Here is a 72089-nt window from a genome sequence, read left to right on the forward strand (position 1 = left end):
AGCATAAATTTCTAGGCTCTGGAGTTTATTTGTTGCAGCTAAGAGCTAACAAAAAGTTTCTTCCCCACCCCCAAACTTAAATCTAACATTGTCCTTAATGTTCTAAAGATGAAATTAAAAGCATGAACAATAAGAAACTGTTACCACTTGATGGATGGAAAAAGAAATAAGGAAGGATATTACCGTAAGCATGAGTACTTCCCAGGAAATGCTAAATTTAAAATCTTTAGCTAGACATCAAATACCTCAAAAAGGATTTTCACCTTCCAAAGTCATATATCAACAGTCGAAACAATTGTGGGTCCATAATACCAAATAAAGCTGACACCAGTATGAGACAACTGCACTGATTCAGAAAAATGGAAAGAAGGAGCACGTCCTCATCTAAGGTTTCTGTCAAGACAACTGGGTTTATCTGCGGCGCGTAATAGAACTTCATATGTGTGTCTCGATAAATAGATTCATCCGAAAAACGGGTCTCTAATACCTGAGTTACCTCCTGGACAGTATCAGGAGGATCAGGTTGCGGAGTCTGAAAAGACTCAAGTAATATCTCAGATGTACAAGGATCGAGTCCCAAGCTAGGGACTCTAATTAGGGATACGATACAATCACAAGAACCATCACTACCCCCGAACTTAGGGTTCACAGACAAACCTCTGACTATTTCTTGAATTTCCGGATCTTCAGAGTCCTTAAAATACTCAAGAGATTCTTCTAGTTCTTTACCCCCAAACTTAAGGTCATCATTATTCTCAGAAAAAACTAAAACTATTGCCTGAATTTCTGGGTCCATAGAATCTTTAAAATACTCAAGAGCTTCTTCTAAAGATTGATCACATATCTGATCTAAGATAATGGTTTCCTCAAAATCATCTAAAGAATCTACTAGTAAAGTGTCAAGCCAATTATCCTGAACCAAATCCTGAACTAAAGTGCTAATCATATTCACTTCTTCTAAATCATCATTCTCAGAAGGTTTTCTAGTAACATTAAAGACATTTAGTTCAGTGGTCATATTACCAAAGGATATGTTCATAAGACCAGTCCTACAGTTGATGACAACGTTAGCTGTGGCTAAAAATGGGCGACCTAAAATCACTGGGATTTGACGACTTGGGTCCTGAACAAGCTGGGTGTCTAGAACAACGAAATCCACAGGAGAAATAAACTTATCAACCTCAATAAGAACATCCTCTATGACACCACGAGGGACTTTGACAGACCTATCAGCTAATTTTAGTGTCATTTTAGTCGGTTTCAACTTACCAAGACCTAGCTGGGTGTATACATGATACGGGAGTAAGTTAACACTAGCTCCTAAGTCAAGTAAAGCTTTATCGACCATGTGATTACCAATCGCACAATATATGGTGGGGCATCCAGGATCCTTATACTTAGGGGGTGTTTGGTTCAGAAGAATGGAACTTACCTGACCAGCTAAAAAAGCTTTCTTATGGACATTAAGCTTACGCTTTCTTGTACAAAGATCTTTAAGGAACTTGGCATAAGCAGGCATCTGCCTAATTGCTTCTAATAGCGGAATGTTGATGTTCACCTGCTTAAATGTTTCCATTATCTCGTTGAAAGTCGACTCCTTCTTTGTTGGGGCTAACAAATGTGGATATGGGGCTCTAGGCACAAAGGTAGACCTATCAGGAATTTCTTGGGAATCCTTAGAGATTGTTTCAGTTTCCTCGTCTACGGGATCCTCTTGGGAAGTAGAAGGTGGAACTACAGTATGTCCACTAGGCATGGCTACCTTATTGTCTACCGTTTTACCACTCCTAAGGGTTGTTATCGAGTTCACATGGTTTGATGATTTCTCACCAGCTAAAGATATTTGATGGACTCCCCTAGGGTTGGGTTGTGGTTGACTAGGAAACTTTCCTTTTTCTCTCAATATCTCATTTATCTGACTAACCTGGGTTTTCAACTCGGAAATAACCTGAGAGTTAGCTTGACCTATTTTCTTATTTTCTTCTAAACCTTGAGCAACAGATTGCTGAAACTGCACAGTGTTACGAGTTAACAAAGCAAGAGACTCTTCTAAACTCATAATCTTCTTATCTGAAGGGTTCTGAAACTGTGTCGGAGCTGAAGGATTCTTAGTATAGCCAAAACCTGGGGGAACCTGAGCATTACTAGACTGACCTTGATTCTGGCCCTTGGACCAAGAAAGGTTTGGATGGTTTCTCCAGCCAGGGTTATAGGTTTCTGAATATGGGTCAAACTTCTGTTGGTTATCAAACCTAGTGTTGTTATAAAGAACATTGTCTTGCTCTTCAACAGCATGGCCTTCCCAAAAAGGCTCATTTCTTTCACTACTACCACTAGAATGACCTAATTCTAAGGCTTCTAACCTTTTGTCTATAGCTGCTATTTTGGCATCTGACTCATAAGATCCTTCTACCCTATTAACATTTCCTCTACTTAGAAGAATTTTTTTCTGGGGTTCCCTACTATTTTCCCATTGTTGGATGTTATCGGCGATTTCATTCAAAAATGTCATCGCTTCATCAACATTTTTATTCTCAAACCCACCTGTGCATAAGGACTCAACCATGGTTGTTGTTGAATAATATAAACCCTCGTAGAGGATCTGAACTAACCTAACCTTCTCCAAACCATGATGAGGACATTGAGATATCAAGTCATTGAACCTTTCTAAGTACCTATATAAAGATTCTCCCTCTTGTTGGGCAAAAATACATATTTATGTCCTAATAGACGATGTTTTATGCCTTGGGAAAAATTTATGTATAAAGGCAGAAGTAAGTTGGTCATAGGTTTCAATTGACTTAGAGTCCAAACTATACAACCAAGATTTGGCTTTATCTTTTAAGGAAAAGGGGAATAACCTAAGTTTCAACGCATCATCACTTAGGTTTTTAATTTTCAGAGTACTACAAACTTCCTCAAATTCCCTAACATGAAAATAGGGGTTCTCATTCTCCTTCCCTAAAAACATTGGGAGCATCTGTAAAGTCCCAGGTTTCATTTTATAATTTGCCTCGGTTTCAGCTAACTTGATACAAGACGGATGAGAGGTCCTAGTTGGGTTTAGCAAAGCTTTCAAAGTTTCCATTTCTGGCACTACCAAAGGACTAGGAGTACTAGGGGTACTTTCCTCACAAAGAGACAGATTCTCAAAACTGAAGTTTCCAAAAACGGGGCTCTTAAAAGAAGAGTCTTCGAGCTCCCCGTCTTCACAAGAATAACTACTAGGTTTTTCACTAATCAAACGACCTAGAGTGTTTCTTTTCCAAGCCCGTTTAAAAACTTCGGGCATACACTAGAAAAACAAAATCAAAAAGAAAATCCCTAAAAAGGAAGGGATGTTCTATGCAAACACAAACAAGGCTGACTCCACCACATCAAACCTACTGATTTCTAGCAAACAAAAAGCATGATGGATCCACTTAGATTGTTTCTAGACCAGCTTCTTATCCTTCGAACGGGAATTCGTTACAATTTAAGAAAACCCCTCGGGAATCAATCCGAGTTAAAGTAAGTTGAATAGAGGCGAGAGAAGCTCGGTGGAGCTTTGATACCCAAGGCCTCACCAGTATTACAAGGCGGCGCAGTCACGCATTCAACTTACAGAAACCGTCAAGAACTTCGAAGTATGCTTAAAAGAGTAACCAATATTTTTCGAATGACTTTCCTGTTAAGATCGTTACCCTATCGGTCTCGTTCTAGTCAAAATTTTAGGCTTAGGTTCGCGTTTGGTGTCTTTTTCCTAAGGCGGGCAAGAAGAGAACGATGATGAAATCCGAACCCTTATCTTGTATGGCCAGTCCTTGCCCTTTACTAGGAAATTAAAGCATCCGTTTTCAAGTCCTCAACATATATGCATACGAAGGAAGACAGTAACTCGCTGACAGGGGATTCACGAGTGTTTCGACAAACTTACCTCCCGTACCAGACGGGGGATGAACCTTTGTAGTCGACTCGGGCCACGACTCCTATGTCAAGTACGAACCCGAGGGGCCGAGGTGATATCGTAATCACCGTCCTTCTCTGCCAACAGTTTATATTTAAACTACCCTTCCGTAGGGTTTAAAAATAATGTCCCAAAATTTAAAGTCCAAAGTACAAAAATATAAACGGAAAATGGGTCATTTGTCCAAATATTTTTAAATCACGGTTCAAATGGACGAGTAAAAAATAATTTGGGTGAAATGGCCAAAAAAAAATAGTAAGGATGAAACTGGTTTCATCCTAACTTAAATTTAAAAAATAGCAAGGATGAAACTGGATACATCCTGTGTAAATTAAAAATAAGAAAAAATATTTGAAAATGGGCACGATGAAACTAGTTACATCCTGCCTATTTTTACATTTTTGTCCATTTAAACAGTATCAAAATCTAACTGTCCATTTCACCCAGGAATTATTGATTTTGGTCTTTTTAACCAATTTTGTGAAATATAAAGTGCAAAATAAAAAGAAAGTCTAAAAAAAATAAAAATCTACAAAAATAAAAACGTCTCTTCTTTTTTTTGTCTCTTTTTTTATAAAAAAATCTTCTTCTTTCGTTTGCCTTTTACTCCAGTCTTTAAGTATTCACCAAAAGCTTTGGAAAAATTTTCTTTCTTTCCAAATTCAAAAATCTGAAAGAAAAAGACAAAAACCCAACGTAAAGAAGAACAAATAAAAAAAAACCAAAAAAAAAAAAAATCTAAAAACTCTAGCCTAAAGACAAGTCCGCGTCGGCGGCGCCAAAAATTTGATGGGTTTTTCAAAGTTGTTGTAGTAATATTATTCGTTCCAGACTTGTGAAAGCGGATTTTTAGATTTTTTTTAATAAATAAAAATAACGAACTAAATTAAAAAGATGTTGTGAAAATTATGGAGAGAATAGGGCTAGGATTCCACCATTGGTTGATATTAGTGATTTAATAAAACAATAATTATGCAACTCAACATTCAAATTGATTCTAATAGTATTGCCTAGACATGTAGATTTCCAAAAGAATAGATGTTAATCCAAGCATAGAATATCAAAACCCTAAAGCAAGCATATTCTATCAAGAGAAAATACACCTAACTAATCAAAATCATATAAACAATTTTTAGTTCAATGCAAAAATCATAATATAGTTGTTATAATTAATTAATAAAAATATATCACTTTTACCGAAACAATGGCTTCCTCCATAGCCCCAAGGATTAGGTTTAGCTCCGCATATTGGAAACACACTCAGAATAATTTTTCATTGCTCAAAAGTGTTTACAAGTGATGAAATGGGAGAAAATAATTATTAAACCGGGTTTGCTCTAAACGATCCCCAAACTCTCCATCCCCTCACTGATACCCAAGGCACTCTTATTTATATTGTGAAGCCAATCTTAGGTCGACAATCATCTCAATTACTCCAAAAGATCTTTGCAGTTAATGAAAGTATTTCACGAGAATATTTCCTCTCCATTTTCACACGTCTTCTGAGTTGTATGGTATATCCAAATCTTCTCATTTAGTTGAGCCAAATAATGAAGAGAATATCTTCAATTAATTCCATGAATAATTCCTTCCCTGTTTTCGAAAATATACAAAAGCATACGATTTCCTTCCATTCAAGACACGTACAAAATCTTACTGTCATGGTAAGAAGATAATCATGTCTTAAAGACACAAATATCCCCATAATACCATGACCAGAATCTCACACAGTTGAGATTTCTTTTCCCACCAAATATTTTTCCTGTGAAGAAGAAGATGGGTGCCCCCTATCCGGTCCTGGGGTGCGAATAGCAGATGCCATGAGGGGTGTCTCTGATCAGCTGCTTGGCTGCAAATATCCTTTGGGTACCCCTTATCATTTGGGCGCCCCTTATCCACAAGTGAGAGTCTGAATAACACGTTCCTTCCGGTGCTTTAGACGACTTTTCGAGCCGATTTTTCCAAGAATGTTTATTTCCAAAAATACCTAAAAACACATAAAATACCATAATAAGTACAAAAATCAAGTACCAACAATACATGAAATTAAGGACAACGTAGACACAAAAATGTGTTTATCATTGGGTGTGGTTGTTAGACCCCCGCATTTTCGTTTGGGTCTAATGCTTTTAAACTCACTAGGTACCTTTTTGATGCTAAACATGTGCTTAGAGACTGGAATTACAACCAATTTGGTAATATTAACACACAAATTATAAAACTCCAGTCTGAACTAACTATGTTAACTAGAAATAGAGGAATGCAAAACTCTAGTCAGGTGCAAGATTTGACTGCTAGACTTAAGTTCTGGTACACTGGTGAAGAAGATTATTGGAAACAAAGGAATACAGATGCTCATTTGAAACTTGATGATAGGAACACAACCTACTTCCATCAAAAAGCAAATTTTAGAAGTAGAAGAACCAAAATTGATTCTATACAAAATAGGAATGGTATGTGGTGTAGATCGTGGATTTTTCGCAAGGGTTAAAATCGTAAAACCATAATTGTAATGCTCCTGATCTAGCAATCAGATGAGTATTGAGGCTTATGTCTCTCATCGAAGCATGAAAGATCATGCCGCATGAATCTCTGACTGAGAATACTATCTCTCAGAGTATATACAGATGTGCAGTCTCTCAGCTGAGGCAACGACGTATCTCATGAATACAGAGCAATTTCAGTAATTACTTCCATATAGAATCGAAAGATTAGACGGATCCTAGACGACTTACCTGCTAGTATAGAGCAATAACGTCTTCAGGATGTAACAATGTTTTCCCGGACTATGTAAAGAAAATATGACGCTTAAACAAGCTCATATCTCTCAATTCTCAGATAATTAATGCTCCTAGACAGCATGCCTGCTAGTATAGAGCCATCAATTAATTATTTATAATCCTTAAATTCATTAACTGAATATTTGGAAACATTATATATTTTTCATAATATATCATTACTTCAATTCATGGTTTTCCCAACAGAATTCCATGGGTTAGTAATAAATATTCGACGAACGGGCGTCTGAATCGCTATCGAGTAAGCCCCGACCAAAATTGTGCAAGTGTACTCAGCAATAATGCACAAACGAGCACCTGAATGCATGAACTAGCATTCCAAAACACGAAAAAACGATGAACCTATGCAAAATAAGAAGAAAAATAATAATAATAAAATATTAGCAAAGGCGCTAGGGGACTGGGTCCACCGGCCGGCCAGTCACACCGTGGCCAGTCCCATGCCCACTTATATATTTTTATCATATTTTATTATTTTTCCTGATCTCATGAAAATCCCTTCATTTGAGCAAATCTCCTTCGTCTCAAGGAAACTCCCCAGTCTCACGGTGTTTCCTCGTATCAAGGAAATAATAAAAATTAGGAAAGGTGTCGTGGCGGTCCCACACCTCATGATTCCTTATTATTTTATTATTATTTTCCTCATCTCATGAAAATTCCCTGATTTCATGATATTTCCCTCAACTCATGAAAATTACATAAAATTAGGGAAAAGCTCACGGGACCGGGCTCATTGGCCGGCCGACCATGCCCTAGACGTGGTCGGTCCCACACGCCCTTGTCTCATTATTTTAATATTATTTGTTTCCCTCATCTCATGAAAACTCCTTCACTTGAAGGAAACTCCCTAGTTTCAACAACTCCTTGATTTCATGATATTTCCCTAAAATCATAAAAAATAATATAAAATTAGGGAAAGTGCCATGGGACCGTGTTCATTAGTCGGTCGGCCATGCCTTGGCCATAGCAGGTCCCACATTTCATGAATCCCTATTTTATTATTATTACTTCCATAATCTCATGGAAATTCCTTGACCTCATGAAATTCTTCAGTTTCATGGTATTTCCTTCACATTAGGGAAAATACATAAAATTACATAAAATTGGGAAAGGTGTTGCGGGCCCAACATGCTAGCTGTACGACCATACTCTAGCCACGTCCGGTCCCACACCTTGCAATCCCCTATTTTATTAATTAGTTTTATCATCTCATGAAGATTCCTCAGTTTCATCAAAACCCTGAATCCTTCATATTTTCTCAAAATGTTGCTCAAACGCGCATCAAAAAATATCAAAACTCTCAGGACTAAGACGCGGACATTATGGTGACACGGGCATGTCTCCTTGACTGACCAAGGCCATCCCTAGGGCTTGTATATATCCGGTCCCACATGTTTTAACAATTTCGACCTAATTTGCTCAATTGCTCATATTGGGTCCAAACTCTTCTCAAACAACTTGGGCCGGTATCATGCCCTCTTTTCCGGTCCCTCATCTCTTCATAATTAGGTTTTATCGCCTAAAGCTGAGACGAGCACTATTTTAATAAATGATTAAACCAGCATTAAATCATCCTTTCACCAACTGGTCTTCAAGGGACTTTGGTATTTTGCTCATTTGAGCATCTGGGCGTTACATGGTCGAATCGTCATCCCATGTAGCCGGTCCTTCCTTCACTGTGTGATTGATTTTCAATAAATCATCAATTGATCAAAAATTAGGGTTTTGAATCCAGAGCTCTGCAAAAATATAATTCTGAGCATATTCAAACACTAATAATTTTACGTTGATCCTGTGATCAACACTTTTATTATTATGCTCGGCCTAGTTGTCGGTATCTTAAATTAATATTTTCTTTGGTCTTGCCACCAATAATTCATCAAATGAGCAATATTTGCTCAGATGAGCAACATTTGCTTAGACTAAGGAATATTGGTTCAACTATCAATATTCAACAATTCAGCAACAGTTTGCTCGTTTTAAGTTATCAACATTTATTCTACAATGATACCTTAGTCTCAACATACATGTTCAATTCATGAGTCTCAGAACATTTGCAAATCATGTTCGACTCAGCGATACAAGGACTCATCGTCCCATGACATCAACAACTGACTCCACGAGACATCAATCGTGTCACATGGGGGATATTAACTAGGGTTTTGGTCTGGCAGTCTACGGCACGTGTGTTCATACACATGACGAAAATGTGAGCAAGTCGTGCAATCAGTTGGAGGAGTTAGCAAAGTGGTGGGTAGAAAATCAACCAAGTATCTGCACGATGAGCAATTGGTTTTAATACTATTTCCACTTCCCCACTCCTTGAATCCAACAACTGTCACATTTCATGGGATCAAGGTGTTTACAATTCTAGCAATATAAATAAGTCTCTGAATCATGATTGAAACGACAGAAATCTCTCGTCAAGCAGACAAACAAGAGATTAAGAACTCAGCATTCAATCAATCAGAACTTATCTTATTTCCGCAGAATACACAACACACCTGCAATCTTCGATCACCATTGAGCTCCCATATTTCTCAGCTTCCCTCCTACAGACCGACCCATCCTCTCTTGTGACCCAATTGACTCTGGAACGACCATTGTCTTGGTTTAGGCCGGAGTCCTACAGATTGATCTCTCGAACTTAAAAGAACTCCCTTCTTGGAGTGCATCTGTGTGAGGTTGAGCATTTGCTCGGTTCAAGGAGTCTCCTCCGCATGGTCATCTCCTTAATTCCGTAAAAACCAGTAAATTGTTTTTCCCCATCTACAGATTGGTGACCACAGTGGGAGATCATTCTGTCGGTTGCAATCTGGTAGGCTCGGAAACCTACAATAATATACTGCAAGTGCACAACGTCTAACTAGTAGACAATGACAAGCACAGGTCGTTCCCACGAGGAGTGTGAAATACTCTACCAACTAATAGCAAAAAAACTAAGTAATCAAATATGTGCTTTTGAGAGTTTTCAGAAATTCGGACAAAATGATATTATGCAATAGATTTTTTTTTAAAGAAAAATTCAAACAAAAGCAGCACTCCCCCACACTTAAACATTACATTGTCCTCAATGTAATTGAGTCATCCAACGTAGAAATTAAGGTGGGAAATTGTAAAATACATATGAAAAAACTAAAGAACTGAAAATAAAAGATAGAGTTCAGGGAACAAATCTGATAGGTTGACTCCCATGAAGCGAAATGTATTTTTTTACCGACTTGCCAATAGCAGGTTCTCAAACAATGTGGGGTTGGTACCCCAAGGTAAGCTGCGAATTATATATATAAATCCTGAAGAGTTGGGGATCAACCCAACTAATCTGATTAGTTGAAAACATGAACCTACAGTAAGAAAGATTAATACCCAGAGAGATAAAACTGAATTCAATCTTATTTAAAGCATAATTCGAACCTTTAATATGAAGTAAATCAGGTTCGCAGATGATTACTAAAGATTGTCTAAAGAATTGAACAGTTATTGTACTCCCTAAATCTGGTTCTAAGTCAGCGGAAATAACTTCCACGACTGATATTTTTTTCAAATTCACTCGTTGAACAAGGCCTCCATGGAGAAATAATATCACAACTCTTAGACCCATTATCATCTAAAATGGTTTCATTATGAATATCATCAAGACGAAAAATCATAACTTAATGGCTTATGGGTCGAGGTAGGAGCATTCTCGACTGATTGAACTAGTCGATATTCGGACAAAACTAGAGGTTTTAGTTTGGGCTTCTATTTATTAGTGTCTAGCAGTGGTATGGAGTCTAATAAGGCATTGACTTCACAAATAACACTATCATCATCAAAATCATACCCAAAATAAGCTAAGCAAACCTCTAATGGATCTTCCAAGTGGCTCTTGTAAATGTTTTGCGAGTGCATACTTTCTTTTCGCCCGCACTTCAAACTAAAGTACCTAAAAAAAAATCAAACAAACTGCGTAAAAAGAACTAAAAGAAATCTAAAAGAAAAACAAAAATAAATTATGTAAAAAAATTAAAAATAAGTTATATACGCTGACATCAACTAGTGAGTATTTTACTACCACTCCCCGGAACCGGAGCCAAAAACTTGGTAGGCTTGGAAACCTACAATAATATACTGCAAGTGCACAGCGTCTAACTAGTAGACAATGGCAAGTACAAGTCGTTCCCACGAGGAGTGTGAAATACTCTACCAACTAATACCAAAAAAACTAAGTAATCAAATATGATGCTTTTGAGAGTTTTCAGAAATTCGGACAAAATGATAGAAAAATAATAAAAATGTAACCAAAGATGTGAAAGTGTTAAGGTTTCGGGAATCCGTTGTAGGAAAGTTATTTGTATTCAATCACAAAAATCTCTAATTTACTCATGTAAAATAGCAAACCTAGCTACTAGTACATGGAAGATATTTTATTAAGAATCGTTGACAAGAATTATCATTTTCAAAATGGTAGTTTGTTGTCACCTTAATGTAGAATTCTTAAGCACTAGATATACATGGCATAAATAGTCAAATGAAATTCATAATTCAATTATTCCAAAGGTTCAATGAGTTCTTCTACTAATCTAACTATGGACTATACATGGCATAGAACATGAAAAATATAGCTAGAAGGTGAAACATTGAAAGAGAATCACAAACATTATCATTAAGTTCAATTGGTAGAAACTTTATTCAAGAACATAAAATAAATCACCTACAACTTCATCCGTTCACCCTAACATGGATTAGCTAGACATGGTTTTCTCAAAAAACCATAAATCAATATAAATAAATCAAACTCTAGCTAATAAAAACGAAGAATAGAAAACAAAATTTCAAAACCCTTCTCTAGTTGCGGCACTATGGCCGACCCCCTCCCCCCCATTTTCATTTTGAAACAACACATAAATATAGCCCACAGATGAATTCACGTCGTCGCCACATCACCTCCCAATGGAAGTCTGCCACATGTCATGAAATACAATCTGCCCAATAATATTGTGTCGCGTGTCATAATATGACGAAACATTGTAAAGTATCAGCGCATCTCCACTTTCCATAGTATATGAAACCACCAAGGAAATGAATTAATTTCATTAAAAAAGCATGATATTTTCTTGCATGTGCTGGGCCCACCTTAACTGTATTTGCAAAAATGACGTCATTTGGTCTTAAACATTCCTTCAGATTCTTTATATATATATAGCAAGAGAACTTATGTAAGGACAAGATATGTTAATCTTTCCTTTTTCTTCATTTGCACTTCATTTGCACGTGGTCATGGAGGTGATATTCTTTCATTCTTATGCTAACAATAATAAAGTCACTCTTGACCAATCTTAGGTGGAATTAGTGTGCTGACGTCGACTCGCTTCACCATGCATTAATTGAAGATCAAATTAAAACTTGTTTTCCCATTGTGACCTCGGCTGTGAAATTATTCTACGCTGCTGATATATATGGAGATACCAGGCCAACATAACAAGTGCTGTTGATATATAGAAATACCAGGCCAGCATAATAAGTGCCGCTGATATATAGAAATACCAGGCCAACATAATAAGTGTTGCTGATATATAGAAATACCAGGCCAACATATTTGATCATTGTGGTTGCTGATACATGGAAATACCAGGCCAACCCCATTTCATCATTGTAGTTGCTGATACATGGAAATACCAGGCCAACCATGTTTCATCATTGTGATTGCTGATATATGGAAATACCATGCCAACCACATTTCATCATTGTGGTTGCTGATATATGGAAATACCAGGCCAACCACATTTTGCAATTTTCGTCGCAAACACCATTAAGTCTCACATTTTGCTGCTTATTCGATGGATGATCGAATTCACTTGTACTTTCTACAAAAGCACTAAAATAGTATTAGCAACTAAAATATTGTATCCTAGCTAATATAAATATGGGTATAAAATATAGCATTTATATGCTTATCAACACCCCCACACTTATATTTTGCTAGTCCTCGAGCAAAACAGAGATATTATGCAATAGATTATTTTTTTAAAGAAAAATCATAACAAAAGCACTCCCCGACACTTAAACATTACATTGTCCTCAATGTAATTGAGTCATCCAACGTAGAAATTAAGGTGGGAAATTCTAAAATACATATGCAAAAACTAAAGAACTAAAAATAAAAGATAGAGTGCAGGGAACAAATCTGATGGGTTGACTCCCATGAAGCGAAATGTATTTGTTTCCCGACTTTCCAGTAGCATGTTCTCAAACAATTTGGGGTTGGTACCCCAAGGTAGAATTATATATATCAAGCCTGAAGAGTTGGGGATCAACCCAACTAATATGATTACTTGAAAACATGAACCTACAGTAAGAAAGATTAATACCCAGAGAGATAAAACTGAATTCAATCTTATTTAAAGCATAATTCTAACCTTTAATATGAAGTAAATCCGGTTCGCAGATGATTACTAAAGACTGTCTAAAGAATTGAACAGTTATTGTACTCCCTAAATCTGGTTCTAAGTCAGCGAAAATAACTTCCATGACTGATATTTTTTTTCAAATTCACTCGTTGAACAAGGCCTCAATGGAGCAATAATATCACGACTCTTAGACCCATTATCATCTAAAATGGTTTCATTATGAATATCATCAAGACAAAAAAAATCAGAACTTAATGGCTTATGGTCAAGGTAGGATCATTCTCGACTGATTGAACTAGTCGAGATTCGGACAGAACTAGAGGTTCTAGTTTGGGCTTCCATTTATTAGTGTCTAGCAGTGGTGTGGAGTCTAATAAGGCATTGACTTCACAAATAACACTATCATCATAAAAATCATACCAAAAATGATCTAAGCAAACCTCTAATGGATCTTCCAAGTGGCTCTTGTAAATTTTTTGCGAGTGTATACTTTCTTTTCGCCCGCACTTCAAACTAAAGTACCTAAAAAAAATCAAACAAACTGCGTAAAAATAACTAAAAGAAATCTAAAATAAAAATAAAAATAATTTATGTACAAAAATTAAAAATAAGCTATATGCGCTGATATCAAATAGTGAGTATTTTGCTACCACTCCTCGGCAACGGCGCCAAAAACTTGGTAGGATCGGAAACCTACAATAATATACTGCAAGTGTACAACGTCTAACTAGTAGACAATGACAAGTACAGGTCGTTCCCACGAGGAGTGTGAAATACTCTACCAACTAATACCAAAAAAACTAAGTAATCAAATATGATGCTTTTGAGAGTTTTCAGAAATTCGGACAAAATGATAGCAAAATAATAAAAATGTAACCAAAGATGTGAAAGTGTTAAGGTTTCGGGAATCCGTTGTAGGAAAGTTATTTGTATTCAATCACAAAAATCTCTAATTTACTCATGTAAAATAGCAAACCTAGCTACTAGTACACGGAAGATATTTCATTAAGAATCGTTGACAAGAATTATCATTTTCAAAATGGTAGTTTGTTGTCACCTTAATGTAGAATTCTTAAGCACTAGATATACATGGCATAAATAGTCAAATGAAATTCATAATTCAATTATTCCAAAGGTTCAATGAGTTCTTCTACTAATCTAACTATGGACTATACATGGCATATAACATGAAAAATATAGCTAGAAGGTGAAACATTGAAAGAGAATCACAAACATTATCATTAAGTTCAATTGGTAGAAATTTTATTCAAGAACATAAAATAAATCACCTACAACTTCATCCGTTCACCCTAACATGGATTAGCTAGACATGGTTTTCTCAAAAAAACATAAATCAATATAAATAAATCAAACTCTAGCTAATAAAAACGAAGAATAGAAAATAAAACTTCAAAACCCTTCTCTAGTTGCGGCACATATCCCCCCCCCCCCCCATTTTCATTTTGAAACAACACATAAATTTAGTCCATAGATGAATTCACGTCGTCGCCACATCACCTCCCAATAGAAGTCTGCCACATGTCATGAAATACAATCCGCCCAATAATATTGTGCCGCGTGTCATAATATGACGAAATATTGTAAAGTATCAGCAAATCTCCACTTTCCATAATATATGAAACCACCAAGGAAATGAATTAATTTCATTTAAAAAGCATGATATTTTCTTGCATGTGCTGGGCCCACAAATGACGTCATTTGGTCTCAAACATTCCTTCAGATTCTTTATATATATATAGCAAGAGAACTTATGTAAGGACAAGATATGTTAATCTTTCCTTTTTCTTCATTTTCACTTCATTTGCACGTGGTCATGGAGGTGAAATTCTTCCATTCTTATGCTAACAATAATAAAGTCACTCTTGACCAATCTTAGGTGGCATTAGTGTGCTGACGTCGACTCGCTTCACCATGCATTAATTGAAGAGCAAATTAAAACTTGTCTGCCGATTGTGACCTCGGCTGTGAAATAATTCTATGTTGCTGATATATATGGAGATACCAGGCCAACATAATAAGTGCTGCTGATATATAGAAATACCAGGCCAGCATAATAAGTGTTGCTGATATATAGAAATACCAGGACAACATATTTGATCATTGTGGTTGCTGATACATGGAAATACCAGGCCAACCCCATTTCATCATTGTAGTTGATGATACATGGAAATACCAGGCCAACCACGTTTCATCATTGTGATTGCTGATATATGGAAATACCATACCAACAACATTTCATCATTTTGGTTGCTGATATATGGAAATACCAGGCCAACCACATTTTGCAATTTTCGTCGCAAACACCGTTAAGTCTCACATTTTGCTGTTTATTCGCTGGATGATCGAATTCACTTGTACTTTCTACAAAAGCACTAAAATAGTATTAGCAACTAAAATATTGTATCCTAGCTAATATAAATATGGGCATAAAATGTAGCATTTACATGCTTATCACAATCTCACATTTTCACAAGATGGCTGGTCTTAGGTTTGGGTTAGTTACGAATGCAAACGACGCTAGCACTAGCAACAATAACAATGACGGTATTCCAGAAACTATTCCTTCTTTTGACAATGGTGGAGATGTTACTCCTCCTCATCCCAATGCTGGAAATCATCCTCTCTTTAGCCGACACCCTGAGGAAGTCAGAGAAAATCCGCTTACCATAGGCGATCTCATGAAAGTGCAGGAAACCCTTGCCAAGAATCAGACTGATATGGCTACCACTCAGAAGGAGTTATTCAATTATCTCAAGACTCTTACAGACAAGGTGTCATAGAAAACTCAAGAGAAAGAAAAAGCTAAAGAAATAATTTCGGACACTGATCCTGAAGTCACTCTGATCCATGAAGTAGATGATGAAGTGGTTCCCAAATCTAAAGATGCAGAGTCAAAGGAACCGTCCAGTTTCATCACCCGTGAAGACTTAGAGCGCCTCTTGGAGGATCGTGTAAAGGATAAGGTGTCCCATTCTGTTCACCGTCACCATCCCCATACCCTGCTGCTACACAAAGGATTCCTCTGCCAAAAGGTTATGTTTCTCCAATGTTCACACTTTATGATGGAAAAAGCAATGCTCAAGAACATGTTTCTCGATTTCTCGAAGCTTTGGGTGAACATGAACATAACCATGTTGTCCGCCTCAAGGAATTTTCAAAATCTCTGAAAGGCAGAGCGTACACCTGGTACAAAAACATCGCACCAGGAACTATCAAAAGTTGGGGAGAAACGATTAATGCTTTCTACAGAAAATATTTCTTCGTTTCAGAGCAGATCACTCTCTGTGACCTCGGAAGGATGTTTCAAAGAAGCAACGAACATCCTAATGATTATGTGAAAAGGTTTAGGGTCCAAGCCCTGGACTGTCATGATCCAAATGTCACGGAGCAGCAACTTGTGGACTTGTGCATCAATGGAATGATCCCGGTCTACAGATCTTTACTGGAAAATCTACGCTTCCAGACCTTTTCAGAACTTCATGAAGCGGCTAAGAGATCGGCAACTACCGCACCCGCTTTACTAGAAAGGACTAAGGCTACGAAAGCTTGATAGACACATTTTTGTGTCTGAATTTTCCTCAGTGTCTGTATTGTTAGTGCTTGATTTTGTACTTATTATGGTGTTTTTATGGTTGCATAGGTGTTTTTAGATAAATACACTTGTATGGAAAAAGTTGCTCGAAAAGTGCTATTTGAACCCCCGGAGGACACCTACTATTCAGGCTCTCATTTTGGATAAGGGGTACTTCAATTACTAAGGGGCAACCTCACTGCTATTTGCACCCCAGATGTGCTATTTACACCCTCATGGATATTCCCACCCCTGGTCTGGATAAGGGGCACCTCTCATCTTCACCGTTTGAATACAGTTTTGGCGGGAGAATTCTTCACCACCTGCGTAATTCTCTGGATCGATATTTGGACGAGATTCTTGAGGAGTTTGTCTTGGATATTAACTGGAATCAATCTTGTATGACAAAACAGGGTTGGTAATACTTTTTGAATCAAGAAAACAGGAGATAAGCACTGGTTTTGGATAATACTGGAGGATTAGTTTCGGATATCTTGTTGATGATTTTGAAGATACTGGGACCTGAGATGAGAGAATTGTATGTTGTTTGATTATATATAAATTTGGAAAGAGGATTGGATACAGTATAGCAGCCGCATGAGATAAAAAGGGAAGATATCCTCTCCTTTTACAAAACAGGGCATTCACGAACGTGAGAGATACTCTGGATTCTGTGGAGATATTTTAGAAAGTTTGTGTATCCCTACAGCGTGTTGACTCAATCATATGCGTGTACCAGCATGCTTAGAGTGTATCTGCAGCATTTTAACGCATGGGAAGGCAAGAAGGGAAAGAAAATATTTTCTTTACTGCCTGAAGTATGAAGAGATTATCCAGAGTAATGAGGATATATTCGAAGGCATGTGTAGTATATATAGAGTGTTGGAGTATCAGAGAAGGGGGATGGAGAGTGAGGGGTGAAAACAGAGGTGATTTCTGAGCTGCAGAGAAGAAATCAGAGGTTTCAGAGTCGTTTCTGCTGATGCTGCACTTCAAGAACACGAAGAACATAAGACACGCAAGAACAATCGTTTTGCTACAGTGACAACGACGGATAGTTATTATCGTTCTCTGTAACAGTTCGGTTGTAACAAAAATAAGTGTTACAAACCCGGTTTAATAATTTTCCCTCCATTTTCATCTTTGTAAACACCAATTGAGCAATAAAAATAGATTTTGAGCGTGTTTCCAGTATGCGGAGCTAGACCCCATCACTGGGACGACGTAGGAGGATGTTATATGTTCATGTGGTAATTAAAATAATTCTTTTATAACTATTTGCATAGTATTTAATTGTTTTATGATTTCTATTAATTATTTGTTATTTTGTTTGATGTCGCATGCTTAGTTTTAATTACTTTTGATGCCTTATGCTCACAACTTACAACTAATGTTTTATGAAATCTACTTTGGCAAAGAATAGAGTTAATATTTCTTTTATTTTGAGCTATAATTGCCTAGGATTAATTTATGAACCACTTGAATATGAAAAACAATGAAATCCTGAGTCCCAGTAAATTCTTCATCCTGTGACATATTTTGTATATATTTTCTTATTTTTAGTATTTTCATATTTAAGCCTAGAATCAATCTCAACAAAGGCCGAGTGGACGAAAACTCTATTTACCACTATCTAAAATCCGATCAAAGCTGAGGAACCGCGAGAGACTCGAAGTAACATGCATCTGATCAACGAGGAGTACAACCTCCATCCTTCCACAAATGTTGTTGCGGAAGGGAACAAACGGAAATCCGAACCGCATCACAAGCCTGCATCTTCAGCTCCTCCAAAAGCACCAAGAAAGGGTAATCAAACCCGGGATGCACAATCTCCAACTCAAAACGCAGATCAAGAGGCACCTGACTTCCCCTTTTCCATAGAAGATGTGATCGAACTCCTGGATGTCTGGATCCAATATGGTGCAATCAAGTTTCCATATGTCAAGAAAGAACCAACTGAAGAGGACATGGAAAGTCCTCGTTACTTCCGCTTCCACAGGTTCTCCAATCATCCCACAAGTGACTGCAGAGTTTTGAAATGCATATTCAGGGAAAATGTTGTATCAGGAGAGCTTAACCTGGGGACTGAGGGAGTACACAGAGACCCCCTCCCAGTCAGAACTTTCACTCTCTCTGAACCACATGTCAAGAAAGCAGTTCAATCCTTAATTGAACATGCCTGTGAATTGTTGTACCTATAAAGGCTCAAAGGAAAGACATGTTTGCTGCATTAAACCACATCGTGTCAGGAAAGCGTTTGGTGATCTAGGAGATACTCTTTGAGCCTTCAGTAATGGACGAAGAAATGTATGACTGGGGACTGCTCACCACAATACATCTCAAAGGAAATGAATTCAGAAGAGTGTTCGTTGATGTTGGCACAACCATCAACATCATTCATTTGAAAACTCTCAGAGCCACTGGCATTACTTGATAAGAAGCTACACATGCTCCCATGTCAATCAGAGATCACGAAGAGACGCACAGAGATGCATACGGCCACATCACCCTCAAGGTCAGAGAAAACTCGGTCTGCACTGAGACCAAGTTTCATATAGTCCGGGAAGATCCGGGATATGACATAATTCTTGGACGACCTTGGATTCATGCTGGAAAAGTGACTCTAATGCCTTCGATTGAAGAAATCTCTGACTCAGAAGAAATAGAAGATACTCCATCATTCGAGTATCTGTAAGAAGTTAAAGCCTTAGTGGAATTAGCACAGAAACCTGGAGAAAGTGCACACTCTTTCATCAAAAGGTTCCGTACTCAGGAAAGTATGATTCCCCTTCATGCACCTATACTACCAATGTTTAATCATTTTTACTTGGTTCCGGGACTTCTTCCCACTGACAACTTAGCCGTCGCAAAGTGCTATGAGTGGATAGCCTCACCACGGCAATATTACACCAAATGGTTGAATATAGAGCCTCTTCAAACAGAGCATTCTGTCAAGAGGTTTATTGTTGAAGACATGGATAAACATGACAAACAGTACTCTGGATAATCCCCTTTGCATGAGTGTCCATATGTGCCACAGCCTTGGAATCCCACCGCACGAAGAATTCCGAATCAACAGAAGATATTCAAGGCGCGGACAACCAAGCCTAACAAATTTCATGAAGGAGACCTAGTTCTCAAAGCATCTAAGCGCAACCTTCATTCTGCAAGAAATTCCAATTGGGAAGGACCTTTCATGGTTGCTAAATCCATAGTCGGAGGATACTACAGGCTGATCAACACGTATGGCAGGACCATGCCAGTGATACATGAGAATTGGCTCAAATCATTTGACACCTGAGATCATTGGATATCTGAGGTATTGGACATTTGAACATTCCGCAACGTCTGGATTTGGCATTTAGGATTTTCTTTCATTGTATTTCAATTCCTCCAAAACGTTCGCAATACTTACATTCATTATTTGAATTCAGCAATTTATCAAAGTTCAGTTTGCTTTACTTAAAAGAAAATCTCTATCAAATCCCAAAGAAAATCCTCCAATCATCTACTTATCCAAAACCAAGAAATAAAATCTCACATCTCTCAGAAGTTCAAGAGATTATGCAAAATCATTCAAAGAAAATCAGCAAAGAAAGATTTTCGCTCCTCTGCATCCTTCAAGACTTGTAAGGCCGCCTTCTCCATATTCAGCTCTTCAGTCAGCCTAGCAATCTTGTCTTTCTTCTCCTTCACAGCATCATTGGGAAAGGGTATGTTTTTCTCGCATGAGTCCTTCATAGCATCTATCTTCTTACGAAGCCATTTCACGTTGAAGCCAAGTCATTCAGAATTCTCCAAGTTACACTCCCAATCAAAGAGTACATCTGGAGTAACAGTATTTCTGGACCTGGTACGTATATCATTTACAACATGCAAGATAACACTTACTTGCATGGTTAAATAATAAGCACGCTTAGGGTCTCTGGTAACGATGATGTGACCAAATTTCCTCCATATCTTCTCGTACAAGCCGACATATCCAATAGGAACGCTGAATCCACCAACTAGTTCGTGGTATGGGAGTGATGCATCAAATGGAGGATCAAAAGTAATCCCTGCACTCGGGTATTCATGCACTACCATACAATTCTCAATTACTGGAGCAACTTCCACGGTCATGGCAACAGTTTCTTCAGTTTCTTCTACTTGTGGCTCTATTTCCTCCACCACTGGAGCAACAACAATTGAAGTATCGGTCTCCTTAACAACATCAGTAATAATCCTCTCATGTCCTTGAAGTGCAGAGATGGTTGTCTCTTCATCAATAACCCCAGGGTCGCTCGAGTTATCATTATTGGTTTCATCATTCTCAACTTCGGTTTTTGGCACCTAAATACGAAGATTACTTGAGATTAGAGCAATCTAAACATGGAAACCAAAGAAAATCATAAAATACAGCATATAGCGTGAAAGTCATAAAAACACGTTTTACAACAAGCTCGTCTGAGAGGATTTTACACTGCCATGTATGAAACGACGAACTGGGATCAATTGGTGAAGAATCTAAGGTCTAGTTGTATATCATTATCTTCGTATGGATGTTATCTACAACATATCAAATTTTCATAGCAATTAGATGAACGAGCAAAACGATATGGTCAAAACATTGGACTACACGCCAGCTGAATTTTTTTTTGAAAGCCTCCTGGAAGTTTACTATTCCGCTGATTTCGACCCCTATATGTGCTCAAAACCTCAAAAGCTTCTTACATAAATATGGGAAATTTTATGGGCATGAAGATGCATGGATAGATCGCGAAATCTGACATCGGACGAAGATTTTATGGTGTTTTTGCTAAAGACTGAGTTCTGAATTCTCTGGTGACGTATTTCGGCAAAGTTTTTCATGTATTCGCATGGATTTTCATTTATTCATTCATAAATCAACAATTTTATGCTTCTATGGATAAAATTCAAGGGAAATACTTACTTGGGTGGTCTCTTAAACGTTCAAGGAATCAAAATTGCCCGTGTCAACATCAAGAGTATCATTACTTCCATTCGGTTTTGAACCCCGAGAATTTTCTTTATCTCCATCCTCCGAAGATGAACGAGCATCAGTATTCTCCACTTCCATGGTGACATCCTCCTGTATATATCCTCAAACAATTAGCATTTTATCTACGAAGCATCATATTTGATTATATGAAGAGGTACTCACGTCATTCTCTTCTTCAGCACTCAAGTCAGGAACCGTTTGCCCATCAGCAGAGAATTGATGGCCGTCAATGCTTGATGGAATAAAATTCTGTAACCAAATAACGAATATTGGTTTTATGATCCTAACAACACGGATAGGAAAGAGTCGCGGTGGAAAAAGTATTGACGACTCACCAAATAAACAACTGGGGACTTTATGGTGTTAGGCAACATCTTGCAATTCTTGTTCCTGCCCTCTCCACCGTGAATAATTGTTTCTGCTTCTGAGAGGTTTACTTCGATTCGAGGTCTCACAGTACGACCGTCCTTCAAAAGAAGTTGATAGATAATCAAAAAATAATTATTTTAATTTTATGGAGATTACACAAAAGATACATACTGGTGAACATCCTGGAGACGCCTTTCACTTATCGCCGCCAGAGATATGTTTCAAGATTGGTCGAGAAGCAATCATCTCAGTAGAAGGAGGCTCTTTCACTAAAGGTTGGCCAACCATTACGAAATCGTGCAAACGTTCAAGCTGTTGATCCCAGAAATCTATGTAACCTGGAGTTACATATGTAATTTGTTCAGAACAAGGGAACCAGTAAGAGCTTTCTTCCACATGTGTGCGATCTAAACAGGTCTTAAGTTGTTCTACTGATGGTTTCCTCCTTCGAAAAGTTGGAACACATTGATCCATACCCATTTGACGAGATGCTCTATCGATGTTGTATTCTTCTACCGAAAAGTCTCCATACATTGCTGATATCAAATGACCCGGAGTACAACTCAACACGAAGGATCTCTCGCCATCACTCAGGTCAGCACCAGATTTCAAAGTCATACTTTCTTCATTAGTATTGAAGGTTGACAACTGAGAAACATAAGAAGGAATCGACGCCCAGAGGCGAAAATTAAACTCAGATTCATTGCCTAACACATCAATGAGACGTGTCTTGTGTTTAGGTTGCTTTTGTAGACCAGCGCATAATCCTGGCATTATCCTTCTCAGGAAAAATGACGAGCATCAGCAACATTCAGTCCTTGCAAGGCATTACGACGAATAGGTGCATAATTCTTGAAGCGTTCCCACATCAAGGCTTGGAGAAACATCGTATTGGCGTAGCATTCGATCTTCATAAAGCCATTCGAAACGCTGGTATCTATAACCAAGGAGTCCAGGTTAGAGTACAAAGAACCCAAGAATAGACTACCTATGGGAAGTTGTTAACCTTGATCCATATTAATGGAAAAAAGAATACAAACGGCTTTAGAAAAGTTCCAGTATCTTCAAATACGTCCCTGGACATCCATAAACACAAGAAAGCAGCAATAGATAACATCGAAATGTCTATCAGGAGGGGTATCTCTCGGCCACCAGAGTGTTAACCAGTAGGCATAACAACCTTTGCCAGACACTTTATTAATTCTCTCCATCTCGGTTGTCAAGATGTTGGAAACTGCTGTCTTCTCTGCTGAAAGATTTCCAGAAAAGTTACACGTGATTGGGAGATGCAACAAAGCAACTACATCCTCCAAAGTGATGGTAAACTCTCCCCATCTGCATATGAAAGTATGAGTTGGAATGCACCAGCGAGCAAGTAGAGATATAATACCTCGTGCATCATGAAAATGAACAAGTATCCATATGTTTGGATATCTCTGGTCACCTGTGCACTATCCAACATGGCTCTAACACGAGGAAAACCTAGCATATGTCTCGCCCATCCAAAGAATTTTTTCTAAAGGTCGTCGAGAAAGCTTGAGTTCTATAATTGACGCAAGAAAAAGTCCTCTTTCAACACAAAATCGAATGACTGATCAAGGAGTCACCAATTTCTTCTGAACAATCTCTCTGGGATTTATCAGAAGACGAAATGCTGGAGTTTTGAGGCGTTTTTCAGTTCCCTGCTGAACCGCGAAGAGTGCATCATCTATATTTGGAACGTTTTTGATTCCAGGTGTTTCTTATTCTTCATCACCAATGGAAGTTTCATCCATACATGTGTCGTCTCTGGAGGCATCATTTTCTTGAGAGTCAGACATCCTTGAGAAGTAGCTGTAATGTGTACAAAACACTCTACTTCAGTACATCATCATACAAGATGCAAACTTCGACAATATGATGGAGCTATACAATCTGATGAAAAAATGCTCATGCAAGCATCCACAAAATGGTAACTCTTAACTCTTACCTTTTTACGATTCCACTAACAGTAGTGATTGTAATGCAAGAGTTAGCACTTCAAAACTTGCCCGTTTCTTCGAATCTACAAAAGACGAGCAAAACTTAGGTTCTCATAAAGTCATGAACACTTCCATCATACGAACATTAATCACCGGATTATGAAAACTAAACAAATATTTCACAATAAATAATTGTTTGCTTTTAAATATTGCTCAGAGTTAGGCTTTGATTTTTTGAAATATATATATACATATAAAAACGTGATTAACTCACGTAAAAAAAATTGACGTGAGCCGAGGCTCACGTGATTTTATCAAAAAAAAAATATATCTTTGTGGAGTTCCACGGTTTAATAAAAAAAAATCTTTTTTCCTTCGTATGATCATTTTTCTTTGAAACGAAGGTTTATTTCGGTCTTGTGAAAAGTTCACACGTTTTAAGATAAAGTTTTGGTTTCCATGAAAGCTCATAAAAAAAATATTATCGCTGGACACAGGTCTATTTCAAAAGAAAGAATCTCTCAAGCTAGGGATTATTGCTAGTCTCTTGAACTGACGATCGAACGAACATACGTTTGATAAAACAATGGTTTTTCTACAAAACTCACACTTAATATATGCACATGTATACAATTTTAGCATGAACAACTCATGAATGAATCATCAAACTTCTAAAAAAAAATTGCGCACCTGACGACACCGGCTGAAAATTAACCGGATGATGATCGGACGACGGCGGAGCTCCGACAAACTTTTTATGGCGATTCTCTGATCTGACGTGAGGGAGATGCAGAAGCAAGGGTGGTGGCCGGTTATGTGAAAAAAAAGGATTAATCCCTTTTATATCAAATTTTATTTCTAAAACCTAATTTCACAAGGATTTCCTTTTGGGCCGGACCCGCGAATCCTAAACCGACCAAGGTTCCACCATCAAATCAGCGGTTCTACACCAATTTATGATCATCAGACGATGCTCTATCTTGCCACTGGGATCTTCGCTCAAGCCGTGGTTCTCTCGCGCGATCAAAAATCCGTAACATCTTATCTTACGACTAAGTTCAATTACTTATTTCGTTCATAACTGAAAAATCACCATCCAGTGCTGACTGAGGAACATGACTGTCCCTCACTAAGCAGGGGACTAAATGTAGATGGTGGATTTTCCGCAAGGGTTAAAATCGTAAAACCATAATTGTAATGCTCTTAATCCAGCAATTAGATGAGTATTGAGGGTCATGTCTTTCATCGAAGCATGAAACCTCATGCTGCATGAATCTATGACTGATAATACTATCTCTCAGAGTATATACAGATGTGCAGTCTCTCAGCTGAGGCAACGGCGTATCTCATGAATACCGAGCAATTTCAGTAATTACTTTCATATAGAATCGAAAGATTAGACGGCTCCTAGATGACTTACCTGCTAATATAGAGCAATAACGTCTTCAGGATGTAACAATGCTTTCCCTGACTATGTAAAGAAAATATGACGCTTCAACAAGATCATATCGCTCAATTCTCAGATAATTAATGCTCCTAGACAGCATGCCTGCTAGTATAGAGCCATCAATTAATTATTTATAATCCTTAAATTCATTAACTGAATATTTGGAAACATTCTATATTTTTCATAATATTTCATTACTTCAATTTATGGTTTTCCCAGCAGAATTCCTTTGGTTAGTAATAAATATTCAACGAACGGTCGTTTGAGCCGTTATCGAGTAAGCCCCGACCAAAATGGTGCAAGTGTACTCAGCAATAATGCACAAACGAGCACCTGAATGCACGAACGAGCATTCCAAAACACGAAGGAACGATGAACCTATGCAAAATAGGAAGAAAAATAATAATAAAATATTAGGAAAGGTGCTGGGGGACTGGGTCCACCGGCCGGCCAGTCACACCGTGGCCAGCCCCACGCCCAATTATATATTTTATCATATTTTATTATTTTTCCCGATCTCATGAAAATCCCTTCATTTAAGCAAATCTTCTTCGTCTCAAGGAAACTCCCCAGTCTCATGGTGTTTCCTCGCATCAAAGAATTAATGAAAATTAGGAAAGGTGTCGTGGGACCGGGCTCACTAGCCGGCCGGCCGTGCCCTAGCTGTGGCCGGTTCACACCTCATGATTCCTTATTATTTTATTATTATTTCCCGCATCTCATGAAAATTACCTGATTTCATGATATTTCCCTTAACTCATGAAAATTACATAAAATTAGGAAAAAGCTCACGGGACCGGGCTCATTGGCCGGCCGACCATGCCCTAGCCATGATCGGTCCCAGACGCCCTTGTCTCGTTATTTTAATATTATTTGTTTCCCTCATCTCATGGAAACTCCTTCACTTCAAGGAAACTCCCTAGTTTCAACAAACTCCTTGATTTCATGATATTTCCTTAAAATCATAAAAAATAATATAAAATTAGGAAAAGTATCATGGGACCGTGTTTATTGGCCGGCCGGCCATGCCTTGGCCATAGCCGGTCCCACACTTCATGAATCCCTATTTTATATTATTATTTTAATAATCTCATGGAAATTCCTTGACCTCATGAAATTCCTCAGTTTCATGGTATTTCCTTCACATTAGGGAAAATACATAAAATTGGGAAAAGTGTTGTGGGCCCATCGTGCTAGCTGGCCGGCCATGCTCTAGCCACGGCCGGTACCACAACTTGCAATCCCCTATTTTATTAATTATTTTCATCATCTCATGAAGATTCATCAGTTTTAGCAAAACCCTGAATCCTTCATATTTTCTCAAAATGTTGCTCAAACGCGCATCAGAAAATATCGAAACTCTCAGACACGGAAATTATGGTGACATGGGAATGTCTCCTTGACCTACCAAGGCCGTCCCTAGGGCTTGCAAATAGCCGGTCCCACATGTTTTAACAATTTCGACCTAATTTTCTCAATTGCTCATATTGGGTCCAAACTCTTCTCAAACAACTTGGAGTTTGCTCAAACGACCATCAGCTGGTCCCACGACCACCAAGGGCCGGTCTCATGCCCTCTTGTCCGGTCCCTCATCTCTTCATAATTAGGTTTTGTCGCCTAAAGCTGAGACGAGCACTATTTTAATAAATGATTAAACCAGCATTTAATCATCCTTTCACCAACTGGTCTTCAAGGGACTTTGGTATTTTGCTCATTTGAGCATCTGACCGTTACATGGTCGACTCGTCATCCCATGTATCCGGTCCCTCCTTCACTCTGTGATTGATTTTTAATAAATCATCAATTGATCAAAAATTAGGGTTTTGAATCCAGAGCTCTGCAAAAACATAATTCTGAGCAGATTCAAACACTAATAATTTTACGTTGATCCTGTGATCAACACTTTTATTATTATGCTCGGCCTAGTTGTCAGTATCTTAAATTAATATTTTCTTTGGTCCTGCCACCAACAATTCATCAAATGAGCAACATTTGCTCAGATGAGCAACATTTGCTCAGACTAAGGAATATTGGTACAACTATCAATATTCAACAATTCAGCAACAGTTTGCTCATTTTAAGTTATCAACATTTATTCGACAATGATACCTTCGTCTCAACAGACATGTTCAATTCATGAGTCTCAGAACATTTGCAAATCATGTTCGACTCAGCGATACAAGGACTCATCGTCCCATGACGTCAGCAACTGACTCCACGAGACATCAATCGTGTCACATGGGGGATATTAACTAGGGTTTTGGTCTGACGGTCTATGGCACGTGTGTTTATACACACAACGAGAATGTGAGAAAGTCGTGCCATCAGTTGGAGGAGTTAGCAAAGTGGTGGGTAAAAATCAACCAAGTCTCCGCACGATGAGCAACTGGTTTTAACACTATTTCCACTTCCCCACTCCTTGACTCCAACAACTGTCGCACTTCATGGGATCAAGGTGTTTACAATTCTAGCAATATAAATAAGTCTCTGAATCATGATTGAAACGACAGACAATCTCTTGTCAAGCAGACAAACAAGAGATTAAGAACTCAGCATTCAATCAATCAGAACTTATCTTATTTCTTCACGCAAAATACACAACACACCTACAATCTTAGATCACCATTGATCTCACATATTTCTCAGCTTCCCTCCTACAGACCGACCCATCCTCTCTTATGACCGAATTGACTTTGGAACGACCATTGTCTTGGTTTAGGCCGGAGTCCTACAGATTGATCTCTCGAACTTAAAAGCACTCCCTTCTTGCAGTGCATCTATGTGAGGTTGAGAATTTGCTCGGTTCAAGGAGTCTCCTCCGCAGGGTCATCTCCTCAATTTCGTAAAAACCAGCAAATCGTTTTTCCCCATCTACATGTGATTATCTGAAAGAGAGGATATAGCAACTGAACTTTTAGAACACTTTGCTAATATGAGTAAAACAACCAACCCTGATAAGCCTGACGCTTACTTGTCTAGTGTTTCTCCTTGCATTACTAATGATGATAATAATATGCTATGTGTTTCTCCAACTCATGATGAAGTGAAAAAGATTGTTTTTGAAATGAAACCATGGACCACTCCTGGCCCAGATGGTTTTCCTGCAGGTTTCATCAGCTTATGTGGGATACAATAGGTAATGATATTGTGAATATGGTTAAAACCTTTTTTGAATCTCAACATATTTTAAAACAACTTAATCATAATTTCATTACTCTTATACCTAAAACTTCTTGACCCAAAAGTCAGGTTGATTTCAGACCTATCAGTTTATGTAATGTAGCTTATAAAATCAGATCTAAATTACTTGCATCTAGGCTCAAAAAACAGTTGAATAAAATTATTGCTCCTACTCAAACTTCCTTCATTGCTGGTAGGCTCATTCATGACAATATTATAATATCTCATGAGATGGTTGATTCCTTGAAAAAAAACAAAAGCTAGAGATGGTGGCATTTCCATCATACTAGATATGAGCAAGGCTTTTGATAGGGTAGAATGTTCCTTTTTGATAGCTAACTTAAGAGCTCTTGCTTTCTCTGATGTGTTTACTAGAATGATTGAGCAATTCATCTCAACTGTATCTACATCCATTCTTCTCAATGGTGCTCCAGGTAAGATTTTTTTTCATCTCCAAAGGGGTCTTAGGCAGGGAGATCCTTTATCTCCCTATTTTTTTATCCTATGTATGGAAGCTCTTTCTAAGTCTCTAAAATCTGCTGAAAATTCTCATCTTATTCATGGGTTTAAGGTAACCAAAAATAGCCATGTTATTAGTCATTTATTTTTTGCTGATGACTGTCTTATTTTTATTAAAGCCAGGATAAGAGAAGCCAATCATTTAGCAACTATCATTGACCAGTTCAGTAAGTACTCTGGTCAAGCTATCAATTTTGAGAAATATGTTGGTTCTTTTAGTCCTAAATTTTCGGGTAATATAAAGATTAATATCTCTAATATTTTGCAGATCAAAAGAATGGCTTTGCAGGAATAATATCTAGGTGTTCCTCTTTTGCTACAGAGAGATAAATCTCAATCCTTCGCTCATCTAACAGATAGTTACCAAAAGTATTTACCAATTTGGAAAAGTACTTTTCTTGCTCCTCCAGGTAGGACTGTTCTTACTCAATCAGTTCTAGATAACATGGCTAATCACCACTAAGCTGTATTCCCAATGCCAAAAAATTATTGATAAGATGAACTCTATCCAAATGAACTGTTTTTGGGGTAAAAAAGAGTCAGGTGGGATTATTTACCCTAAAATATGGCAGGATGTGACCCTTCCTAAAGCTTTAGGAGGTCTTAACATTATAAGAACAAATATTCTAAATTTATCTCTCCTTACAAAGATAGTATAGAGAATGGTGAATCAACATGATGATCTTTGGGTTCAAATATTAGCATGTAAATATTTTGGTTCTTCTAATACCTTAACTGATGTCGTGTCTACTCAGGGTTCTTGGGTTTGGAGGGGCATTTTCCATGGCTTGGAAATTGTTAGGAAACATTATGTCTGGGAAATAGGAGATGAAAATTCTGTATCCATTTGGAAGGATAACTGGCTGCCTAGGAAATATGGACCCACCACCTACTAATTATTCTTCCAAGTTGAGTTATGTCAGTCAACTCATTAATAAGGACACTAATTATTGGACAATTGATACTTTGCAGGTGTTTTTTGATCAGACAATAGTTAAGGAAATCACTAGTAGCAGGATTCCTTTTACTGGCAATGATAGATTAAGATGGAAGCCTTTCCACAATGGTCATTTTTCATTGAAGTTTGATACAAAGTTATTTTAGATGATACTCTAATGCAGCAGCCTTCAAGAAACAATTTAAACATTAATTGGAATCTTCTTGGAGGGTTAAACTTCCCCCTAGAATCCAGCATTTTCTTTGGCTCTGTTTGCACTCCTGTCTTGCTACTAAGCATAGAATTGCCAGGTTTACTAAGCATAAAAACACTACTTGTCCTCTCTGCAACAATAATATTGAGTTGCATCATTTACTTATTGATTGCCCTGTAGCTGTGAGAGTGTGGAATTGTGTGAACCAAAATCTGCATCATACTATTAGTAATCTTGATTTTTATAACTGAGATTTGTTCCATCTTTAGCATTAACAATGCACGTGTGCAGTTAGATTAGATGGCAGTTGAATATGTTGATTTTATAACTTAGTATCTGTGGAATATAAGGTGCACAAAAGTGTTTAATAATGTTCAGAAAGATGATAGGATAATTTCATGAAATATCACTAAACATTTGGAGGAATGAAGATCTTATTTAGCTGGAAATCAATCTATTGTTAATAATGTTTTACTAGTTAATCAAGTGTGGCAGGCACCAGCTTTAAATGTGGAGAAGATTGATTTTGATGCTTCGTTTATAGATGAGAATGTTTCAATAGGTATTGAACTAATATCTAGAAACCATGTAGGTGAATGCAATGGAGTGTGATGTATCCCAAAAATTGGAGTAGGTGCGGAGAATGCAGAAGCATTGGGAGCCTTGGAAGCAGTTATATGGGCTAAGGAAATGGGGTTTAGAAATATCCATTTGGAAGGCGATTGCTTGAATGTAGTGAATTCTATTCAAGGTCACTCAACAGTTGTGAAATGGACTACAAGTAGTATAATAAGGGATGTTTTATTTTTTCTTTCAGATTTTGGAACATGAACATGTACATATATCCATCGTAATGCTAATAATAGTGTTGACTGTTTAGCAAAGTATGCAAGATTACTGCTTAATAAAGCAGATTGGTACGTAAACTGGCCTGCCTGGATCGAAGAATTAATCCATGGCGACCAAAACAGTTCTCTATAATTTCAATGAATCCCACTTTTCATATTAAAAAAAATCAGACACACTTTATAAGTTCGCCCCACTTCACACTCTACACCCTCAGGCGCACTTTATACAACCACCTCACTCAAACGTAACTTATACCTACGCTTCACTGAACGCGCGGAAAATATACATCCGCCTCACCTCAAACGTAAGTTATATCTGTGCCTGGTATCAGACGTATTTTTAACTTCCGCTCGACCAAATTCAGTTTTGGTCCGGATTTCAGGCCAAATGTAGTCTGATTTCGGTTTTACTCCACTTTTTACTCTTTACCCAATCCCATTGTGTTTAGTTTTTCGACCAAATTTTTAATTTTGGTCGTCCATTATGGACGCTCTCAAATACCAATCATCTTTTCAAAATTTTACAGGTCAAGCCAACATCGTGCAAGGGACTTTGGAAACATTTTTTTTAAAGTATTCACCGGTGCTTCCCATCTTTCTCCATGATATTTCATCTCTTAATCTCATAGTGTCTGAACTTTTTAAGGTCGTTGGTTTTTTTGCGGAGACTGAATACGTTTTTTTTACTCAAAAAAGGAAATAGATTAAAAAAGACAGTAGCACCAATAAGAGGATGATGCACTGTAAAAAGTACAAAACTCAATTATAGTAGAGCAAAGTTACATAGGACCAAGTACAGCCTGCCAATTGCTCAGGACTTGGTTGATAGGAATATTATCAAAAATATTATGGTTCACCGACCAATTGTAAATAAGAGTTTTGACACTGTCAACAATCTCATCCATGGTTTTGTATTTCCCTTTGAACACTCTACTGTTCCTCTCGATTCAGATTATCCACCAAATAGCAAATGGGATCAAATAGCAAATGAGATTCAATACGTTTTACCCATAAAAAGTGCCCTTGCTCAAACAATCATACTCTTTTAAGTTTAATGGAATACTAGCTAAACTTGAAATGAGTGATCCACTATCATTACAAATTTTCCTTTCGCCAATTTATTGTTGTTAAATTCAATTATGCGGATAAGGATGAGAACTAACTAATTTTATTTAATCTTCTAACTAATTTTATTTTGTTTTATCTTTTAACTAACTAATTTTATTTTCCTTTAACAAAATGTGATCCACTACATTTTGTTCGTAGTGCACTGGACCATTCTAATTAACTGCTTTCCCACCTACCATAACTGACATTTTTGTAATCCAATAATGATTACATTGTACACCATAATAAACTTATTTAGTTTCCAATTTCGAATTGTACAATGTCATGCTATAAAACATCTAGACGTTATCCCAGCAGCCCACGTGGTGTCTTCATTAAATGGATGATTTACTTAAGTAAAAACTGGAATATGCGAACAGGCGAAAACACCACATTAGAGTGCAACTTTGTGCACCACCGGTCAGGGTGCAAATGCCGCGTACTTTTGTTGGTTGTATTTCTATTCATGGTTATTTATCCTTCTTTAACGGCAAAATTTTGAATTTAGCTTGTCCAACTAGATAGGCGGTATTTTGCCAAGGTGACTTTTCGCATACAAACTCTTGTTTTTAATGTATCGATATCATTAAAATTAGTTTAATGAGTCTAGTTATTAAGAATATGTTAACTAGTGAATTGGGAAAAAGAAATGCAAATTTATGAAATTTGGATTTTTTTTCTTCATAAATTTCGCTTTTATAACTTAGAGGGATGAATATGCGTATTTGATTTTCATTTGAGTCTCCAACAATTATTCCAATAATTACATATCCGATTCGATCTACAGGTGAATTTGTAAGATTATGCTTCATGCTTGTTTAAGTAATAGCAATGAGATTCCCCAATATCATGCTAAGAATAGCTAGGGAACTATCGTAGATATATCACATTGGAAATTGCATAAAGAAAAAATGGTCGGTTACAAAATGGTCATATTTTTTTTTGTAATTCAATCAAAATGATCATATTTTTGTAATTCATTTACAAAATGGTATTCTTTTATCCGATTTAACACTACTGATTAAAACGGTGTTGTCTTTTCCGAAAATACCCTCCCCAAAATACCCTTTCTAGTTAACTAATTGGTTGAGGTGGTGGCGATAAAGCGGTGGTGGTGGTGGTGGAAGCTTAAGAATCTTCGCTAAACCCCAGAGAGAAAGCGGTGATTTCTTTGGATGAATGCGGTGTAACGAATCTGAATGCAGTTTTACGATCTTGAGTGCTGTGTAACGATATACAAGCGACAGCACCACCACCTACAAATAGCACCACCATCAAAAAAATTGTAATGAAGGCAAAAGTTAAAATCGTGTATGGAGGGATAAATAGGAATGACAGATAAGTAATTTCATTAACATATTTAACTTTGAGTCACAACTTAACTTTCTTCCTAACGGAAGTATGATCAGTTTGTTAATAGTTTGTAACAATATGATGTTTTTGTGAATCGGGTCCTAATAGCATGACTGTTTTGTACATTTTCCAAGAAAAACTAGACACACAACCTAATTATAATTGGGGAATTTTATAAAGTACCTTCACTTGGATTGTAGCGCGTTTGGATACACATCTAAACGTAACTTTTTGACTTCTAAAAGTCAAAAAGTGAATGGTATGCAAAATGAGAAGAACCACGTCCCTGAAGAATGTCACTGTGAATGGTATGCAAAATGGTATAATTGAAAGTGATGCGGAGAATGTTATCAAGATGATATCTGATGAGAAGAACCACATCCCTTGGAGATTGATGCAGCTTGTCAACCAAATGAGAGCTCAGGCAAGGAAGATTAATGCTATCAAGTTCACCTACATCAAAAGAGGTGGGAATTTAGTAGCCCATGCTCTGGCAAAACATGCCTTTACAAACCACTCAAACATGTGGTGGTTCTCTTCCCAACCTCCTCCTTGTATCAGGTCTTGCTTATAAGACGACATTTGTATTGTTTAGTTTTTTTTTTTCTTTTTTGTAGAATAAAATAAAAAAGAAATGTTTTTCTAAAAGTCAAAAAACAAAAAATTAGTTTGGGGTCAAAAATTTCAGAACGACTTCTAGAAACAAAAAAGTCAACTTTCTGTGAAGCAAAATATCTTAGCGTCTGACTTCTGCTTCTGGTATCCAACCACGCTATTAATAATTTATAAAGTAATCCCACCTTACCATTTCCGTCCGTTTTCTTTTTAATGTTTCAAAGGAAGGTCAAGTGACTCAAGTCCTCTCCGACGACTAAGAAAGTCTGGCACCGGAAGAACATCCGCGGGACAGATAATCTACAAAATAAGAAAGCTTGGACTTTAAGACTTGAAGAGTACTATGATGCTGACCCTTCATTTTTCTTACCTCACAAGTATGATTTATTAGTTTCCTGTAGTAATCGGTAAAATCCTTTCATCGCAAATGCTCTCGAATAGCACACAAGAAGCACCTCACGGATTAAGAGCTATCAAGAAATTGCAGATAATTTGATTTTTCTTCTTAAGGTCGAGATCATCCTTTGGTTTAATGACGATGCTAGCACGATCATTGTAATTTAGTAGGAATTTAAAACTAAACAAGTGGAAAATTCCTTGTTCCGAATCACGGTCTTTAATTCATTGTAGTACTAGAATAGCAAGTTTTGTTTTTCTTCTTCTAGAAGAGTTCTGTCTAATTAAACGAACCTCGGATCAGAATATAAATGAAGTGGTGGACTAGAGACATCAAAGGCCTAATAGTTTAGCCACCAGGTAAGACTACCACAGTGACACGGAATGTGATGGCAGCCGGCTTACCTATCCCAGCCTCACAATTGGCGCCACACTGTATAGAGTTGTGGGGAGTGATGGAATACTTGGTACAGCCGGCCTATCCCCTTCGCAGATCTTATTCTCATACTTCACCTGTACAAAGCCTTCCTTGGTGATCCTATGTGCATTTTTTTTGTTTGTCATCTTGCATCATCTTTTCAAATATAATCCATGTGGATCAGTTATACCATGGGTCCGCAAGAGGGTGTATGCAAAAGGTGGACTAACAATTTTTTGATATGGTCAATTTTGGTTTCAGCATTGGATGGTTTCTTGTCATTTTCATCCATCTCGTTGTATTTTAAGATATTTTCTTCGTGAGCAGACTTATTTTAATATTGAAAAGCTAAAGTAATTGCTTTGTTCATCTCGATAAATATTATGATCCACCATTCTTGTTCAAATTCTTATTTCTTTTCCAGGGAAACAATATGCCTTTCTTCTGTGCGTTTTCAATAATTCCAATGAATCAACTACTGGTATTATTGTTATTATGCATAATGGTAGTAGTAAATTCAGAACCTCAGATAAATCTATTAGACAAAGGTTGTAGTTTATATAACGCAACAAGACAATCATTATTCTTCTCGAATCGCGATTCGACGTTTTCAGATCTTCGTAAGAAATTGAGCAGCGGTGATAATATTCGGTTTGCAACTGCACAAACAGCTATAACATCTGACCCTGTTTATGGGATGGCACAGTGCAGGAATTACCTCTCTACTTCTGACTGTTTATCTTGTTTTTCTGCTGCTGTTTCTCAAATTCGAAATTGTTCGTCTGCTAATGGCGCTAGAGTTATTTACGATGGTTGCTTCTTGAGGTATGAATTTTCTTGTTTCAATCATTTGAATCATGTCAGTCGTCGTACTAATCATTACTTTCATTCAACGCATATATTAATCAATGACAGTCCATACTGCATACGTGTGTTGGTTCGGTATATAATGATAAAGAAAGAAATCTAGAATTATTGTTCATTCAATTTTCAAGGATATTGATACTGTTGTCTGTCATCCAGCTGCCGTCCTGGCCTATAACTTTTGATTGGCCCTGTTTTTACTAACTAGAGTACCATATCAGCCATCTACCATTGATCATAGTCAAAGCAGTTTTCCCGCAACTAGAATATTCTGCTACATAGCTTACAACACTTTTATTTATTTATTTTTTTGAGGAAAATAAAAAGCAACCAATTGGTTGGTCGTCATATAGGTATGAGAGCAATTGCTTTTATGACCAGACAACACTCCCCGGTAACTTCGGTACTTGTGGTAACAAAACTGCATCACAAGCAGGTGCTTTTAACACATCAGTTGATGGGTTGCTATCAGACCTTGTCATTGCAACGCCAAAGATAGTGGGGTATTTTGCAGCAACAAAGAGAGAAACAGCCAGTGGGAGTAACAATTTTGTACACGGTGTGGCACAATGTGCTGCAACAGTGAGCGAAGCCGGGTGTGTAGATTGCTTAGCTGTGGCACTCAGAAATATTGCAAGTTGCCCTCCTAATACTGAAGGGAGAGCAGTAGATGCAGGATGTTTTTTGAGGTATTCAAATACGGCGTTCTTCAGCGACAACCAAACAATGGATCTCGCACCTTTCTTGAAGACAAAAGGTAAGAAATCGTATACTCGTCGATGTAATATGTGTCAGCTATGCTCATAACGGGCGTGACATGAAATTACTGCAGGAGGTTCAACCAAAAAGAAAGCTGTCATTGGAGGCATCGTTGGAGGGGTTGCTTTCATATTGTCTCTGGTTGCTGTCATTATATTATTATTCAAGTCATTCAAACGGAGACCTAAGAAGGCTCGTAAAGGTAACAGATAAATGGTTTCATTTAAAAGCTAAGGTACTAAAAATGTTCACTAGGTGTAACTGGAACAAACTGTACATATCTTGCAGGGAATATTTTAGGGGCAACAGAGTTAAGAGGACCAGAGGTTTTCGGTTATAAAGATCTTAAATCTGCAACAAGAAATTTTAGCGAAGAAAATAAACTTGGAGAAGGAGGATTTGGAGATGTTTACAAGGTACTGTTTTTTCTGTGACATTTTAAATTACCCGTTGCAGTTTAACTCTCATTGGAGAACAAGAATTGAGTAATTATGAGTTGTTATGTTATGGTGCAGGGTGTTTTAAGGAATGGGAAAATTGTTGCAGTCAAGAAACTTGCATTCATCCAGTCTAGCAGAGCGAAGATAGATTTCGACAGCGAAGTGAAGCTTATTAGTAACGTCCATCATCGGAATCTAGTTTGACTTCTTGGTTGTTGTAGTAAAAGCCAAGAACTAATACTGGTTTATGAATACATGGCAAACAGCAGCCTTGACAAGTTCTTATACGGTATTATCTTCATTCCGAATACTAGTTAAAATTGTAAGAGCCGCACCTCCTGAAATGCAGAATGGTGCTATTTCATCTATACTGATATATAAAGTTTGCAACGCTTCACAGGTGAGAAACGAGGGATGCTAAATTGGAAGCAGCGATTTGACATAATTGTTGGCATTGCCCGGGGACTGTCATACCTACATCATGAGTTTCATGTTTGTATTATACACCGGGATATAAAGTCCAGTAATATACTTCTAGATGATGATTTCCAACCTAAAATTGCTGATTTCGGTTTGGCAAGACTTCTGCCGGAGGATCAAAGTCATCTAAGCACTAAATTCGCCGGAACCTTGTAAGTCGAAAGCTAAATGAATATATTTATGGGCTTTGGTGTAGCTAGACTTGTTCAATTTGAAAGCTGAAATATAATTGTCATGTCAGGGGTTACACGGCACCAGAGTACGCAATCCATGGTCAGTTATCCGAGAAGGTTGACACTTACAGCTATGGTGTAGTTCTTCTTGAAATCATAAGCGGTCGAAAGAGCAATGACATAAAACTTGAACCCATTACTCGGTACCTTCTTGAATGGGTAATTTTCCAAATTTTTCCATTTCAACTTCACTATCTTCCTTTTGCTCGATTTGTACTTATTTCGTTCTAATTGATGGTTTAAACAGGCCTGGAGATGTTACGAGGACGAGACATTGATGGATTTGGTGGATAAAGATTTAGACGCAAATGAGTACGAACCACACGAAGTAAAGAAAGTTCTAGAGATTGCTTTGATATGTACGGGTACCCAGTCCTCAGTTTCACTGAGACCAACAATGTCTGAAGTTGTTGTTATGTTGTTAAGCAGAGACTCCCAAAAGTTAAGACCAACTAGACCTACATTCATTGATGCGTCTAGTAGGGTTCGAGGAGATACGTCCACGTCTACCGCTGGTTCATCCACGTCCAATGCCACTGTTTCATTTACTGAAGTCTCGAGCCGGTGACAATTGATAGATGTTCCATTTTAAGTCTAATCCAAACGCCTAGTGAAGGTGTTCAGACATTGGTTTGCTAATGACCACGTGTCGTTTGTAAATACTCTTTTTAATTTTGATATTTTTGGTGAAATCAACCTTTTTTTTTTTTTTTTCGGTTTTCCCTATTTCCTATCCCTATTTTTCTTATTTCCCATCTCTTCAACAATTTCTAAAATGAATCTATTTTTCATTTCCAATTTTTCTATGTACCATCCATAAAAGTCAAATTGACTATAACTACATTATTATCAATTTTATTTGTCGTCTTCTTCCTTTCTCTATTTTTCATTAAACAAATCCAAAAGAATCAGAATCCCTAGTTCTCGTTCATGTTAATTAAATTATACTATACTTATTTCTTTATCTATTGTCATTTAAATCGCCTAAAAGTTGATGAATTAATCAGCAATTAATTGATTAACCATGAAATATTTCATGATTGAAAATCTAGGGATAAATTTCTACTGTGTCCGAATGGTCATGAATCTTACGATAGATACAGGGAGAAGATATTCTAGTTCCAACAATCAAAAGTAACCATCCAACCATGTTGTTGGCATACTTTACTTGCAACTTACTACCAATATTAAAACAGGTAATGGTGATTAAGTGCAACTTTACTTGCAACTTGCTACAAATATTATCAATTGCTCGTAAATGAACGACTAAAACTCCACCAAATATATCAATTGTGAATGACTAGCTCATCGGAAAAAATCAGTAAAATAAAATATGGTAGTCGATCAAAATTCAGTCAATCGATGCAATGCAAGTCGACCCATAGTGAAGGACTAGTTCTTCATCACAGTAGTACTAGTAAAAATCGAATTTAACCATGAAAGCATACTTCCAAGCAAACAAAAAATTACAATTAGGTTTAGTTCCGTTTTGGGTTTTCATCTTTCTTTAACATTCCCTGCTTTCTTAGAGCTAGCACTATGGTGCATCATATCCCTTCCCTATCTCTCAAATGTAGGGAAGGGATGGCACATGGAAGGAAAGCTTGTTATGGGAGCGTACCATCCCTTCCCTACACTACACGACAACTGAGTAGCCGTATCAATAGTGGCACACGGCAACTGAGTTGCCGTATAAGTCAACTCGTTGACTTGACCAATACGGCAACTCAATAGCCGATCATAGTGTTATACCCTTCAGAAACGAGGTCGGCCTCCCCAATTATTCTTCTTCTCAAGGTTTTCATCCTCTCAAACCCTTTTCAAACCCCTATTACCCCCTTTGGATTTTCATATTGATTCACTGCGATTTGATGGCTTAAATTAAAAGGGTTTGATCGTTACTCCAAGGTGAAACAAATCCATTCTTCAATTTCGAATTTCATCCAAAAAATCATCTAAGGTGAGTGATTCTAATATTAGGGTTTCAATTGAATTTGATTTTGATTTTGATTTTGATGAAATTGTAGATATTAAAGTTTGTTAGGTGTGTAGTATGCAATTCACTAATGTAATGAAAAGATATATTTAGTGAAAAATCCATAATTAATGTAGAAAATTTATGTTGAATGAAATATTTCTAAACTAGCGTATCAATGTAGAAAATTGATTGACTTGTATTTATGTATGGAATACATAAATTGATATTGTTTTTGTTGTTTGCAAAGGTGCATAATGAGTCTAATGCGTTCTTATGTGAGAGTTAAATATGGAATCTATTTGGATTCCTCTAGTGATGAAGAAGAGAAAGCATTGCTAATGTTTACACAATTATGTTTGGAAGAACGATTGCGTATTATTAGACAACCCATACTAAGGGAGGTACATACACGTAGTATAATAACGCGTGATCGAGTGTGGCATGATGCCAAAATGATGAATGATTATTTTATGCCTGGAACTAGTTATACCGCAAGACAATTCAAACAACGTCTAGGCATGAGGGAAGACTTATTCGAGAAATTGTTAGGAAAATTTCTTGAGGTTGATCCAGAATGGCACCAACGTCCATATGCAACCGGTACTATGGGGCATTCTCCGCATATGAAATTAGTTGTTGTGATGAAATGTTTATGAAAAAGTACGCCAGCTGATAGTGTTGATGATTACATTCGTATGGGTGCAACTACAATATACATGTATCTAAAAAGATTTTTCCACACCATTTGCATGACTTTTGGAGAAAGATATTTGCGTGAACCCACTCCTGAAGATGTTCAGAGGTTGCTACAAGAGAATGCGGACCGAGGTTTTCCTGGAATGCTTGGTAGTGTTGATTGTATGCAATGGCCATGGAAGAATTATCCGGTAGATTGGCAAGGATCTTACTGGGGTAAAGATAAAGAGAGTAGTTTTGCATTAGAGGCGGTGGCATCATACGATTTGTGGTTTTGGCATGCTTTTTTTGGAATGCCTGGATCAAACAACGATTTGAATGTGTTGGCACACTCACCCCTTTTTGATAACATGTTAAAGGGTGTAGCACCTTCATGCAATTATGTCATCAATGGTCACCAGTACAATATGGGTTATTTCTTAGCCGATGGTATTTATCCAAAGTTGACTGCAATTGTACAAGATTTCTCTCAGACACTGGACATTCCCGACTATGTGAGATTCAACAAGTATCAAATGGATAAAAGAAAGGATGTCGAGCGTGCTTTTGGAGTTCTCCAGGGTAAATTCAGAATTGTCGGATCTCCATATAAGTATTGGCATCATTCAGACTTGAACCTAATTATGAAATGTTGTCTAATTTTATACAACATGATTATCGAGCATGAATGGCGGGATACGGACTGGGGCAGAGTTCTTCCTGTTCCGCTTCCGGAACCTACCATTAATGGTCGTGTATTTATGTCAACTCTGAAAACCTAGAATTACACTTACAACTAAGAGATGATCTTGTCAAGCACATTGTTGCGCGTCCTGGTAGAGGAGGCCATGCAGGTGACATATCTAGTTTGGAGGGTTCAGATATGGAAAACGTGGATCTTCCATCATCAGAAGGAGATTATGAAGATACAAACTTAGATGAAGAAGTAGTTCCTGGTCAAAACGAGGATGGAGCATTTGTTTATTATGGAGATTACAATGATCAAATTCCAGATGACATTGAACATGCAGTTGAATATGAACATGATGGAGATGGAGATGAGGATGATTATGACGATTATGAGGAAGATAAGGAGGATGATTCTGACGATGAGGAGTACGATTCTTACGATGATGTTACCTACAATGATGCGGGTATTATGATGATGATGATGTTGAGGCATAAGATGTATTTCATTGTTGTGTTTTAAGTGTTCGAATGTTATATGCATATGTATGACAGACTTTCAATTATTTTTGGGTTTCAATTATGTATGCAAATGAATTCGTTTATATTTGATGGCATATGGTTTACAATTAGGATAATCCGTGAAATCTAAAAAATCTCCTTGTACAATATACGAATATGTATACATATCCGTGAAATCTATTTCTACAGTATATGGATGAGTATACTTATCCATGAAATCTCTTTCTACAGTGTAAAGATATGTATACTCACCATGTATAAATGATTCACAATCTCTTTACCAATGAACACATTAATTCGACGAATTCAGTTCTGTCTTCAAAAATAAACACTTATTTTTGTCCAAGTTATTATCCACAACACTTATCTTTATTAATTATGGTGGGTTATATTTCGGAGGAAGACGAATTGATAGTTAGTTTATGGGTTGATGTTCATGTAGAGAATGAAGAAGAAGATGAACAACTAAATAACACAATCCTTTTGTACCACTTGCTGCAAAAGTTGACTATACACAATGGGAATCTGAATGAGCGTACGGTTAAGTATATGAAAACAAGGTTAAACGTTATAACTTCAGACATGAAAGTATATGTATCGACACAGAGGTCGTTATATTTATGGATGGCTGCAGTACCTGCTGAAATCGTAAGAAACTTTACCGGTTAGCTATCCAACAATTTTTTGTGTATGTGTACTGACTTGTTTAGTAATGTAATTGTATATTGATATTGTTTTCTTTTTTTGTAGGAGCAACATGATATGGATAGGAGGGGAAACCTTTTATATTTTTTAACTGCTATGTGATTTTGAAAAACAGTTTCTCAGAGTATAACCCTTCCCCCTTTGAAGATTCAGCCTCCGAATCATCAGATGAAGAGTAAAGAATATAAATAAATATAGGTTTTGTGTGTATATGTCTTTGTAAACCCTCACGAGACATAACTCGTCCAATAGGATCGCCTATTGGTTTAAAGCCTGGTTGCACGTGCTTAATGTAATCGCTAATCATATGAATATGAAAATAACTATTATTATTTATTGTAGAAGCAAAATACATCAGGCTCATCACATTTAAACTCCAACAAACACATACTAATTATAAAAAAAGCACATTACATCAATTGATATTCAAACTCTAGATTGAACTAAAACATTGTTAGAGCACTGCTCGGTCAAACTCGCATGCGTTGCTATATCAAGCATGTTTGTCAATGTTAGTGATCAAAACTATAATTCTTGATTTCTAGTATATTATATCTAATTCTCGGACTAGGATAGTAAGTGTAGTTGAGCTCAAGGACTTCATGGCGATTCATCATACAAGTGGAAGAACTACTCAAGGAACCAGTGGAACTTCTCGACAAAAAGGTATGTGAAGACTTGAACTTATCTGTCACTTAAAAGTCTATCAATTCTATCTCCTACTTCTTGAGACAAAAGTCGTATGCTATATATATAGACTTAAATTATACACATTTGGTATTTCGAGCCGAGTATACCTCGCCTAGCTATATCTCGAAATATGTGTTGGTAAGAGTTTCGCTTCGACCATGTTTTTCTTTACCTAGTGACATAAGTCATGTATGTTTCAATCATCTTAAAAATTTCTTTAACGAGAAATATTGGAACAACTATATAACATCCTCTAAGAATGTTTCAATGATTGAAATGAGAGTTTAGATTACATAACCATAGTGGACATAAGTATGTTGTAGAAACACATATGTGCATAAGTCCCATGCTGGAAATCGGCTAGTAGCCAAGTCCGCGAACTGCCGAAATTCTCAAACCCGAGAATTTATGCCGAATTATCAAACTATCTTGCGTAAGCCAAGTCCGCGAACCCAGTCCGCGAACTAGCGAAGATCTCGAACCCGAGAATTTCTGCTGGAGTTTGAAAACTCTTTCCAGTAATTAAAGTTCGCGAACCTAGTCTGCGAACTTGTATAGGTTATATATCTAAAGATGATTTTTGAACTTAACTCATAAAGACTAAGGAATGCTTTTGCAAACCGTGGCTATAAAGTTCATGAACCGATTCATGTGAATCAAATCATCTTTGCTACAATTGTGTCTTGTGTAGTACATGAGATTTCCTTGCAATTGAACAACTCTCTAACTAGTTCATCTGAGTCATTTGAACTAGTTATGGTGAAGAAGAAAGTTGTTGGTATGAATTGCTCAAATGGCTAACCTTTTAGTTGACTATTATTGAACCAACTATGCACACGTTTGGGTACAATTATCAAACCTAGAAGCGTGCATTTCATTTGTGTATAACAAGATAAGATTTCGATCTAACGGTTGACATATATTAGCTTGAATCTAAATCAGGTTTTCATCTAACGGTGGATAGCGTTTGCTTTGTGAGCCAGGCGAAACCCTGATTTGAAATACTATATAAGGGGACATCTAGAAACTCTACAAACTAATCCCCACACATCCGTGTGATACTAGTTTGTAAGATAGAGTCAATTCTCCTTTAACCTTTGGTTTTCTTCTTCTAAAACCAGGTTAACGACTTAAAGACTTCATTGAGATTGTGAAGCCATACCGATACTACTTTTATCGTAATTGTATGATCTGATCTTGCATCTTATATCGTGCGAGTACATCATTTTGATTGGCTTGATATCGTGAGAGTTCTACGATAGGCAAGATATAAAAGTAATCACAAACATCTTCGTCTCATTGTTTGTGATTCTATGACATCTTGTTTCGCTACCATACGATTAAGATTGTTGTCAGGTGATTGATTAATCTAGGTTGTTCTTCGGGAATATAAGACCGGATTATCAATTGGTTTCTGTTTACCTTGATTTTATATCAAAAGACGAAACAAAAACTTTAAGGTTTTTCTGTGGGAGACAGATTGCTCCTTTGATACACTTGTCTGTGTGAGACAAATTTGTTTATTGTTAACGCCTGCGATTTTGGGTCGTAGCAACTCTTAGTTGTGGGTGAGATCAGCTAAATCAAGTGCGTAGTATCCTGCTGGGATCAGAGGCGTAGTGGTGCAACTGTACCTTGGATCAGTGGGAGACTGGTTGGGGTTCAACTACAGTCCAGTCCGAAGTTAGCTTGGAGTAGGCTAGTGTCTGTAGAGGCTTAATACAGTGTGTATTCAATCTGGACTGGGTCCCGGGGTTTTTCTGCATTTGCGGTTTCCTCGTTAACAAAACTTCTGGTGTCTGTGTTATTTTTTTTCCTCATTATATTTTTTTATATAATAGAAATAATACAGGTTGTGCGTTAGATCAATCAATTGGATAGTCCGACCTAACGGTTGTTGATTGATATTGATTGATCCTTGGATATTGGTCTTTGTTACCATCCAAGTTTATCTCTCTTTAATCGAGACTCGCAGTTTGCTTGAGTAAGATTAAATCGAGAGATTGAGATATAAACTCTTTGATATATCTTTTATTGATTGAGTCTAACTATCTAGTTGATTCTCATAAAAATTATTTTGGAGTTTGTCCATATAGATTGCTAAGCGAAATATTGGGTGTTGTTGTTAGACCCCCGCTTTTTCAATTGGTACCAGAGCAGGCAAACATGTTTAAGACCTTACAAGTCTGTGTTTTTGGCAATCTGATTCGGAGAACGAAATCTCTTACGCATACCAAAATGCCTTCTAAAGCTGTTAACCTTGTCAACTGTTTCGGAAATACCTCAAAGGATTACTCCTTAGATGATTCTTCCGAAACCCGAGGTATGAAGACGGTTACATCTTGTGTTGACCATTCTTCCTCCAATGAGACATTGGATACAATGGTAAAAGCTGAAATGGAGCTCACCAGAATTGCAAAAAATTCTATTGAGTTTGTTGATCTTCAGAATCATGAACAGCTCATTGATGAATTTGAAAAGTCTATTGATCGTGAACTTGCACTCTATAAAATCATAGAGTCATTCTCTAAGGATATTGAGAAACTTCTTCAGGAAAATAAGCTACAGCGTGAAAAGATTTGTGATCTTGAAAAGCTGATCAAAGAAGACTCAATTAGAGAAAAATGTTTTATCAAGAAACATTCATCTGATCTTGACAGACTTCGTGTTGAGAAAGAGAAGATTGTTGCAACACTAGCCCATGAACAGTGTATGGCCTTGGAAAAGGAAACCCTATCTTAAAAAAAACTCTTTTGTACCTCGTAACTTACAGTATATGAAGAATTTATCTCTAAAGGAAGATTGTGTCAAAAAGGATTTAAAATTCTTACAATTTTCTCACAGGGCTATTGAGTTGAAACAAATGCCGATCACTGCATATTCTCCACGAACCTGTACCTTCTGTGGAAATGTAAATCACTATGCCATTCGTTGTTTTTCTAGGAAGAAACAAATCTCGAAACTTCGCAATTTGCTTCTTTTCACTGTTTATGGAGTAAACAGTCAGCATACTACAACAGTGAAACCTATGCTCACAGTGAACCAGATAACTTATAAAAAAATGATCTCTTCCCTAGAAATCATTACAGGACTCTTGTGTTATCCAGTGACATAAATCCCTGTGTTGCTAGTGAAAGCATCTCTTGTGCCTATAAGAACAACTCTTGTAAATCTAAGTCTAGAGTATGGAAACCCATTCTGGAAAATCCTCGTGAACCTATTTCTCGAGGTCCTAGACTCAGTTATCCGAAAACTCCTTCGCTTGAGCTTTCAGATAGAGCTGTGAGAAATTTTCCTAAAAACAGAATCTATGATTCAGGGTAAGACGAGGATCCTGAGATCAAATACACAAGTGAAAATCACAACTATTCTCTCAATACCTATGGTGAGTCTATGTCTCCCTCTGCTACATAGTAGTAGAAGACTTCCATTCTTGTATCTAACTTGAGAGATACAAGGATGATGTTTGAGAGATGCTCAAGTATTTAGCTGATTGTCATCTATTATGTAGTTTATGATGTGATCTCTTAGTAATTCTTTTTTCACTATGACCCTTCTGGTTGGGTTGATTTTGAAAGCAAGTGATGGTATTTTTCAATGATGTTGTAGTAGTAATAGGTTCGTTGAGACTTGTGAAAGCAAAAGATTCTAGATTTAATTTTAAGACTAAAAATATAACAAGCTTAAATAAAAGTGATATGAAAAATATGGAGAAGATTGAGGCTATGGAATCTACTATTTACCAATATCAAGTGATTTATATTCTCTAATTATAATCATCCAAATCATGCATTCAAATTGATTCTTAATATTGCAATAGTTGATTTTTTAGAAATAACAATTGTAGATCGAAAGTATGGGACATCAAAACTCTAGGCTAGCATGCTCCATCAATTGAAATGACAATTGTTTAACAAAAACCATTTTATCAATTTAGTTATCTAGGCAAATAATCATATAATAATTTCATAAATTAGAGATTACCACTTTTCATTGGTGAAATAGTTTCCTCCTTCGCCCCAGAGGATGGGTTTAGCTCATCATTGTGTGAACACGCTCAAAATATTTGTTCATTGCTTCAAAAATGGTTTACAAATAATGAATAAGGGATAAATGATGAAAAACCGGGTTTGTAACAATTATATTTGTTACAAACCAACTGTTACAAAGAACGATACAAGTACTCTGTCGCTAACATTGTAGCTTAACGACTGTCTACTGGGGTCGATGTTCTTCGTGGTCTTCAGCTTATGCAGCAGCAGAAAAGATTTCTCTGCAGCTCTGATTTACGCTCTGTTCTTCTCCAAACTCTCTGTCACCCCCTCTATTACTCCTCAACACCTTATATATACTCTCGTGCACAATAAATATCCTCCATAACTCCAAATAATTCTCCATTACTCGGAAGTAAAGAGAAAATAATACTCGGATATTTTCTTCCCTAAATTAACATTTCACGCGCTGGAATGATGCATAAACACTCCAAACATGATCGTACACGTTGTAAGATTGATTCAACACGCCTCATACACATATAATCTTTCCAAAACAACAAGAAATCCCGTGAATACCTCTCGCCTGAACATGTTACCCTGTTTTCTTCTCACGGAATATCCAGCCAAACTGGATCGAACCAAAGGCCTTTACCAAGCCTGATAATCCCAATCACGTCATCCCAAAGAGTTTCAGCCGTTTAGTCTCTTTGATTCCCGTCCAAAATGCGAACCCTAAATCTGCCATAGCCTGTGAGCTTTTCCAGCCAAAACTGGATTTTTGAAATGATGAAGACGGTGTCCTCCTAACCAAACCGGGGGTGCAAATAGAAGGAGCCCAACTGAGGTGCCCCTTATCCAGAATGAGGGTGCCTTTAGTACTTTTCTCCGGGGGTCCAAATAGCACTTTTCCAGCAACTTTTTTCGCACAAGTATATTTCTCCAAAAACACCTACAAACACACAAAACATCAAAATTAGTACAAGAATCGAGTTCCAACAATACAGACATTGAGGAAAACCTAGACAAAAAAATATATCTATCAAATACCCCCAAACTTATTATTTTCTAGTCCTCGAGCAAATCTAATATAGAAAATAAAATGACTACACTTAGCACGTGCAGCAAGCCGTTCAACCGCTGGGTGGCCCTAGCGGCGGAGTGTTGTCTCCGGAGGGTTTACCAGAGGTGTACCCACAAAACCTTTAATCCATACCCTATCTATCTACGCAAAACCTTGGAAGGCACTAAATAATCTCCTTGGTTGGCATACTCTCATTGACTACAGGAGGAAGTACCCTGATGTGAAATTCCAATTGTTGTAGAAGAGTTTGCACTCAGCATACTAAAATTCATATATAAGTGACAGATCTCTACTCAGATAGTTTCTGGACATCATAACTGGAGTCAACCAATCACATGGAAAGATTAAGAAGATGGATAAAGAGAAAAAAATAGATGGTTTAAAGTGAACAGTGTTTCCCATATCTTTCTGAAGGCCTCTGCCAAGATGAACCTAACCTAATGGACTGAGATAGCGTCCTGACTAATATTAACACAACTGGTATATACAAGGGGACCAGTGGTCGATAAACCTAACTCTAGGTCAACACAACTGGCAAATACAAGGGCAGCAGTGGTCGACTTTATTGAATTTATTCCGGTTGGTCTGATGGTCTGGTCTTTTTTTTTTTTTTGGTATCTCAATCACTCTTTTTCACCCTAGCACTAGTAACAACTTGAATCGTGTGCCCCACCAAATCACTTAAAAAAATAAAAACAGAAGGATTAGGATTCAACTAGATATGGCGAAACTACCATGTTTTTTTTTTTTTTTTAATTCTAACACCTGAGATTTTTGCTTTTATGAATAGACTCTTTAGATGTTTCCATCTAATCATATTGGTTCCTCAACTCCTGCAACCAAGATGTTCCCATCCACTTAGATTGGTTAGTGCCAACCTTAATAAGCATAAATTTCTAGGCTCTGGAGTTTATTTATTGCAACTAAAAGCTAACAAAAAGTTTCTTCCCCACCCCCAAACTTAAATCTAACATTTTTCTCAATGTTTCTAATAAAAGAGCAATACCAAAAAGTAAAGTAACATGAGGAATCAGTAAAGAGAGAAGTCGGAAAGATAGTATCTGGGTGAAGATAGAAATCAAAAACTAATATACAACATACAAACGCCTCGATGGTCAATCAAGGGTAAACATGGTCCTCCAGAGGGACCTCCTCAACATCACCTGTAGGAAAGGGCTCTAAAAAGGGTTTCAATCTCTGAACGTTAACCTTCGAAGAACCAATACCATCCGGTGTCTCGATCTCAACAGCTCCATGAGGAAAGACAGTGCGAACAATAAAAGGACCCGTCCATCGAGAACGTAACTTCCCAGGGAAAATATGCAAGCGGGTATCATACAGAAGAACTTTTTGACCTGGAGAAAATGACTTTCTTAAAATATTCTTATCATGCACAAGTTTCATTTTGTTCTTGTACACCTTAGCACTATCGTATGAATCTCTACGAATCTCTTCCAAATCATTGAGCTGGAGTTTCCTATGGGCTCCTGCCTTGTCAAGTGGAAAATTTAGTTGCTTAACAACCAAATATGCTCTATGTTCTAACTCAACATGCCTTGCCATACACAAGCCGATAAGGTGACATTCCAATGGGGGTCTTAAACGCAGTACGGTAAGCCCTTAAGGCATCAGTAAGCCTAGACGACCAGTCTTTTCGATTAGGATTAACTGTTTTCTCTAATATACGTTTTATCTCCCTATTGGAAACTTCTACCTGACCACTAGTCTGTGGATGATACGGGGTAGCTACCTTATGTGTAATACCATATTTCTTCATCAAAAGCCTAAAAGGTCCATTACAAAAGTGCGACCATCCATCACTAATTATAGCTCGCGGTGTACCAAAACGTGTAAGTATATTATTTTTCAAGAACTCAATCACAACCCTATGGTCATTGGTTTTACACGCAGCCGCCTCAATCTACTTAGAGACATAGTCTACAACGACAAGGATGTATAGGTTACCAAAAGAATTAGGAAATTGACCCATAAAGTCAATACCCCACACGTCAAAGACCTACACAACTAAAATATGGTTCAAGGGCATCATGTTCCTACGGGAAATGGTTCCTAATTTCTGGAAACGTTCCTAAGTCACACAGTAACTGTGGGAGTCTTTAAACAACGAAGGCCAATAAAATCCACACTGCAATATCTTAGCAGCAGTTTTCCTAGCACTAAAGTGAACTCCACAAGCATGATCATGACAAAAGGAAATAATACTGGACTGGTCACTCTCAGGTATACATCTCCTAATAATCTGGTCTGGACAATACTTAAACAAATAAGGATCATCCCAGAAGAAGTGCTTAACCTCAGCTAAAAACCTAGAACGATCTTGTTTACCCCAATGTTGGGGCATTCGACCAGTAACAAGATAGTTCACTATATTCGCATACCAAGGTAATTGGGTAACAAAGAACAATTGTTCATCAGGAAAGCTATCCCTTATAGGAAGGGAATCATCAGGGGAACTAACAACTAGCCTAGAGAAGTGGTCTGCTACAACATTTTCGGCACCCTTTTTGTCTCTAATGTATGGAGAAAACTCTTGCAACAAAAGGATCCACCTAATCAATCTAGGTTTTGTATCCTTCTTAGAAAAAAGATATTTCAAAGCACCATGATCAGTATATATGATGATCTTAGAACCTAAGAGATAGGGTCTAAACTTGTCTAAGGCAAACACAATGGCTAGCAGTTCCTTCTCGGTAATGGTATAGTTCAACTGGGCATCATTCAGAGTTTTGCTAGCATAGTAAATCACGTGAAGTAATTTGTTTTCTCGTTGACGTAACACAACACCAATAACATAATCTGAAGCATCACACATGATCTCAAAGGGTAGGTTCCAGTTGGGTGCCTGGACTATGGGGGCGGTAGTGAGTAAAGTCTTAAGCTTCTCAAAAGCCTCTAAACAAGCATCATCAAAGACAAACTTAACATCTTTTGCAAGCAAATTGCAAATAGGTCTAGAAATCAAGCTAAAATCCTTAATGAATTGACGATAAAAACCTGCATTCCCTAAAAATGACCTAATATCTCTTACGGTTTTTGGGACCTGTAAAGTTTTAATAAGGTCAACTTTGGCTCTATCTACCTCTATACCCTTCGAAGATACGATATGCCCTAGAACAATTCCTGAACGAACCATGAAGTGACATTTCTCCCAATTAAGCACTAAATTCTTTTCCTTACACCTAGTCAAAAATGATGACAAATGATGCAAGCACTCATCGATTAGGATTAAGTGTTTTCTCTAATATACGTTTTATCTCCCTATTGGAAACTTCTACCTGACCACTAGTCTGTGGATGATACGGGGTAGCTACCTTATGTGTAATACCATATTTCTTCATCAAAAGCCTAAAAGGTCCATTACAAAAGTGTGACCCTCCATCACTAATTATAGCTCGCGGTGTACCAAAACGTGTAAGTATATTATTTTTCAAGAACTCAATCACAACCCTATGGTCATTGGTTTTACACGCAGCCGCCTCAATACACTTAGAGATATAGTCTATAGCGACAAGGATGTATAGGTTACCAAAAGAATTAGGAAACGGACCCATAAAGTCAATACCCCACACATCAAAGACCTCAACAATTAGAATCGGGTTCAAGGACATCATGTTCCTACGGGAAATGGTTCCTAATTTCTGGCAAGGTTCACAAGTAACACAGTAACTATGGGAGTCTTTAAACAACAAAGGCCAATAGAGTCCACACTGCAATATCTTAGCAGCAGTCTTCTTAGAACTAAAGTGACCCCCACAAGCATGATCATGACAAAAGGAAATAATACTGTACTGGTGACTCTCAGGTATACATCTCCTAATAATCTGGTCTGGACGATACTTAAATAAATAAGGATCATCCCACAAGAAGTGCTTAACCTCGGCTAAAAACCTAGAACGATCTTGTTTACCCCAATGTTGGGGCATTCGACCAGTAACAAGATAATTCACTATATTTGTATACCAAGGTGCTTGGGTAACAAAGAACAGTTGTTCATCAGGAAAACTATCCCTGAAAGAAGGAGAATCATTAAGGGTATCCACAACAAGCCTAGACAAGTGGTCTGCTACTATATTTTCGACACCCTTTTTGTATCTAATGTCTGGAGAAAACTCTTGCAACAAAAGGATCCACCTAATAAATCTAGGTTTCATATCCTTTTTATACAGAAGATATTTCAAAGCAGCATGATCAGTATATATCACGATCTTAGAACCTAAGAGATAGGGTCTAAAATTTTCTAATGCAAACACGATGGCTAACAGTTCCTTCTCGGTAGTGGTATAGTTCAACCGGGCATCATTCAGAGTTTTGCTAGCATAGTAAATCACATGAAGTAATTTGTTTTCTCGCTGACCTAGCACAACACCAATAGCATAATCTGAAGCATCACACATGATCTCAAAGGGTAGGTTCCAGTTGGGTGCCTGAACTATGGGGGCGGTAGTGAGTAAAGTCTTAAGCTTCTCAAAAGCCTCTAAACAAGCATCATCAAAGACAAACTTAACATCTTTTGCAAGCAAATTGCAAATAGGTCTAGAAATCAAGCTAAAATCCTTAATGAATTGACGATAAAAACCTGCATTCCCTAAAAATGACCTAATATCTCTTACGGTTTTTGGGACCTGTAAAGTTTTAATAAGGTCAACTTTGGCTCTATCTACCTCTATACCCTTCGAAGATACGATATGCCCTAGAACAATTCCTGAACGAACCATGAAGTGACATTTCTCCCAATTAAGCACTAAATTCTTTTCCTTACACCTAGTCAAAAATGATGACAAATGATGCAAGCACTCATCGAAAGACGAACCAAACACTGAAAAATCATACATAAAGACCTCTAAGAACCATTCTACCATGTTAGAAAATATTCTCAGCATACAACGCTGAAAGGTCGCAGGGGCATTACATAGCCCGAAAGGCATGCATCTATACGCAAAGGTACCAAAGGGACAGGTAAAAGTGGTTTTCTCTTGGTCTTCTAGGACTATGACAACATGATTATAACCGCAGTATCCATCTAAAAAGCAATAATGGATACATCCAGCTAATCTCTCTAGCATTTGGTCGATGAAGGGAAGGGGAAATTGGTCCTTCCTAGTGACCTCATTCAATTTCCTATAATCAATACAGACACGCCAACCCATGGTCACCCGGGTTAGGATTAACTCATTGTTATCATTCTGTACTACAGTAATACCGGATTTCTTGGGAACAACCTGAACGGGGCTGACCCACTTACTGTCTGAAATGGGGTAGATAATGCCTGCATCTAACATCTTAAAAACCTCGGTTCGAATTACTTCTTTCATATTAGGGTTCAGTCGACGTTGCATCCCTAGAAGGTTTGGTGTCACTCTCTAAATATATCTGATGCATACAAACAGTGGGACTTATACCCTTAATGTATGCTATGGTCCACTCTAAAGCTTCCTTGTTGTTCTGAAGGACGGTTACTAGCCTACTTTCCTGATCACTATCCAAGTCGGATGCTACAATCACAGGTAAAGTCTCAGACGGACCTAAAAACACATATTTCAGGGTATCTGGCAATGGTTTTAGGTCCAAATTAGGAGGCTCTTCTAACGAAGGAACTGGGGTAGACTTAGAAACTGGTAGTGGTTCGAACTTAGGTTTCCATCCATTATTAGTGTCTAACAAAGGGGTTGATTCTAACAAAGCATTCACCTCATTAGTCACATTATCATCATCAAAATCAATCCCAAAGTGAGCTAGGAATTTCTCTAATGGATCGTCTAACAAAGTGTTTGGTAATGACTCCTCGACTAATGTTCCTATCATGTTCACCTCTTCTATGTTCGAGTCATCTAGTTCAGAGGGTAGCTTACTAATATTAAAAATGTTCAACTCAATAGTCATATTACCAATAGACAAATTCATAATACCATTTCAACAATTAATGATCGCATTGGATGTAATTAAAAATGGTTGACCTAAAATCACTGGTATTTGGTTCTCTGGGTCGGGGACAGGTTGGGTATCTAGGAAAACAAAATCCAATGGATAAATAAACTTGTCGACCTCTATAAGAACATCCTCGATCACCAAAAGGAATTTTAACGGACCTATCAGCTAACTGAAGTGTCATCTGGGTAGGTTTCATCGCACCAAGTCCTAGCTTAAGGTACACATGGTATGGGAGTAAGTTCACACTGGCTCCTAAGTCAAGCAAAGCTTTCTCGACACGGTATTTACCTATTGTGCAATAAATAGTAGGGGACCCTGGGTCTTTATACTTAGGAGTAGTGGTATTTTGAATAATAGAACTCACATGACTAGCTAGGAACGCTTTCTTCTGGACACTAAGTTTTCGCTTTCGCGTACACATATCCTTAAGAAACTTGGCATAAGAGGGAATCTGCTTAATTGCATCTAACAACAGGAGGTTGATAGTAACCTGCTTAAAAACCTCCAATATATAAAGTTGTAATCCCTCTTAGTTGGAACTAGCAGCTGGGGGAACGGGGCTCTGGGAACAAATCCGGGCTCAGCACGACCCTCATTGGTCTCTTTGGAGACTCTATCAGTCTCCTCATTTTCTGGCTCAGAAGGGTGAACTACAACATGTTCACTATCAGGCATGGCAACCTCATTTTCAACTTTCTTTCCACTCCTAAGGGTTGTAATAGAATTCACATGATTGTACGATTTCTCTCCTTTAAGGTTAGGATCAGTTTGACTAGGGAACCTTCCATCTTCTCTTTCACTAAGAAGCTTAGCTATTTGGCCGACTTGAAGTTCTAATTTAGCAAGAGACTGGGAATTATTCTTAAAACTTTTCCTGGTTTCTTCTTGAAAACCATAGTGGTTCTTTGATAACATCTCATGGTTCTTTGCTAACATAGTAAAGGTTTTTTCTAAGGTGGAGATATTTTTCTCATTCTGAAACTGGGGTTGAGCTGAAGAGTTCTTAGCATAACCAAAACCTGGGGGAGGCTGAGAATTACTAGACTGTCCTTGATTCTGACCCTTATACCAAGAAAAATTAGGATGGTTTCTCCAACCAGGGTTGTAAGTCTCTGAGTATGGGTCAAACTTTTGACGGTTCTCAAACCTAGCATTGTTATAAACATCATGGGATTGCTCTTCACTAACCTGAACGTCCCAAAACGAATTATTGGGTTCTACTCCACAACTAGACACGTGAGAGGCTCTAAACCTATCATCAGGTTCAACAAAAGACCCATGTTTAGGATGATTCAATTCCAAATATTCTAACCTTCTAGACAAAGCAGCAAACTTAGCATCAGACCCGAAGCTTGTATCTACCACATTGGTGCTACTTCTATTGACCAAGAGTCTTTTGGGGTGGGGTGGGGGGGGGGGATTCAACACAAGACTCCCACTGTTGGGATTTTTCAGCGACAGCTCCTAAGAAGGTAAAAGCATCATCAGCACTTTTACTAGTGAATTCACCAGCGCACATAGACTCAACCATGGCTTTGGTTGAATAGTCTAACCATCATTAATAATCTATACGAGTTTCATCTTATCAAATCCATGGTGAGGACACTGGGATAGGAGATCATTGAATCTCTCTAAAAACCTATAAAGAGACTCTGCCTCTTGTTGCACACTAGCACTAATTTTCTGCCTAACAGATGCATTTTTATGCTTAGGGTAGAATTTCATATAGAAAGCAGCAATAAGTTCCTGCCATGTTTCAATGGATTCAGATGGTAGGTTGTTCAGCCAGGTCTTGGCTTTATCTCTCAAGGAAAAGGGAAACATCTTAAGTTTCAAGACTTCATAAGTAAGGTCTTTTATTCTAATTGTCCCACAAATTTCCTCAAAGTCCCTAATATGAAAATAAGGGTTCTCATCATCTTTCCCTAAGAATATAGGGATCATCTGAAGAATACTAGGTTTATCTCGAAATTAGACGTAGTGGCTGGCAATTTAATGCACGAAGCTCAGGTGGACCTAGTTGGGAACATGTAATCTTTCAAATTTTCCATCGCTGGCACAACTGAAGTATTAGGGGTATTTTCCTCACGAAGAGACAGAATCTCAAAACTGAAGTTTCCAAAAACAGGGCTCTCAAAAGAAGAGTCTTCGATCTCCCCGCTTCCACAAGAAGAACTACTAGGTTTTTCACTAATCAATCGACCTAGACTATCTCTTTTCCAATCCCGTTTTCTAATGACCTCGGGCATACACTAGAAAAACAAATAAAAGAATCCTAAAGGAATGGAGGTTCCAAGCAAACACAAAGCAGGTTGACTCCACCAAAGCAAACCTAAAGATTTCTAGCAAACAAAAAGCATGATGGCTCCACTTAGATTGTTTCTAGACCAGCTTCTACTCTTTCGAAAAGGATCTCGTTACAATCTGAGCAAACCTATCTGGAATCAATCCGAGTTAAAATAAGTTGAATAGATACGAGGGAAGCTGCGTGGAGCTTTGATACCCAAGGCCTCACCGGCGTTACAAGGCGGCATATTCAACTCACAGAAACCATCATGAACTTCAAAGTATGCTCAAAAGAGTAACCAATATTTTTCGAACGACTTTCCTATTAAGCTCGTTACCCTATAGGTCTCGTTCTAGTCAAAATTTTAGGCTTAGATTCGCGTTTGATTTCGTTTTCCTAAGGCGGGCAAGAAGAGAACGGTGATGAAATCCGAACCCTTATCTTGTATGGCCAATCCTTGCCCTTTACTAGGAAATTAAAGCAGTCGTTTTCAATTCCTCAGCATATATGCAAACGAATGAATACAAGAAACCCGCTGACAGGGGATTCGCGGGTGTTTAGATAAACTTACCTCCCGTTCCAGACGGGGGATGAATCGCTGAAGTCGACTCGGGCCACGACTCCTATGTCATGTACGAACCCGAGGGGCCGAGGCGATATCGTAATCGTCGTCCTTCTCTGCAAACAATTTATATTTAAACTACCCTTCAGTAGGGTTTTAAAAAAAATAATAAAGTCCCAAAGTCCACAGTCCAAAGTCCAAAAATAAAGTGCAAAATAAAAAGATAATCTAAAAAAAATTCTAAAAGAAAATGTCTCTCTCTCTTTTTAATTAATTTTTATTCTTCTTTTCTTTCGCTCCTTTCGCTTTGTTTTTACTCCAAATCTATAAGTATTCACCAAAAGCTTTGACAATTTTTTTTTCGCTCCAAACTCCAAACTCTGTAAGGAAAAGACAAAAACCCAAAAACGTAAAGAAGAACAAATAAAATAAAAATGAAAAACAAATAAAAATCTTAAAAAAAAATATAAAAACTCTAGCCTAAAGACAAGTCCGCGTCGGCGGCGCTAAAAATTGATGGTATTTTTCAATGATGTTGTAGTAGTAATAGGTTCGTTGAGACTTATGAAAGCAAACGATTCTAGATTTCATTTTAAGACTAAAAATATAGCAAACTTAAATAAAAGTGATATGAAAAATATGGAGAAGACTGGGGCTATGGAATCAACTATTTACCAATATCAAAGTGATTTATATTCTCTAATTATAATCATGCAAATCATGCATTCAAATTGATTCTTAATATTGCAATAGTTGATTTTTTAGAAATAACAATTGTAGATCGAAAGTATGGGACATCAAAACCCTAGGCTAGCATGCTCCATCAATTGAAATGACAATTGTTTAACAAAAACCATTTTATCAATTTATTTATCTAGGAAAATAATCATATAATAATTGCATAAATTAGAGATTACCACTTTTCATTGGTGAAATAGCTTCCTCCTTCGCCCCAGAGGATGGGATTAGCTCATCATTGTGTAAACACGCTCAAAATATTTGTTCATTGCTTCAAAAATGGTTTACAAATGATGAATAAGGGAGAAATGATGAAAAACCGGGTTTGTAACAATTATATTTGTTACAAACCAACTGTTACAAGGAACGATACAAGTACTCTGTCGCTAACACTGTAGCTTAACGACTGTCTACTGGGGTCGATGTTCTTCGTGGTCTTCAGCTTATGCAGCAGCAGAAAAGATTTCTCTGCAGCTCTGATTTACTCACTGTTCTTCTCCAAACTCTCTGTCACCCCCTCTATTACTCCTCAACACCTTATATAGACTCTCGTGCACAATAAATATCCTCCATAACTCCAAATAATTCTCCATTATTCGGCAGTAAAGAGAAAATAATATTCGGATATTTTCTTACCTGAATTAACATTTCACACGCTGAAATGATGCATAAACACTCCAAACATGATCGTACACGCTGTAGGATTGATTCAACACGCCTCAGACACATATAATCTTTCCAAAACAACAAGAAATCCCGTGAATACCTCTCGCCTGAACGTGTTACCTTGTTTTCTTCTCGCGGAATATCCAGCCAAACTGGATCTAACCAAAGGCCTTTACCTATCCTGATAAGCCCAATCACGTCATCCCAAAGAGTTTCAGCCGTTTAGTCTCTTTGATTCCCGTCCAAAATACGAACGCTAAATCTGCCATAGCCTGTGAGCTTTTCCCGCCAAAACTGGATTTTTGAAATGATGAAGATGGTGTCCCCCTAACCAAACCGGGGGTGCAAATAGCAGGAGCCCAACTGAGGTGCCCCTTATCCAGAATGAGGGTGCCTTTAGTACTTTTCTCCGGGGGTCCAAATAGCACTTTTCCAGCAACTTTTTTCGCACAAGTATATTTCTCCAAAAACACCTACAAACACACAAAACATCAAAATTAGTACAAGAATCGAGTTCCAACAATACAGACATTGAGGAAAACCTAGACACAAAAATGTGTCTATCAGCAAGACAATATGCAGTTTTCCTGGTTGGATCCATTTTTGGCGTATGACTTAGCCCACGAACGTCCATATCTCCTCAAGGAACTCTAGGGTTTCTATCTAGGGTGTATACTTGAGCATATATATATATATATATATATATATATATCGTATATGCGTTCATTATTCTTCAGAAAGGAACCTGATGGAAACTGTTCCCAAAGAAGAAGCTAACCCTACTATAGAGGATGATCTCAAAGGAAGTGATTCTGCTCAAGAGTTTATTCTGATGAAGATGCTTGAAAGGAAAGAGTATAACTCTTGAATTGGAGACTCTTTCAAGGATTTAATTCTCGTTCATAATGATGTAAAAAAACGAACTTGCTAACCTTCAACTGCAGATAAATCAGCTTATTGATGGACATGCAAAAATCCTTGGTAATCAGAACATCTTGATTAGGAATCAGAAGAAAGTTATTCTTGATTGCGCTAAGCTCGACACTTTGCTCGTATTATTGATCGAAAAACTAATGTTCTCACTCATGAACATGGAGTGTCTACGGTCAAAAAAATCAAGAATATCAGTGACTCTTACTTCGATGGACCATTTCAGAGGTATTAAATCATCAAGGAAAACTGAGTATTTTACCTAGGAAGTGTTCATTTTTGGTTTAGTTGGAAGAATAACTAGTGCTTTGAATATCGATGATTGTGACTACACATAGCTATTATTTTTCATCTTCTTTTATTATTTTTTAGGTTTATTGGTCTTAAATTCTAAAAATATTTGGAGGATGATGGTTTGCAATATTTAATCTTATGGTTTGTTATATTGCAATATGTTATGGGATATTGGTGTTTACGTCCGTGAACTTTGTTGTCCCATATTTTGTCAAAAGTAAAGTCATTCATGATCGGTATGTATGTATTGATTTAAGGATGGATATACTTTTGACAAACACAAAAGTTAAGCCTGTATTGTCAATTGTTGATGGAAGATAGGTTACAATCTTTTGTGAACAAGGATAAAGTTATGCAAATAATGATTGAAACTAGAATAGATCCTTGCATATTCCACAGTATTGATTTTCATTGATTCATATCCTATAAAATACTGTGAGGCTCCGTAATATGTCTTATGTTGAGCACGATACAACTAAGTTGATTATTTTTGGTTAGCTTGGTTGGTTGTTCCATAAGATATGTTATGCTGAGCATTTGTGAACTAAATTAATCATCTCGTTTGGTTATTTAGTTATTTGCTCCGTAAGTTCTCTTATGTCAAGCAAAACAAATAACAATTAAATTGATTACTTTTATAGTTAGTTTGATTGTTTGTATTCCAATTAGATTAATTATGGGTTCTCTTGTAATTAGTCTAGTTGAGCATTCATATGTTCCATAAGATTCCTCTTGTGTTGAGTATATGAACGGCTATCCTAATCATTTCTAATGGTTATGTTAGTCATATGTTCCATAAGTTTACTTATGTTGAGCATAATCAATTAAGTTGATCACCTTGTGTGTTTAATTTAATTGCGTATTCCGACTAAATTAATCATAGGTTTACTTGTGATTAATTTGATTGAGTTTTTGGATATAAAAAATCATTTTTCATGGTTTTTGGTGTCCAATAAAATCCTTATTTTCTCTCGAAATTAAGGTCGCTCTTGTTGTTCCCTTGGGAATGATATCAAATGGGGGAGATTTCTTTTGAACTTGTGCTTAATAGTCATATCTTGAGGGGTGTGCGGCTGTGGAATTTTAGAGGGGTTATCTTGTATCTTTAAACTCCTTGATGAATGCTATTATCTTCGGCTATATGATTGCATCTAAATTAAGATGATTTGCTTCTTTTCTTTTAGTCATGAAGTGTCTCTTGTGAAAATTTCATTATGATCCCGTTCTTGTACCTTTGCCAATTTTATTGACAAAAAGGGGGATAATTAATATGTAGTTCACACTACAAATACATATGGTTTTCGGGTCATTGTGTAAGGGGGAGTGGTTTCCATGATCGATATGGAGTATTGACTAAGGGGGAGTGATACATATCACCATAGTATTATTGTTGAAGTTGTGATACAATTGGACTTTGACACTGTGTAATAATACTATGACACTGTATAACAATGATCGAGACCAATGCTCTCTCATTGTTATAGCGACGGATCTTCAACAACGGTGATGCTAAACTTACAACCTTTGGGATCATTGGAGTACTTGGAAGGACGAAGATTTCAAGGAATGTTGAAGATTAGACTTATGGAATAGGAGCTATTTAAGTTTCATTATCTTTTTTGTATTCCATATGTATTGATAGTTTTGTCACTAAAATTGACAAAGGGGGAGATTGTTAGAGCACTGCTCGGCCAAACTCGCATGCGTTGCTATATCAAGCATGTTTGTCAATGTGAGTGATCAAAACTATAATTCTTGATTTCTAGTCTATTATAGCTAAGTCTCGGACTAGGATACTAAGTGTAGTTGAGCTCAAGGACTTCATGGAGATTCATCATACCAGTGGAAGAACTACTCAAGGAACCGGTGGAACTTCTCGACAAAAAGGTATGGGAAGACTTGAACTTATCTGTCACTCAAAAGTCTATCTATTCTATATCCTACTTCTTGAGACAAAAGTCGTATGCTATATATATAGACTTAGATTATACACATTTGGTATTTTGAGCCGAGTATACCTCGCCTATCTATATCTCGAAATATGTGTTGGTAAGCGTTTCGCTTCGACCATGTTTTTCTTTACCTAGTAATGCAAGTCATGTATGTTTCAATCATCTTGAAAATTGTTTTAAAGAGAAATAGTGTAACAACTATATAACGTCCTCTAAGAATGTTTCAATGATTGGAATGAGAGTTTAGATTACATAACCATAGTGGACATAAGTATGTTGTGGAAACACATATGTGCATAAGTCCCATGCTATAAATCGGCTAGTAGCCAAGTCCGCGAACTTCCGAAGTTCTCAAACCCGAGAATTTCTGCTGAGTTATCAAACTATCTTGCGTGAGCCAAGTCCGTGAACCCATTCCGCGAACCAGTGAAGCTCTCGAACCCGAGAATTTCTGCTGGAGTTTGAAAACTCTTTCCAGTACTTCAAGTTCGCGAACCTTGTCTGCGAACTTGTATAGGTTATATATCTAAAGATGATTTCTGAACTTAACTCATAAAGACTAAGAAATGCTTTTTCAAACCGTGGCTATAAAGTCCATTAACCGATTCATGTGAATCAAATCATCTTTGCTTCAATTGTGTCTTGTGTAGTACATGAGATTTCCTTGCAATTGAACAACTCTCTAACTAGTTCATGTGAGTCATTTGAACTAGTTATGGTGAAAAAGAAAGTGGTTGGTATGAAATGTTCAAATGGCTAACCTTTTGGTTGACTATTATTGAACCAACTATGCACACGTTTGGGTACGGTTATCAAACATAGAAGCGTGCATTTCATTTGTGTATAACAAGAAAGGATTTCGATCTAACATTTGAGATATATTAGCTTGAATCTAAATCAGGTTTTCATCTAACGGTGGATAGCGTTTTCTTTGTGAGCAAGGCGAAACCCTGATTTGAAAGACTATATAAGGGGACATCTAGCAACTCTAAAAACTAATCCCCACACATCCATGTGATACTAGTTTGTAAGCTAGAGTCGATTCTCCTTTAACCTTTGGTTTTCTTCTTCTAAAACCAGGTTAACGACTTAAAGACTTGGATTGTGAAGCCAGACCGATACTACTTTTATCGTAGTTGTGTGATCTGATCTTGCATCTTCTATCATACGAGTACAATCATATTGATTGGCTTGAGATCATGAGAGTTCTCCGATAGGCAATATATAAAAGTAATCACAAACATCTTCGTCTCATTGTTTGTGATTCCACGACGTCTTGTTTCGCTACCATATGATTAAGATTGTTGTGAGGTGATTGATTAATCTAGGATGTTCTTCGGGAATATAAGACCGGATTATCAACTGGTTTCTGTTCACCTTGATTTTATATCAAAAGACGAAACAAAAACTTTAGGGTTTTTCGGTGGGAGACAGATTGGTCCTTTGATAGACTTGTCTGTGTGAGATATATTTATTTATTTTTAAAGCCTGCGATTTTGGGTCGTAGCAACTCTTAGTTGTGGGTGAGATCCGCTAAGGGAATCAAGTGAGTAGTATCCTGCTGGGATCAGAGGCGTAGGGGTGCAAATGTACCTTGGATCAGTGGGGCTGATTGGGGTTCAACTACAGTCCAGTCCGAAGTTAGATTGGAGTAGTCTAGTGTCTGTAGCGGCTTAATACAGTGTGTATTCAATCTGGACTAGGTCTCGGGGTTTTTCTGCATTTGCGGTTTCCTCGTTAACCAAACTTCTGGTGTCTGTGTTATTTCTTTTTCGCATTATGTTTGTTTATATAATAGAAATAATACAGGTTGTGCGTTAGATCAATCAATTGGATAGTACGCCCTAACGGTTGTTGATTGATATTGATTGATCCTTGGATATTGGTCTTTGGTACCATCCAAGTTTATATCTCTTTAATCGAGACTCGCAGTTTGCTTGAGTAAGATTAAATCGGGAGATTGAGATATAAAATATTTGATATATCTTTTATTGATTGAGTCTAACTGTCTAGTTGATTCTCATAAAAAGTATATTGGAGTTTGTCCATACAGATTGCTAAGTGAAATATGGGGTGGTGTTGTTAGACCCCCGCTTTTTCAAACATAACAACACTTATTCACCCCATGCTACCGTTCCACACTCAAGGCATCTCCAGTAACGTTTTCCAAAGGTTTTCTTTGCACTTGACCGATGCATTTCCATAAAGAAATAACAACCCTCAGTTTCACATGGAATCCCTTTGGTGCATTCAAACTCCACCTTTCCTTTTAGTTTCAAGTCCTGACAGAGTTCTTCAACTTTTTCTTGTTTGATTGCATCTTTCATTGCATCCTCCAAACATTGTGATTCTCCCGGACATTTAGCATACTCACATTCCAAATACCTTATCTTCTCTGGTATCGGATCTTTAACCTTCCTAGTGCCGGTGAAACCTCGTTGTGGACATTTTTTATATAGCCATGGGCACTGAAGCAGACAATGATTATCCATGAAACAACATGGACAAACCTCTTTTGCTTCCACACATACTATTTGTTTTCCATTTCTACTCGAACTGTTAGAATACATGATTGAGGTTTAATTTTGAGAGTGAATTGAGATTGTTGTTGGTTAGAGAAAATGTTATATATTTATAGAAATAAATATATAGCCGTTGGACCTGACTTTTTAAAAATATAGCCGTTGGACACGATCTTTTATAAATATGGCCGTTGGACACGACTTATATGAAATATGGCCGTTGGGAACGTTTTCTAAGAAATATAGCCGTTGGACACGACTTATAAGAAATATGGCCGTTGGGAATGAATCATATATAAGGAAGATATCCCTTTCTTCCTTGCAGCAACAATCTACCAATTCTTTGCAGTATCAATCTTTGAGGTTAAAATTCAAAGCTAAACATCTATTGAATGGCAAATCAATCAAGAACTACCAACTCAGTCGAAGAGGTTCTAAGAAGATGCAAGCGAACCACTCAATCAATTACTTCTACAAAAGTAACAACGTATTCAACACCCACCAAATACACTAATGTGATGGATGAAGTGTTATTCAAACGAAAATCCAAACAACAATCCAAATATTCATCATCCACTGCAACAGAATACGAAGAAAAACTCAAGGAATACCAAGAAAAACTAGAGGCAAACAAACGAGGTTGTTAAGTGCATATTTTGCATATATTTAGTGTCGAATCCATGCTAGTAATTGCTTAATTTCTTGCAAATTATTGTATATTACGTTATTTTGTCTTATTTATGTTTTGCTAGGTGAATCATCCAAAAGAAGCGAATTGGCACTTAATTGTGCAATAAAAGAAGTTAGCCGCAAGCGGAGAAGGGTCAAAGACTAAGTGGATCTCGTTCAAACCTAGGAGTCCTTGATATCATCTCAAAGAGGACGAAAAGACGAAGCCAACGGCGAAAGAATGGAGTTATTTTACTCGGGGAACCTCATTTTCTTTTAACGCACTGTCACGACAAGTATAGGGATAACCCGAGTATACCATGGATGTAAACAATGAAGCTGATAAATGAGAGTCACAGAGATGATCGATCAATGGATGCTACTGATATTGAATGGAGAGATCGATACATAGAAGGAGTAGAGAAACTAGTTGACTCGTTGTTTCCAAGTTGCCATTAACGAGGAAGCTTGAGTTTGAGATACATGGAAGAACGGGAGATGTTGATGGGTTCTTCCGTGGTTGGAAATAATCATACTGCTCGATAATGAAGATAAGGAAGGTGTTGCTGTCCTTGGTTGTAGTTAGTTTCGATAACTGAAGTTGGAACTGATAATGACCTCGTATGCCTGGAAGAGGATCAGCTATTGTTGCCATTATTGGCAGTAGGTTTATGAGCCGGAAACGACAAGAGAATATAAGGGTATCTACGGTATGGACAAGAGATGAGCTGATATTATGGGGTAATGTTGATAATCTGATATCAAAGACTTATGATTTATTGATTGAAAGAAGAGAATGTAATAATACTGCTTCTATTGATATAAAAATACTCATGGCTTAACATCCTATTTGTAGTCTTGCAGACTTGACGAATACTCAAAGCAAACATTCCTAATAAACATAAAACTCTAAATAAGAACATATTCCCAACATAAACCAAACTCAAAAAAGATTCTTCTAGAACTCTCTAGAAATCAAAAATCTTGCTTCTCAAGTAATCTTAACTTCCATAACGTGACAGCACTGTGTCAACTTTTCCTGTTGATCCAACAAGACTGTGTCAACTATCTTTGTTGATTCAAACTGTCTTGGTTTAACCTTCAACATCCTCCCTTAAACCAAGATAGTTTTTATTAATCATTCCAAGCTTTCCTCTCAAGTAGATAAAAACATTGGACTTTAATGGCTTGGTGAAGATATCTGCTACTTGTTCTTCACTCTCACAAAATTCCACAACAATTTCATTGTTTCTGACAAGCTCTCTAATATAGTGATACTTAATATCAATATGCTTACTTCTCCCATGTAGTACAGGGTTCTTAGTCAATGAAATTGTGGACTTACTATCACAGACAATTGTTGTTGGTGTCTTCTGTTCTTGAAAGAGTGATTTTAACATCATCCGTAACCATACAACTTGTGTAGCACAATTGCGAGTAGCTATATATTCTGCTTCTGTTGTGGATAATGCAACTACTTGTTGTTTCTTTGATGACCAAGAAAAGAAACCAGTTCCCATATGAAAAGCATAACCAGAAGTGCTTTTCCTTTCATCCACATCTCATGCCCAATCACTATCAGTATAACCAACTAGTTCAGGTTTCTCTGAAGTTGTATAGAGTATTCCCAGATTAGTTGTCCCTCTAACATATCTAAAAATACCTTTTACAGCTTGTAAATGTGATTGTTGTGGTGTTTCCATATATCTACTAATCAACCCCACTGCATACATTATATCAGGTCTTGTAGCATTTAAGTATCTAATACTTCTAACAAGACACTTGTAATTTGTTGAATCTACAAGTTCTCCCGTTCCTTATTTTACCAGCTTTAATCTTTCTTCTACAGGTGTCAAAATTGGTTTACAGTTATTCATTTTGAAATGTTCTAATATTCCTTTTGCATACCTTTGCTGTGATATAAAGATTCTTTTCTTTGTTTGTAATACTTCTATTTCAAGAAAATATGACATTAAATCTAAGTCAGTCATCTCATGCTATGGTATACTCGGGTTATCCCTATACTTGAATCATTTCTAAACTGCTTCCATTGAAAATAAGATCATCTACATATAAACAAACCATAATATGATTTCCAAGAGAATCAACTTTCATATATAAAGTATGTTCATGTGGATACTTATTAAAACCTTTCTTCAAAAAATAGTTATCAATTATTGTATACCAAGCACGCGGTGCTTGCTTCAAACCATATAATGCTTTGTTCAATCTTAATACTTGTTCTTCTTTCCCTTCCATGATGTAACCCAAACGATGTTCAATATAAACCCCTTCCTCAGGTGTGCCATTCAAAAAGATGACTTTACATCCATTTGATAAATTTTCCAACTGTTTTGTGCAGCTAAAGAAATTATCAAACGAACAGTATCAAGTCTAGCTATAGGTGCAAAAATTTCAAAGTAATCAATACCTGGTTTTTGTTTGTATCCTTTAACAACAAGCCTTTCGTTTAGATGCTCAATTTCACCATTAGGTCTATACTTTGTTTTATAGACCCATTTTACTCCAATAGCTTTCTTTCCTTGTGGAAGAGTAGTTAGCTTCCAAGTTTTGTTCTTTTCTATTGCTTGAATTTCTTCATTCATAGATTTTTTTCCATCCTTGATCTTTATCTGCTTCTTCAAATCTAAATGGATCACAGTCTCCAAATAGTGCAAAGTTCACTAAGTCATTTCATTGTCTGCTTCATCAATTAAAACATAATCATTTAAACGTGTTGGCAAAGTTCGATTGCGAACAGGCATCGATGATGTTTTTTCTTGTATTGTTGAAATTTATTTAGTTGGTTGATTTTCTTCAATATCATCTTCAGCTTCTTGTTGACGTTCATCATTTATAATGATTTCATTGTTAACAGTCTTCTCAATACTCCAATCCCATTCTGAATCTTCATCATAACCAACTTTCATGTCTTAGGATTAAGTAATTTGTATCCTGCTGTTACATTACTGTAACCTGTGAAAACACACTTTTCACTTTTATCATCAAGTTTCTTTCGAAGCTGATCAGATATATGAGCATAAGCTATACACCTAAACGCTCTAAGATGTCTTACGCTGGGTTTTCTTCCTCTACAAGCTTCTTCAGGAGTTATATCACACAAGCTTCTTGTTGGACATATGTTTAATAAATAAACAACACAATCCACTGATTCACCCCATAGATTTTTGGGCAAATTTTTTGCTTTTCTCATTGTTCGAACCATCTCCATTATGGTCCTATTTTTCCTTTCAGCTACACCATTCTGTTGTGGTGTATATCTTTCAGTTAGCTGATGTTTTATACCACAATCATTCATGAAACTGTCTACAACAGTGTATTCAGCTCCTCCATCAGTTCTTAACACTTTTATTTTCTCTCCACTTTGATTTTCAGCATATGCTTTAAAGCTCTTGAAAGCATTGAATGCTTCACTCTTTTCCCTTAATAAGTAAACCCATGCTTTCTTACTGAAATCATCTATGAAAGTGATGAAATATCTATTGCCAGCGCGGGAAGCTTCAATGGGACCACATAAATCACTATGAACTAATTCTAGTGCCTTTTCTTCTCTAGTTGCTTTGCCTATAGGAAAAGGATCTTTATGTTGTTTTCAAAATATGTAATCTTCACATGCATCTTGCTTCAGTGATGTTAATGGGAGATAAACCTGACACCATATCTTTCTTTGCTAGAGTTTGTAAGCTGTTAAAATTCACATGGCCAAATCTTTTGTGCCATAACCATGAATCTTTATCAACTGAAGTACTGCAATAAATTTCCCTTTGATATTGCAATGTTCAAAGGAAATAGCCTATTTTTAATCATAACTACTCTGGCAATCAATCTTCTTTTTTGATCATGAATGGTGCAAACACCATTAAAAATATTCATGGAATAACCTCTCTTCGAAAGTTTTCCTATACTTAATAAGTTTTGATGAAAACCAGGCACATAAAATACATCCATTATGTAACTTTTTGCACCATTCTTAAGTATGATACCTATTTTTCCCTTCCCCATGACTGGAACAGTAGTGTTGTTTCCAAAATTTACTGTTGATCTTGTAGATTCATCTAGATCAGTGAATAGCTCATTTTTCCACACATATGGTTGCTGCAGCCAGTATCTAGATACCATTTATTCAGAGTTTGTTCTTCAGGTGGATGACAAGCTAACAATAAGATTTGAGACTCTTCATCTTGACTTTCTTCCATGTTTGTACTACTATAAGAACCATTATTCATCTTTTTATTGCACTCAGTTGAAAAGTGACCAAAAATATCACAATTCCAATATCGTATCTTGCTTTTATCAATAGGTTTTCTCTGATTTCCAGGCTTTCTAAAAGAATTATATTGTTGATTATTGACCCAGCTTGTCTGACTTTGAAAAGCTTCTTCTACAGGCTTCACAGGAATTTTCTCACGTACTCATTGCTCATATGCTTGTAATGAACCTAGAACTTCATCTAGAGTCATTGTTTCTGCTGTATTGCACTCTTCAATTGTTGTTACCTTTGATTCAAAGCTTTCAGGTAAACTACGTAGAATTTTTGCTACAATTGAAGTATCTTCTATTATATCTCCATTAGCTTTCATCTCATTAACTAAACTCAAACTTTAGAGAAAAAATCTGAGATAGTTTCAGTTGTCTCCATCTGTAACAGCTCATATTTTCTTTTAAGCATCTGTAGTCTAACCTTCTTGACTTTATCAGTTCCTCTGTAATAGTTTGTTAAACTATCCCAAGCTCTTTTCGATTCTTTAATATACACAATTCTATCTAAAAGTGATTCATGCATACCTTGATGTAGGGGCTGTTTGGTAACCATTATTTTAATGGATTATCATCCCATAATCCATTATGCAGATTATAATGGATTCTATATGCGTTTGGTAACCATTATAATAATTGCTTATTTTAATCATAATTGAAAAAATCCATTATTTCCATAAACAGAAAAAAGTTGTTTAAAAATTATAATAATCAATTATTTTTTCTTAATAAAATTGAGTTGTGTTTATTCCTCTTATTTTCTATAAACTATCAAGAGAGGGTTAAAAAAACACTAGGGAACTTAGAAAAAAGTTCTAGATCATTATTTTTTCTACTACTTTTAGGGAGCATTTTTTAAAGATAATCAATTATTTGATAAAGGTGTTTGTGAAAATTTATTATAAAAATGATTATACTAAAATCATTTATCTATTTTTGATTATCTATAATCATAAATAGATAATCATAAATTTTGCCAAACAAGGCCGTAGTAAGTAAATTGATTTTGAGTTCTTATTTCTGTTCTCTGCTAAAGTTCTTGATTCAGCTTCTGTTTGTTCCACTCCTGCTGCAGGTTCCGCATAACCTACATTCACAACATCCCACACTTCTTGATATGTGAAGACGTTTTCCATCTGAATTTTCCAATGCTCAAAATTCTTACCATCAAACACTGGAACTTTTATCGAACTCAAGTTTGTTGTTGACATCTTTTCTTCTCAAATTCCTCACTGGAATTACTTCACAAATTCCTAACTGGAATTTCTTCACCACCTTCATCACAGGCCTATGATCTTCTTGCTCTGATACCAGATGTTGATAATCTGATATCAAAGACTTATGATTGATTGATTGAAAGAGGAGAATGTAATAATACTGTTTATATTGATATAAAAATACTCATGGCTTAACATCCTAAATAGTCTTACAGACTTGACGAATACTCAAAGCAAACATTCCTAATAAACATAAAACTCTAAATAAGAACATATTCCTAACGTAAACCAAACTCAAAAACGACTCTTCTAGAACTCTGTAGAAATCAAAAATCTTGCTTCTCAAGTAATCTTAACTTCCATAAACGTAACAGCACTGTGTCAACTTTTCCTGTTGATCCAACAAGACTGTATCAACTATATTTGTTGATCCAAACTGTCTTGGTTTCACCTTCAACAGGTAATGATGTTTGATGCTGCCAGTGACAGGGAGGAGTTGAAGATGTGATGGTGATTGATAGATGGCAGTGGTCATGAATGAAAGTCAAAGGAGTATACGAATGAGAAGAGAGTATATTGGTGATGCTGAGGTCTGTTGGTTACTCGGTGGAGAATGAGATGCTCGTGATGAGAACGATGGTTAGATGCTGTTGGCTGACGATGGAAGATGGTAATGATGCTCGGTGATGAGATAGTGATGGTTTGCTGCCATTAACTGACGAGCTCGAGAATGGAGAGAACAGGTTGATGCATATGAAGTCGAGGTTAACTGTAGTTATAGAGAAGATAGATGGTGCCACTTCGAGAAGGGAGGAACTATAGAGAACTGATCTAGATGATCAGTTGAGAACGAGGAATAACAAGATATGAGATGGAAATTTCGAGCTTGGTTGTTGAGATTGAGATCGAGTCTGTAATGGTTGGTGAATTGATGATGCATATGCTCATCGGTAATGATCGAAATGCAGATGGAGATGGACGTGAGCTCGAGAAGAATAAGAAGATGAAAGAAGGAAGATGGATTTTGAGTTTGGTTAACGATAATGTTTGCTGCTATGATAACATAATGGCAATGGTGGAGAAGCAGATGGTTTTCACGGAGAGCCTGGTATACGCTGGAGTTGCTGGCTAGGCAGGAAAAATCAGATGTTCAGAAAATTCACGATTACCAGAATGGCCTAGAATGCTGGTGGAGAAACATAAAAATCCCGGGACTTTGAAATTTCACGGTGACTTATCCATCCGTGATTCTGATGGGAAAAAACTGAAAATCCAGGGGAAATTATTTTTCACGGTGACTTATCTGTCCGTGAATCTATCGGTGAGTTTTACCAAATTCAGGGAAATTTATTTCTCTCGATGGAGTGTGTGTCCGCGAGAATCAGGTGAAGGATAGGTTGTCGGTCTATGGGAACTGACAGGCCAACAACAGTTAGTGAAGGTAAATGGGCTGGGCCACTGCCACTTGCGCAAGCCCATTCAGAATTCCCAAGCGACTCTGCACTGCCAGATTTTTGGGCGACTTATTTTGGGAATTTGGTGAAGTTTTGGCAACCAATTTAGCACTGGATTCGAGACATGGGCGCATCATCACTTGGGTACTATATAAGAGACTTTTCCAATTATATCTCTTAATCTTTCATCAAGCCATTGGAGAGGAGAATTCAAGAGAAGAAAAGCTAGGGTTTGGATCTATTTCCATCACCGTAACTATTTTTTTACCATTTTACATATGAAACTCATGGGTTTTGTTAGTACCATGAGTAGCTAAAATTCTTAATGATTGGGGATGAATTCTAAGTTCTAGACATGATTTGAGTTGTTA

At 37.1% G+C, this 72089-nt stretch overlaps 1 protein-coding gene and 1 pseudogene across 1 annotated transcript; both read left to right on the forward strand.

Annotated features, from left to right (window-relative positions):
* The first annotated feature begins 35314 nt into the window (after window positions 1–35314).
* On the forward strand, window positions 35315–38576 carry LOC113303426 (annotated as a pseudogene).
* A 2018-nt stretch (window positions 38577–40594) lies between these two features.
* On the forward strand, window positions 40595–41730 carry LOC113306117. Its single transcript, XM_026555094.1, has 2 exons — window positions 40595–41102; window positions 41303–41730. The coding sequence occupies exons 1-2, from the start codon at window positions 40595–40597 to the stop codon at window positions 41728–41730; spliced, it is 936 nt and encodes a 311-aa protein (XP_026410879.1).
* Window positions 41731–72089: the final 30359 nt, after the last annotated feature.

This window comes from Papaver somniferum, chromosome 8, assembly GCF_003573695.1.
Source record: "Papaver somniferum cultivar HN1 chromosome 8, ASM357369v1, whole genome shotgun sequence".
Taxonomy (NCBI): domain Eukaryota; kingdom Viridiplantae; phylum Streptophyta; class Magnoliopsida; order Ranunculales; family Papaveraceae; genus Papaver; species Papaver somniferum.

Coding starts and splice junctions, on each gene's coding strand:
- LOC113306117 (XM_026555094.1), top strand. CDS start 40,595: ATGACTTTTGGAGAAAGATATTTGCGTGAACCCACTCCTGAAGATGTT. Junction 41,103..41,302: donor TGCTTTTGGAGTTCTCCAGG/GTAAATTCAGAA, acceptor CTGAAAACCTAG/AATTACACTTACAACTAAGA.